General features: G+C 34.6%; 1 long non-coding RNA gene across 1 annotated transcript; it reads left to right on the forward strand.

The window, feature by feature from the left end:
• Positions 1–28,149: 28,149 nt before the first annotated feature.
• LOC116552174 lies at positions 28,150–33,665 on the forward strand. The gene is made up of 3 exons (XR_004269259.1): positions 28,150–28,161; positions 28,728–28,735; positions 33,565–33,665. It is a non-coding gene; the product is annotated as an uncharacterized LOC116552174 (long non-coding RNA).
• The last annotated feature ends 38,424 nt before the right edge of the window (positions 33,666–72,089 follow it).

Below are 72,089 nucleotides of genomic sequence, written 5' to 3' on the forward strand. Positions count from 1 at the left end.
CCTATTTTAGAAACACACTTAGAGAAGTGTTTTTAACTTCTCCTGGTATAGGCAGTTATTATACATTTCAGGTTAGACTGTTGTATTCACAGAATTTTATTAATTTATTCATCCTAACAAAAATAAAATGAAGACAAGAGAGATACTTTTAAGAACAACATTTATTCCTATAAATTTATTCTTAACTGGATAAATGTGTCTATTTTCTATAATCATTGTTTTAGATATAAACATATTTTTGAACAAAAAAAAAAATTCATACACCAAAGACCAAATTGATGCCTTAGTGTAACTATATGTTATTTTTAATAAATTATGTTTAATGCATATCAACACAAATATCAACTACTCTAATGTTTGATTATATAATAATTTGCATTCAGATTTATTTTCAAAAAGCATCAGTCATACAACATGAAGATGCAATGATACACGTATACTTAGCTTGAAATTCCAACTTTTATATGTTTTTTTCTCACTTTTTCTTCTTTCATTTTTACATGCTTAATTTTACAACCTTTGAAAGCTATGTTTGAACATTTTCTATATTTCATGTATTTTTCAAAATAATTTCAAGAAAATGTTTTTCAGAAATAGAAAGTAGTCATCATGTTGTTTTCAGAGTTTTTATTTTTCAGTTCAGTTTCTTACCCTTTGTCACTAATCATGTTCTTCCTCACCAAAAAGTAATAAAATATTTCCATTCACAAAAATGCTCTGTGACAGTCACTTTCCTGTGAGCCTGATATTTTCTTTCATGATGTAGTTTGGCTTTGCAGATTTTGCAACAATGTGTATTTCTAATCTTCTGTAAATCATCCTGCTTTTAGTCTTCCAAAGATAACTGTGGGGAATTTTTGTTCATATGAAATTTATTATATTTTGCATGAAATTTTAAAAATCAAAATGGCTTTGATGATCCATTTCGTAAGCCATTTATCACTGAAATTAAAGTAGTCTTTTACTCTTTATAAAGTATTTTGAATGCTACGTTATAAAAAGTTTAATTTACAACTATAATTTCAAAAAGTATTTAAGTTTAAAGATACCCTTTTCTTTATGTAGAAGAAAATTTGGAAACTTGCTTCTTCAGGAGTACTAACACTGAATACATTTCCCAAGTTTTATCACCTAAGTGATATTTTCTCTTTTCCATTGCACATAAATTTTACAACACTGAGCACACAATTATTAGTAGATGACTTTTGATACACCAATAAAATACCACAATTTAAAAATAACTTTAAAATTTTATATTGATTTCAGGAGTTCAAGACCAGCCTGGGCAACAAAGTGAGAAAAGATTTACAAATTAGCTGAATGTGGTGATGCATGCCTGTAATCCCAGCTACTTTGGTGGTGCAGGCCTGTAATCCCAGCTACTTGGCAGACTGAGGCAGCAGGGACGCTTGAGACTCGGATACTGAGGCTGCAGTGAGCAGTGATCATGGCACTGCACTCCAGCCTGGGCAACAGAGTAAGACCCTGTCTCCAAAAAGATAACCAAAACCAAAGCAACAACAAAAACTGTATTTAGTTTTGATTGAGGTACAATGCAAAACCTTCTTCTAATTTGTATAGAGGTAAATTCTCCCCAGAATATTATTTTCAGGCTGTGGAAAGAAATCTCCTCTCACCTGTGCCTTCCCATGTATCTTCATCACTATCTCCTCTCACCAGCCAAGTCTTAAGTTAGTGCCCCGCCCTGCCGTTGGCTGTCTCAGTTTCAGTTTGAGAGAATGAATGAATACCAAAAAGTGAAATGCTTTACTAGGACTAACAGTTTGGAAAAAACCAGGTTATGATTCAGCTTCTTGATTCCAATCAGCGTCTTGAATTAAAATATGGAATGGGACAATATTAATAGAAATAATTTCTACCTAACTGAATGGGAAGGTAGGGAAACACAGGTAGAGGAGTCTGAGCTTCAGAGCTTGTGGTCTGGAATCTGTGACTGTAACTAATTGCATACATTTAAATGTTAGTTTAAACATTGTATACACTCCCCTTCAATTTAAGATAGAAAGATCATCTTTATATTGACCTCACAATGTGGTTATGAATATCAGATATATTCAGAATTGTCTGTGTAAAACGCAGAAAAAAGTAAAGGTTTTGGAAAATTATGTAGCTATATTATTATGGTTTCTTTATTGCTCCCTTAATATTTCCCAGCCTAAAAAATTGTTACCTTGGTAATATTTAACAAGTAATCAATTTTCTGAAAAATTTGAACACAGACTAAGCATTTTCTCTGCTGGTAAGCAAGGAAAACAAGCCATTCCAGGGTTAGGTCCTTTGATTTATTTTTTCACCATGCTAAGGACAAAGGAAAGTATAAATTTTATAATTATATGTAGTGGATGTCCCTCAAAGTCAGAAAAATCTACATATAAAATTAGACAATTTAGAACTGTGTTGTGAATTACCCTCTTTACATTTCATCATTTTTTAGCATCTATATAAAAATCAGTTCCTCTTGAGATAATTATTTAAAAGCAAATGAAAATTCATTCTTGCAACTCTTTCAGAAAAAAATATAATTGAGCTGGGCTAAGCAGCTCATGCTTGTAAACCCAACACATTGGGAAGCTGAGGTGGAAGGATTTCTTGAGCATAGGAATATGAGACCAGACCGAGCAACATAGTAAGACCCTATTTCTTCAAATTTTCTTTTAAAGTAGTCAAGAGTTGTGGTGCATGCCTGTAGTCCCAGCTACTCAGAAGCCTGAGGCAGGAGGGTGGCTTGAGCCCAGGAGTTCAAGGCTGCAGTGAGCCACGATTGCACCACCGCACGTCAGCCTGGGTGACAGAGTGAGACCCTGTGACCATGTCTCAAAAAAAAAAAAAAAAAAGGAAAACATGAAAAATATAATTGAAATGTTTACAGCAATAATATTTGGGGATATATTAAAACTCTAAAAACTAAAGAGAAAACACACTAGCATAGTCATGAAGTACATTTTGCATGTTGAAGGAAAAAATTCTATATCATTTATGTCTGTTCTTCAGTTTTAATCAAATAAATACGTTTCTATTTTAAACAGCATTTGGACACAGTAAAAATGGTTTCGGATACATTTCTTCACCTGCCAAGCAGTAAAGCTTCATATTGAACATATTGAAAAAGAAATCATTTGTTTTCATAGAACATAGCTTTGTTTTGATGAAGTACATTTTGTTAGCACAAAGTGACTTAAGGCAGGTCTTATCAGAAATAAGATTATACTTTTTGAAGAAAATTCTGGTTTTTCTCTATATATAAACTATACACCAGCCCCTCTCTGATAAATGACAGCATAACCTTGTTTACCAAAAAGGCAGAAATCACTAGGTTAAGTAAAATAACAGAATTTCACATCTTTGCCTTTAAGCTTTTCAAATCTTACTTTGTTTCAATGAACAACTTTGAAGTCTACACGTCTTCCTAGATCCCACTGAAGTCTGCTTCACTAGCTACATTTTTAGTTAAAGAATTGTTCTGACAAATTCTTATTCAGCTTTTATCCAAAGAAGACCGCTGAAGATGTTTTTTTTTAAAAAAAACCTGACTTAGAAAAAAATTGGAGTATTGGTGACATTCCACAGTTTTTTAAGAGAATCACTCGCTGGTGTATTTAATAACTTAGTTTTACCAGTGGTTTCTTAAAGAGGACCAACAGTCTAGCTAGGTTACACTTAATTTCTTGAGGAACAAATTTAAAAATAATGTAATTGGATTTTTATCCTCAACATAAAGGTTAGACAATATTATTTACTATAAAATAGACCATGATGGCAGAGAGATAGAGAAGTAAATAATTGTTTCTAAAACTCTAGGGACTGTTAGGGTCACAGCAAAGCAAGCCCATAAACCCCCCTCCCCTTTCTCCTGTTCTAAACTGAGCTCACAATAAAAACAGCCTCACGCCTTGCAAACAAGATACCTGGGTTCCAGGATGTGGTCGTGCCCGGCTCTTAAACCCAGGATGGTGGCGCAATTAAGCAGAATGTTAGACCCTAAGAACCAAGAAGTGGTTTTTCTTAGGCTAGCATCCAGCTACCTGCAAGCCCCTTATGCAATCCCCATAGTCCATAAGCCAGGCTGTTGCCTTCACTGCCTGTGGTGAGCAGCCAGCCTGTCAGGTTGAAATAAACTTGCTAAACCGTCTGACCCTGGGTCTGCCTCTTCATCCTTTCGGTCAACCTTACAGGGACCATGCCTGGAAGTTTAAAGCCATGGGTAGAGAAAAGGAGGTTAGAAAATTTCAGGTTGAAGAGTTTTGTTTTGTTTCAGTTTGGTTTGTTTTGGTGGTGGTGGTTTTCAAATGGCATTGGGGACACTTAATTTCCTTTCGGTCAGTGACACTTTTAAATAAGAACACATGTCTACCACTATGAACAGAGACCAATAGGGGCCAGTTTGGCCAGTCAGATGAGAAAAGGGGCATAAAAAGACCAAAGAGCTGAAACATGAAAATAAATGCTTCTGTATTAGCCAAAGTATTGCAACCAAAGAGTCAATTGAGACTAAATTACTAATAGCAGTCATTGTCGGTATGACCTTTAGAAAACAAACGCTTGGTAACAGGAAAGGAGACTTAGTGTGGGTTTCTTTTCGGGAAAGTTCGGTCATTGGTTTTTCAGATCGAAATCAATTGGCAGGAGGGGCCGGGCATGGTGGCTAATGCCTGTAATCCCAACACTTTGGGAGGCCAAAGCAGGCAGATCATGAGATCGAGACTATCCTGGCCAACATGGTGAAACCCTGTCTCTACTAAAACTGTAAAAATTAGCTGGGCAGGATGGCAGGCACCTGTAATCCCAGCTTACTTGGGAGGCTGAGGCAGGAGAATCTCTCGAACCTGGGAGGCAGAGGTTGCAGTGAGCCAAGATCATGCCACTGCACTCCAACCTGGGTGACAAAGCAAGACTCTGTCTCAAAAAAAAAAAAAAAAAAAAAAAAAAGAAAATTGGCAGGAGAAATAAAATTACCCTATGGAGGAAAAGTTTTAGGAATCAAAGCAAAGTAGTATAGGAAGAATAAATCATCAGTCTGAGGACATACAGCTAGATCTGAAGTTCAGGTCATAGCTTCTGATAGAAAACATGCTAAGGCAAGCATAGAAACAATAGCAAAGGTTACCAGTCCCATATGAGTACTGCATGCATCCTATGTGAAGTTGCCATTAAATTATATATGACTATATATATATATATATATGAGATTCCTCAGAACATTAAGCTTTCCCAGGAAAAGACAGTTAAACAGTTCAACCCTGGGTCATAAGTACCCTAAGATATTTCAAAATATTTTAAGCTAGAAAATAGAAAAATAGCAGTAGATAAACCCTATCACAATTAAAAAGGTATGAAAAAAATTACCTCTCAGGTTTCCATAGGTTGTGGGTAGAATGGAGGAGAACATAGGATCTGAAGGATTTGCCAGATTTTCTTCTAGATTCTGCATCACACTTAATCTATGTAAGAATTTTCACACACTGGGTGGTGTTTGAGTGTTTATTACATTTAGTTGTTCATGATTAGTTATGGTATAATAACATGGTGTTATTATAGAGTTCCTGCAATCCCTCCAATGAACTCTCAAACTTTAATTGGGATTATTGTTTATCAGATGCATGTATTATTATAAAGCATGATACCAAAGCCTGGCTGCTGCTGGATTTATTGTCAGTGCAGCCATTGAGTTCCAGAGAGAAAAGAAGACAGTTCCACTGAGAAAGGAGAAAAGAAGAAACTGTCTTTAAACGGAAAACAAACAGAAACCACTACCATTGCTAAAATCAGATTAAATAGTTTAATTCTTTAGTCATAGAATACTCTTAAATTTTATAAATAATTATTTATGAATGTATGGATTAAGAAAAATAAAATAATATATTTGAATTTCCCTTTGATCATATTCTTAATTATATTAACTTCTATTCTCCCAGAGGTAGCCACTCTTTTGACTATTGCTTTTGCCTGCAACTTCTGCAATATGTATTTTTCCACTGTATTTCAAGTCAATCATAATTGAGGTATTCCTCTGTGATTTTATTTTTCTTAATCTTTTTTGAATGCTTGAATGGTTTGTCTCTATTTGAAGCATTTGCTTCTGGATTTCATATACTAGTGTTAGTTAGTCATCTGCTGCTATTGAGAGTTCTCAGGTATCTCGCAGCATTTTGTGATTTTTGTCCATTTTGATTTTTTTTTACCAATCAATTTTTAAATTATTTTTAAGGATAGTAATATAATTTTAATTTCATTTTGTTTCTTACCTTGTTTTGATATTTCTTGCTATAATGTTTTATATGACATATTTGGAAATCATAGCCTTAACTTTATAAAAAATATACAACGGCAATCTTCACCATGTAACATGTACTCTTTCCTCAATGAAGTTTAAACATGAACAAAAATTCATTTCAAAACATTTTATGAAAATTATTCTTCTAACAACTTATACTCTCCTGTAGCCAATATTTAATGCTAATTCGTTCATATTTAAGCATTATCTAAGTTTTCACAATACTTAGCTTATATTTAACACTATGTTGGCCATTTTCTTTACCAAAGAGTTCATTGAATCTTAAATATATTTCTGAGATCAATTTTCTGAGAATATTTTTGTTGTTTATAAGTTATCTTTGACTCGTGTTCAATATGTCTGAATTTTGCTGTGATTTTAGAAACAAAGTTTTACTTTTTTTCTAGCTAGGGCAATGTACTGACCTCAAAATGTTTACGTAATATTTCTGTGTTTTTGCTTCTATTGCTCCTGACTAGAAGTGAGTTAGCACTCAACTTGGCTTTTATTTTTTTTCTTTTTGTAGTAACTTGTTATTCTCTGACTGTTTTAAACTTCTTTATTTTTGTTTTTGGTGTTCCTGAATTATAAATTTCAAATTTTGATTATCATGTATCTACCTGTAAACGTTTTTGTATTTATAACTTTGGGGACCTGCCATGGTTCTTGAATTTGAGAATTTATTACTTTGATTTATATAAAAGTATTGACTATTATATTTTCCAAAATTGGCTTATTTATATTTCTTATATCTTACCTTCTTGTATTTTAGATTTCATTTTTACATCCCAGTGTCTTTACTCTTTAATACTGTGTTTATATTTTATCTATCTGTTCTTTATTCCTAATAATGTTTTCCAATTTTTTCCCTTAGTTCGTTAATGTCTACTGATGTGTGAGGGTAACCATTTTTGTTTACCCTCTCTGAAAGCCATCCTTTGAGTTCTCATTTGTATTACTGCATTGTTTATTTTGAGAATTACTTTACAATATTCTCACAGTTGATTTGTCATTTTATTTAAATAAACTATTTTTAGAACACTTTTTAGATTTACAGAAAACTTGTGAAACATTATGAAGAGTTCTCATATATCTCACAGTCTGGTTCTTCTGTTGATGTAAATGGAATGCTGTATCTTCCATAAATTCATATGCTGGAGCCCTAAGCCCCAAGGTGATGCTATTTGGAGATGAAGCATTTGGGGGTAATTAAGTTTAGATGAGTTAATGCAGGTAGAGCCCCAGGAAGGGAGTGGCGTCCTTATAAAAGAGGAGATAGACCATCTACCATCTTTTCCTCTCTCCCTCTCTCCCCGCTCTTTCTCTTTCTCTACCATGTGAGAATACATTAATGAAAACTCAGGCATTTCCAAGCCAGGAAGAAGGTCCTCACCAAGAACTAAATTTTGACATCTTAATCTTAGACTTCTAGGCTCTAAATGTGCAAGAAAATAAATCTATATTTTTTAAGCCATCCAGTCCATGGTATATTGTTATGACAACCCAAGCTGACTAATACACCTATTATAGATTGAGAATTCTTTATCTGAAACAGCTAGGACCAGAGATTTTCAGATACCAGATTTTTTTTCTTATTTTGAAATATTTCATTATACATAATAAGATATTTTGGGGAGGGGATCCAAATCTAATATAAAATAAATTTACGCTTCATATATACCTTATACACATAGCCTGAAAGTTATTTTACAAAATATTTTAAATAATTTTGTTCATGAAACAAAATGTGTGTACACTGGGCCATCAGAAAGCAAAGGTGTAACTATCTCAGTCATTCATGTAGGCCATAGTTTATCTTTCTGTTTCCCCAGGTCATACACAGTGGGCATTCCAACACCAAACTCTCATGAAAGATATTTCACATGGCCACCATTTTCCCGTTTCTCCCACGGCTTGACTTTCTGTGCTATAAACATAAATGCTGACTTTTTGTTGTCCCTGTTACACCCAGGGGTATCTGCATGCTTTCTTAACATTTTCAACAGTATTTCTATACCACAGAGCAGAGAGCAAGAAAAACAAAACAAAACAAACACACACACACACACACACACACACACACAAACACACACATTCCTCCACCACAACCATACAGTGAGTAATGCACATAGGTCTTGGCCCCATGTGGGACATTGTGGAAAATCTGCCTTTCACACCCAGGCCTGTACATGTGCCCTTTGTGATTGCGCATTTCTGGGACTACCTGTGTGTGCACGAAAAGGTAAATTATTACAGCTGAAGGGAGCTGGGAGGGCTTTCTTTTTCTTTTGGGGATGCTGAGTAAACTGCATGTTGTATGCCTGCATTTTTACTGTAACCCATGATGTAAAATCAGTTTTGAATTTTATTACCTGTAGCATTATGTGGGTGCTCAAAAGTTCTGGATCTGGAAGCATTTTGAATTTCAAATTTTTAAATTTGAAATGCTCAACCTGTCTTAGCATTTTATAGTAATATGATTCCTTTGTCATAATTGATGAGCAAATATTGGTATACTATATTGAGCTAAGGTCTGTATGTTGCTCTCATTTTCTTAATTTCTACCTAATTAACCTTCTCTTTTTTTTTTTTTTTTTTTTTTTTTTTTTTTGAGACAGCCTCACTCTTTCACCCAGGCTAGAGTGCAGTGGCACAATCTTGGCTCACTGCAACCTTCACCTCCCAGGTTCAAGAGACTCTCCTGCCTCAGCCTCCTGAGTAGCTGGGACTATAGGTACCCACCATCACACTTGGCTACTTTTTGTGTTTTTAGTAGAGATGGGGCTTCACCATATTGGTCAGGCTGGTCTCAAACTCCTGACCTTGTGATCCTCCTGCTTTGGCCTCCCAAAGTGCTGAGATTACAGGTGTGAACCACCAGCCTGGCCCCTAATGCACTTTTTAAAAAAAACCAGGATTACATTAAGTCATCATGTCTCCTTAAGCTTCTTTGGGATGTGACAGTTTTTCATACTTTGTGTGTGTGGGGGGAGGTGGAGGGCTTGGATGGTTGCTAGAAATACTGGCCAGATAACTTGTAGAATGCCCCTTATTGGCATTTGTTTGATGTTTTCTCTTGGATAGGCTTGGGTTATGAATTTGGGAGAGGAAGTCCACAGAGATGAAGAATTTTACTCACATCATATTACATATGTTGCAGGACGAGCCGCTGACAGAACCCTCAGACACTGGAATGAGGAAGGAAGAGACTTTATTTAGCTGTGGAGGATCCGTAGACTTGTGTCCAAAAGCCAAGCTCCCTGAAGAGCAGTTCCTTTCCTCTTTTAAGGGCTTACAACTCTAAAAAGGCAGTGGAGGTGAAAGTGTGCCATTGCGCATTGGCTGGACATCTGACCTCTCAGTCTTTGGCTTTCATTGATTTGCTGATTTACATTTGGCGTGTGCAGGAAGGAGGAAAGAGGAAGATTTAGAGAAGTCGAACAAAGGCCTAAATTACTTATGAAATTTATGTGACAGCAGTACTTCCAAGGGCGGAGGGAGGGGGGGGTCTGGATTGCGCGAACGTGGAGTATGTGACTCAGAGCAGATCTTTTGGCAGCAGGAAAACTGTGTTTCTGCAAAATTTTTAAGGCTTATAGATAACATAGGCACCAGTTACAGAGAGGGGAGTTATTTTCTCAGTCCTTGGTCCCCGCTGTGGTCAGGCCAGTGGTGTCAGCTTTTTTCAGCTTTGTGCTATTTTATCTTCCCTCTCGCTTTTCTAACAGAAGACAGGCCAAAGGGAGCGGGTCTCCTCTCTTACATGGACGTATATGACTTAACCATGGTTAATAGTGACCTTGAGTGCCTGGCTGAGGTAGTGCTTAACAGGTTTTTCTGCTGCAAATTTACTCTCTTTTATGCCTTTCTGTACTATACTGTTAGGAAGGAAAACCATATTGAAGAAGTAGGGAGTTATACTCTACATTCTTGAAGATAAAGAAGATACATACATTATTTGGAATCCTTCTTTATGAGAATTTGTCTCTTCTCTCCCATGTATTTATATATTCAGTCATTTATTTATATCAGCAAAGTTTCACGATATTTACTTTATGATTTGGGTTATAATCCAACACTATTTATTTTGTCCCTCAAATTGTTCCACCTTTGATCATCAGTTCTCTGTCAACAGGCTCCTGTGTGCTTTTGGCCTTCCACCATTGATGTGTGTTCGTTTTTGTTGTAAAGAAATTTTGAGTAAAAATTTTTATTGTGGTTCTACAGAATGTTCCAGACTCATCTCATATATATCATATACATCCTATTTCTGTAGTAGCATTAGAACTTTCTCCAAGGACTCTTTTATTGTAAAATAGTGCTAGAAACCAAGATTTGGGTGATAGGTATTCTTTTTTTTTTTTTTTTTTTTTTTTTTTTAGTGTTTTGAGATAGAGTCTCACTCTGTAACCCAGGTAGAAAAATCCATTCACTGCAACCTCCTCTTCCCTGTTCAAGCAATTCTAATGCCTCAGCCTCCTAAGCAGCTGGCACTACAGATGCACATGACCACGCATGGCTAATTTTTGTATTTTTAGTAGAGAAGGGAGTTCCCCATGATGGCCAGGCTGGTCTTGAACTCCTGACCTCAAGTGATCCGCCCGCTTCAGCCCCCAAAGTGCCGGGATTACAGTCATGAGCCACTGTGCCCAGCCTCAATGTATTCTCTTTCCTACTGTAATGTTATTGATGTACAGCCTCCCAGTGTCAGAGGGGGAAAAAAATATGTGCAAATGATAATGTACTTATATACATACATACATAAATATATGTATATGTAACCATCACTATCTATAGTAAGGCAAAAATAAGTTGACTTTGTTCTCTCAACTCGAATCTAATATCACATGGCTCAGTCTATCCTCCTAGCTTACTTAGCTGTAAACTCCCCTTCCGATAATGAGAAATCTGACTTCCGTCATAGCCATTCATTTCCTTAATAGTTTAATTCCAGTATACTGCAATATCATGAAATAGCAATATCATGATTGTTAACATCTATCCCTGTAGAAAACAATTTTATTATCCAGAGTACAAGGCTTAATGCAGAATCTTTTGCCTTTTGTCTTACAGAACTCAAATCTTTCCCAAGACAGTCAGGTCAGCCAGCAAATTCTATCCCCTTAAGCCTCAGTGAGGTTGCTTCATACATTTAAAATACATTTAGTTTATCTAGTCAACATTCTATCCATGGATTCCTTGAACTTCGTAAATGGATTTTGTGATTAGCATCTTATTGAGATTCACACTTTGTGCTGTGAACTTCTACAGGTTTTGACAAATATGTGGTATCATATACCTACCATTAGAGTATTACACATTATAGTTTCACTGTGCTGAAAATACTGTGTTTCACCTAGGAAACACCTCTCCCTGGAACCCTGGCAACCACTGAACTTTTTTCCCTATCTCTGTGGTTTTGCCTTTTCCAGAATGTTGTATAATTGGAATAATAAAATATTGAGGCTGTTCAGACTGGATTCTTTTATCTAGTAATATATTTTCCATGAATTTTTTCATGGTTTGTTAACACATTTCTTTCTCCAATCAAATATTTCACTGTATGGGTATAGCGCTGTTTGTTCACATATCATAGGATTTGATTTGATTCCAGTGCCTGAAGACTATGAATAAAAGCTGCCATAAGAATTTACGTTAAGGTTTTTGTGTGGACATAAGTTTTCAAATCAGCTGGGCAAATATCTAGGAGCCAGATTGCTGGATTGCATTGGAAAATTACATTTAGCTGTCAAACTGTCACTATCTTCCAAAGTGGCCGTGCAATTTACATTCTGACCAAAAATAAATGAGAGGTCCCTTACTCCTGATTCTGGACAGAATTGTGTATTTTGTTTGCTGATTGATTTTTGGCTGTTCATATAAGTGTGTAATGGTATCTTGTTGTTTCAATTTATATTTCTGCGATGACAATGACATTGAGTATCTTTTCATGTGCTTTTCTACATGTTTTTCATTTTCCTCTTGTATATTCATTGGTAAAATAGCTGTCCAAAATTTTGCTATATTTTACAATTGGGTTGTCGTTTTCCTATTGTTGAGTTTTAAAGGTCTTTTCAATGTTTCAAATACAAATCTTTATCAGATATATATTTTCCAAATATTTTACCCAATCTGTGCCTTTTATTTTGTTCACAATGCTGTCCACAGAGCATTAACTAAAACTAAGTTCAGATTATTAGTGTTTTCTTTCATGGATTGGGCTTTTTTTTTTTAATATAAAAATGTATTGTCAAATTCATAGTAACCAATATTTTCCCTTATTCTAAATGTTTTATAGTTTTTCATTTTATAGTTAGGCCTATGATTTATTTTGTGTTAACTTGGTAATGGGTATAGATCTGTGTCAAGATTCATCTTCATTTTGGTTTTTAATATAAACTTTAGAATCAATTTGTAATTATTTACAGAATGGTTTACAAGGACTGGGGGCAGCTTATGATGAATTCCTGCATCAATTTGGCAAGAATTAAAATTTTCAAAAAAGATTGAGTTTCCCAATTTATAAACAAAGAATCTCCCCAATTATTTAGATCTTTGATTTTATTCATCAGAGTTTTGTATCATTTATATTTGCTATAGAAATTATGGTCTGAATGTTTATGTTACCCAAAACTAACATGTTGAAAGTTAATCACCAGTATGATGGTATTATCAGATGGGAAATAATTAGGTACTGAGGGCAAAGTTGTCATGAATGGAACTTACAAAAGAAGCCCTGGAGAGCTTCTTTGCTACTTCCACCATGTTGGAACCTAGTGAACAGGCATTATCTATAAATCATAATCCTGTCTCACATTGGAAACTGAGTCTGCTGGTGATTTGGTCTTGGACTTCCAGCCTTCAGAACTGTAAGAGATAGATTTTCATTGTCATATTTTTATTATTATAATTTTACACTTATACTATGTTGAATTATAATTTTTTAAATTTTTGATATTTAAAAAGCTCTCTACAAATGATACAATCAACATTCTTTTAAATAGCATGTGGACATGCAAGAAAATGTCTTATGTGTCGAAAAATGTGGTGTCTTATATATCTAAAGGAGCTGGTTGTATAATAATAAAAAAAAATACTGTTTTTCTTCTCATTAATGACCTTAAAGGGTGATCTGTTCAATTCCAGTTTCTAATAATTTAGGTGAAAATTGTGAAACTAGATATTTTCTTTTTTTTTAGGTTTTCATTAATTAATCATTCTTTCTAAGAACTTGTCCACTTTTCTTGAATTCAGGAAAAATTTCTAAGCTTGCATTGTTTTTCCCAATTTCACTTTCTCAAATTAAAGGGCCATTTCTCCATTTTGTAGGTCTTGTCTTCCACTATTTGTTTAACTGTTTCTCTCTTGCATCTGTTCTCTTTCTTATCACAGCAATATTTTGACTAGCATTTAAGAGTTGTTGGAACCCTTATTCATTCATCGTTCCTATTCTTTTGAATTTTTTTTGAGGTGGTAGATACTTCTGTTTTGTATCATAGGTCACTAATCTGGAGATACTAATAGTAACTATCCACCCTCTAAATTTATCTACTTGTGTTGTACTTTTCGTTATTGATTTGTAGCTCTAATAGTATGTGATTCTGTTTACATTTTCTTACATTATCAAAATCATTTACACTCAAATATAGACTCTTCAAAATAAATTTCTTGGTTCAGGCATCATACTTAGTTCTTCCTTTATACTAGAGCTATCCAATATAAATACAATATGAAAAAAAGATATTAGATAATTTTATAAATGTGAGCATATACATTTATTGGAAAATGAGTAATTTTTCCATTAAAAATCAGTAAAGAGAAACAGAAATAAGTAATTTTATAATATATTTTATTTAACACAATGTGTCAAAAATAATATCACTTCAATATGCAATCAATATAAAAATTAATAGGCTATCAATTTTATTTTTGTTATAATTTTAAAACTTGCTGTATGTTTTACACTTAAAGAACATCTCAGTTGGTTACCAAATTTTCATGAGTCTTTGGTTATCAAATTTTCATGAGTCTTTGGTTATCAAATTTTCATGAGTCTTTGGTTACCAAATTTTCATCAGTTATAATGTAAAGACAGTTGGCTGCCTTAATATGATATTTCACAATTTTATTTATGTTTACTCCTGGTTCTTAGAAAACACAAAGAATAGAATGCAAAAATTTTCCTAGCCCTCTGCTAGTGCTACAATAAGGCAGACCTCAGCTGATCCATTTAATTTCTTTCTCTTCAACTTATTTGGGGCTAGAGATAACAGAGATTATGAGAGGAAACCAATATATTGGCTCCCTTAGGGCCAAGCTATGAAAAGATACATAAACACGCACAATCATGATGATCTCAGAAAAGATATAGGGAGAATTTTATGAACTTCAGCAGTCTTCCATAATGAAAAACTCTCAGGAAACCAGTAACAGAAAAGATATAACATAATAAAACCTCTTCACTAAAAATCAAGGTAGAACTCTCATTTTAATTGTGAACTCTATTAGGAAAGCGAGTGGGACACTCATTGTTGAGTCCCCTATCTAATATACGGAAGGTATGATCAGATAAAAAAGAAAAGAAAGCTAGTAAGAATTGAAGAGAAAAAACTGCCTTTGTCTGAGATAATTTCATTTTCCAAGTAAAACATCTGAGCAAATCTAGAAACAATTTATTAATGGAAAAAATAGATTAGTAGTATTGCTAGACTCAAGTTTACTGGGGATGAGTAAGTACTTTTATGAAAACAGTTTTGAGTGTATTACTATTAAAAGAAGGTATTAATATAAACAATAATTCTCATACATTTTGTATATATTGCGTGGATATGGATTGGTCATTTGGCAATTCATGTTTGAATTCTGCATGCACATGATCTTCAACAGCTAATTATAGCAATCAAAATTAATGGGCAGATAATTCTATATCATAATGCATAGAAAGATAACTTTTGGGGCATTGTATGACTGAAGGAGGCATATAATCAACTGTCACAATTTTTCTTTGTTTTCTAAACAGTTTTTTGTTTTTATTTTTTACAAAATGTGGTTAACCCTGCAGCAATATTTTTATCCCATCAGATTTTGCAATTAGCTGTGAATGCTACTTTGACAGAAAGAGAGGCTCTATTCCTTTCACTTCTTCATTGATGGATAAAATAATATTTTCTTCTTTGAATCCACAGCTTCAGATGTCTTGACATCATAACATAGCAAAAAATAAAATAAAAATATAATAATTATCTGATAATTTATGTATACTGTATCATATTATTATTCAATAAAATATTCACCAAGACTTGAAATTTCTATAATCCATGCTTTCCAATATAGCAGCCATGAGTCACATATAACTATTGTACAAACCACAAACTGAATTTTCAGTATTATATAATTTTAATTGATGTAAATTTACATGGTCATGTTTGTGACTAGCGGCTATCCTATTAAATAGTGTAGGCATAGATCAACATAGCTATTAAAATGTATCTTTTATTGTATTCTGTATTTAGACATTAATATACTATAAAAATGTGTCCTATGTTGAGCTTTAAGGAAATAATTCTATTATTCCTAGATCAAAAGGAGAAAGTTTTTTCTTTCCAACTAAAATAGATTGAGCTTGACTATTGTATTCTCCAAGTGCTCTTACACAGGCTCACTAAATAAATGAGCCAATAAACTCTTTAAGGGCAAAAAATAATAATTTTATTTATTAGGAGAGGAGAACCGTGAATGTGAACTTTGAATGTGTCCTCATTCAAAGTATATACAGATGAAGAATTAAAAGAAATCATTTAGGTTAAAACAAAATAAATGTAGTTATGTTTTGTTTTTGTTTGTTCGTTTTCTCCAACAATCATTGCTGTCAGAACTTCAACTTCACTTGGTTCCATGTGGCTATAGATTTTTTTTTAAGTTTACAAATTTATTGAGACATATAAAATAAGATATAAAATAATGCTCACATATTTAAAATGTTCATTTTTATAAGTTTTGACATATGTATGTATTAAAACTACTACTGCAATCGAAATGTCAAATTTTTACTAAAGTTTAGCCATACATTTGGCAGAAAATGAACTGAAGTGGGAAGTCAGATATTTTACAAGTTTACAATTCTTTCAATATAAGGTAGTGAATTTCTTCACTACCAACAGAAAATAATGTCAAGAAATAATATATCCACGGTTATATTTAAAATCCAACTCTTGGAATAATTACAAAATTACTACAACATATGGAAGAGTTAGAAAGAAATCCATTGTCAACCAATGCTAATTTCATTTAGTTGTCATCTCCCTTCTTCATAGTGAGCTTATGCTACATGAGCATTTGGAGAATAGAATTCAAGGTACTTAAATTTTGACAGGTAAGAAACTTGGCTCCTTGGAAAAATAAGTCAAATTTATATGAGACGTCATTTTATATGATTTCAAGGATTGACAATAATTAATCCACAAGTGCTTGGAAAATACTCATTCTGAAGGAAAATGGGATACCATAAGAGTGGAAGTGCACAGTGAGAAATGTTATGCTATAGACTTCTGTGGAGAATCACATATAATTAGTTAAAATTCATTAACAATATTATTGAATAAATGTGCATATATTATATGAGTGTAAATATTTATATAAAAGTTCTCTAATATATACACGTATATTAGAGAATGCTCTAATGATTATGTATTTCATGTCTTTCCAGGACCCCAGTTACTTCTATTCCTAATTTTACAAAACATTAGGTTATAACCAGTTAAATAAAATGTCATATAATCATTATAGCAAAAATCATAACATTTTTTCTAGCTCCTTGCCACTTCCCAAATTATTTTTAATTAACAGCTACTGAGGTAGGCAAAAAATTGTACTTGTTTTTAATTTTGCAAGAGAAAACAGAAAGTCGAGAGTGAAACAAATGCACACTTTTTAACAGTGCTTCCACTAGAGAAAAAAACTTTCAGGCCAGACGCGGTGGCTCACACCTCTGATCCTAGCACTTTGGGAGGTTGATGCAGGCAGATCACGGGATCAGAAGTTCAAGGCCAGCCTGATCAACATGGTGAAACCCGTCTCTACTCCAAATACAAAAATTAGTCGGATATGGTGGCACATGCTTGTAATCCCAGCTACTCGGAGGCTGAAGCGGAAGAATTGCTTGAACCTGGGAGGCAGAGGTTGCGGTGAGCGCGATCCTGCCATTGCACTCCAGCCTGGGCAGCAAGAACAAAACTCCATCTCAAAAAACAAAAACAAAACAAAACAAAAAAAAACTATGAGAACAACACTTTCATTCTTCTACCCTGAACTATGTTCTCTGCGTCACTAACTTCAATTTAAATTTAACTTAGCTTCCAAATACAAATAGAACCCATATGATATATTTGTCCAATTACCTAATGACTGACAGTATCTTACCAAGTGATCAAATAATGATATCCAAGTAGCATGATGTAGGGAAAAGTGTATTGAACTGAAATCAGAAAACAAGACTGTGTAGGTATAGTCACTCCTCTTCATGGTCAGCTTACGTTGCATAAGGATTTGGAGAATAGAATTCAAGAAAATAATATAATAAGTAACGTGCCTGAGAAAAGTAACATGCTTTAACAAAAAAGATTAACTAGTGCAAGTAGCCTCTAAGTTAGTACACACCTTACAATTTCACAGCTTTTTTTTCCCCCATTCCCTTATCTGACTTCCCATTCCCTTATCTGGCTTCACTCAATTTAAGGTAATTTTAACATTTAATAATCAGTATCAAAGAGAATAGATATTCCTAAGAATGCATATCTAGAAGCTGTTGTTCTTTCATTAATATGCTCATTTCCAGATTACCTTGTTTTAAATTTACCTAAGAAGAGTCTTGAAAATTCAGTCTTTGCAGGTATTTTATATGTAATTCATATATGCTAACCCCAGTGAGTCTCTTCTGAAACTTTGACTACATTTTGCCATAACTTTATGATTCTTCAATATTTGTGATTTTTTACTTGAAGACAAAAATGATGTTTCTTATTACCATTTGTGCAGTAGAATGCCAAGAATAAGTTTGGCATTGAAAACTTGAATTTTTAAAAGTAATAGATCATACTTTCCAAAGTTTCAAATTTGACATCTTTAATGTATTACAAGAATATTAAGAAATAAATTCATATGTGCTAGTAAGAGAATATTCAAGTTTTCTCATCAGTCTGTAATTACAGAATCTTTAAAAAACTTTCCAAAATATAGTCATATAACCACATTAGAAAAATGAAAAGTACAGAAAGAAGTAAGGAGCATGTGAACAAACATGAAGAACTTTAACAATTTTGACAAATTCTTCTGTGATAACATCAAACAAAAGATATTAAAGGCAACACACATATCCTAATAAAGAAGAAGCAAAGAAAACTGAACCACAGCATTAACTCCTTTGCCATGATTGCATTAATGAAGCACTTACTGTTTCTCAGTTTAGGATTTGTTGCTGCTGTGAGGCTTTTCCCCATGGAAAGCAAACTCTAGTTTGTCACTCATATACCAGATTTGCGCGCTTTCAGGTAGGTGTCAGTCTGCTATCGGGTCAATTCTTGTATGCTATTCATCCACACACAGGGCTCACAACTGAATTTAAGTCTTAGTCCAGGAAAAATTTAATAACTCCAATACTGTGTCTTAGATATTATATCTTTATTTCCAGGTGGACAACACTAATATATTTGACAAAGTCAGTTTATAGGTCTTATGCCTAAACATAGTATGTTTTATATCTTTGACATTTTAACATTAATTTTATTTATTCCTTTAACTGATGAACTTAATATCTCTTAAACTTGAGAACACTTGCACTGCTAAGAATGTAGTCATACAGCCCTAAAAAGCTGCATCCTGGTTATTTTCAGACATGGCAAGGTTAGCAATCACTATCTGTGTCCTAAAAGAGCTACATTCCTTGAAAGTTTTAAATAGGGCAAAATGCATGTGCTAAACACAGTTGATAGATGGGTGCACTGGCTTCATAACTTAGTTGCTTATGGTTTGAGTTAGAGCAGGCATATGAACTAGTCTGTATTCTGGAAAACCAAATAAGCACCATACATTATTGAACTAATATTTCATTTCAACTTCATAATCACTTTAGAAATTAAGAATCAATGTTTTCCACAGGGATTTTGAGTTAAAAATAACTTCCCAAGATCTCACAACATTTTGTTGTCAGAGTTGAGTTCAAAACCCGGATTTCTGAATTCATGGAATGATATAACTACATGTGCTCAGTATTTCTCTTAGAAAGCAAAATAATTGATGTTTACTCACTTGAAATCAAAATATAAACTACAAATCAGTTCAAAAGTCTTAATTCAGGCAACCTTTTCTCAAAGAAGACTTCGAATAAATGTCTTAATGAGTGTTTTTAATTGCTAGGGATTTGGGGGCAGGGAAGGTAGCTGACGATAATATTAAATCACAAAACAGTGACGCACTGAGGACTACTTCTTTTAAAATTAGTTTGAATTCTCTGTGTCAATATATGGTAGAATAGTCAGTATATCATAGAATAGAAATATATATTTCATTGTATACTTTTTACAATGTGCTGTTATTTGACATAAATTATTCATACAATTTAGTACTTTAAAAATGCAGGTAGTTTTGTTCTGTAATGATAAACTTCTCGATTTCTATGACAGACCTCCCAAGTGGAAGCTACCAAACACATTAACTGATTATTAGCATTCTGTCTTTATAAGAAGGATAACTTTAATATTTCTTTATTATTAAATTTAACTATAAGCTATATATGTATTTATATGCCTATTACTTGGTGTTTCCAGAAGGGCAGTTAAATATAATGTACCATCATTATCAAACAGGGTCCAGCAGAAGAAAACTAAATTCTAAAATTTTAACACTGGACTAAAAATCAAACGACTATAAATAAGACATTAAAATATTTTTGCAATAGGCAGTTTGGAAGCAATTAGTCACTGAATTCTTTCATACACAATGACTAGTCCTCACTATGATGACATTTTCTTTCTGAAGGTAGCCATATGTAGTTACGATTAAAAGTTAACTATAGCGTTAAAAATGCAGATGACTATTATGTACAAATCCAAACTGCACACGCGTGTGTCCACACATTTTATATACATATATACATGAATTGACATGCATGAAGCTATTACTATATATAGACATAGACTATATGAAGACTATATATTAGGTAGTGCAAAAGAAATGAGGTGGTGCAATGGCAAAAACTGTAATTATATTTTATCACCTAATATATAGTTTGCTATAACTTTATGATTCTTCAATATTTATGATTTTTTTTAAAGACAAAAATGATTAGCTTCTTATTACCATTTGTGCAGTGCTGTGTCTATATATGCATATATGTGTGTGTGTATATGTGTGTATATATATATATATATATAAACAGTCTATATATATATATATATATTGTGTTTGTGTGTGTGTGTGTGTGTATATATACATATATACACATATAGTCATAAGTTCATGTATGTCATGGTACCATGCCATTTGGGAAGAAAAACAAAGCATTTATTAATTGATCTTTGATTATTTCTGGGCAGAGTTAACTCACTGGAAACGGATGTCCTAATATTTGGTAATTGCAAGTAAATGCAATTGGTCATAAAAAGAATTGTTCTGGTGATGAGTATCCTTTATATATTTTTTGCTTTTCTGGAGAAGACATCTCAGACTCCACCACTATGTAATATATCCATGTAGCAATCTATGCTTGTACCCTTTGAACCTATGAAAAGGAAACATAGCGTGCTTATGAGTTGATGCCATGATGTTCTTTTTCTACTTCTAATTTGAGCACTTTTGTCCATTGCGTTTTGTTCAAATTATGTCATGGGCCTTTCCATCAAAATTATTTGAGTGGTATTTCAACTGTTACTGGATCCCCAGCCCAAGGTTCTTGTTATTATAAGGGGAGTAGAGATTTGATGAGTGACAGACATAGCAGCTGTGCCTATATAAAAACATAAGGTCACAGCATCTTACATACAAATAGATATTGAAAATAAAGATACATTTTTCCAGATATTATTGGAAGAGAGTGCACTTTAAAAAATCATAAATCATAGAGTGTGAGATGTTCCCAAAATATAACTTCTGCTCACAGTAAGTGTCTTGGCTCACAGATAAAGGAGGCAGTCTAGATAGCCTGGAGTCTAAGATATAAGTAAGCAGGATGATCATTATATCATTATTAAGTGGAAAGTAAGATTTTATTTAAAAAATGCCATTTTTGACATTTTATAAGAAATTTTCACCACTGAATTACTGATATGATTTTTATATACACTGGTCATTTAAATGGCATTTTTTAGTGAAAAAACACACATATTTTATTATAGAAAAATATTTTAAAATATAATGTTTCAAATCAAAGAAATTAAGCTGTAGTTAACATTAATGGAAAATGTATGAGAAGTATATAGAAATTATCTGCAATAGTTTTGTAACTTTTATGTACATCTAAACTTATTTCAGATGAAATTTTTATTTTAAAAAAGTTAAAATGTGGCTCCAAGCATAATTTTCCCAAGTTGTTTCATAACGGTGAATCCTCTCTTCTGGCATCTCTTACTTTCTGTTTATATTTTCAATTATGTCCTAGAGAAGAATAAGTTTACTCTTCTACTCTAGGTCAAACTACTACTTTTGCTGGCCCCAGAAGATGTTCTCCTTCCTACGTACAGGAACGCTGCCAGGCGCAGTGAGGAGAATCATTTACTTTGGTCACCAAATTGGCTGAATTTACCCCGGTTGTAAAAAGAGGGCGAGGAAGGGTTTTACATCCTCTGAAAACTCTTAATGGAACCTCTTGCAATGTAATGTATTTTACATAAGTTGTCTGCAATTCAGTCATTTGAAGAAAAGAAACATTTATTAAGCACATATTAAGTGACAGATGCTCTTTTAAATGGTGTTGATAGCAAGATAATTTGCAATGACCTTGATGGTAAGATGATTAACAGCCTATTCTTTCAAACACACACCACCTAAAGGGGGAGGGCTACATAAGCAGATAGTTCAAAAGATGTAAATATATGTGTTCATATGTGTTTATATAAAATGCAAATAATCATACACATAAAAAATAAAATAATTAACTATATATAAAGGGAAAGAAGAGATAAGAAGTGACTTCAGGAATATTTATTTTTATAGATTTTGCTTTTAAATCGGTTAAATATTTTATATATTTACAATTATTGAATCTAAACTATCCAAAGACCTGAAAGGAAACAACAAAACTAAATATGAATTTAGTTGACAGTATATTTATATGAAGTAGGACTGCTTTAAGCAATTTTAAAAATAGTAATTTGAATGTATACCCATATTGGGATACCAGAAATAATAGAAAAAAAGAAAAAAAATAAGCAAGAACTGGCATCAATATTTTAAAAATAGAAAATGAAACTCAGTTATATTGAGATATAACAAAAATGAACTGTTATATGAAATTTTAAATCTATAATTCTGGGTGCTGTTGACAGTATAATTTTTAAACATGTAGGAAAATAGATGCTACGATCAAAGAAGTCAACAAATACCATTTAGTAATAAATTTAAATTGGAATTATCACTGTGAGCTCATGTATTTTATTTTCAAATAAAATAACAGTTCATTTATGGACAAAGGCTAAAATTAATGATCAACAAAATAGCAAACAGAACACCAAACATTCAAATTATGGCCTTTAGATACTAATTTTCCCCAAATTAGAAAAATCCAAAATCCCCAAATGCAAAAGGGTCTCCCTAGAAATGTATAAGACAACAAGGAAGTTGTCAAAAACAACTGGCCATGTGTAAAATGGGCTTGAGATCCAACTTGAAATGACAACACTGTAAGAGTAGACAAATAACAGACGGAAAAATTCTTCTTACAAAATATTTCAGCCTGTAAAGGAGGAAGGAATATTATAGTAATGACGTCAGAATTACGCACACTTTAATATATTGATCTCATTAATCATTAACAGCAGCTACTTCAGCAAAAGGAATATGATCAGGAATCATATCTCTCTTATTGGAAACAAAAGACTGTCTTTTTGAAGGAGACTTACCAGAAATCAAAGAATGGAAAAATGTGATCAAGCTTCTAGATGAGATACAAGTATAATAAGTACAATTTACAGGAAACACAGAGGACAGGTAATTGGTATTTTTCCATGCAGGAAAGAGATATTTTGAGCATACTGAAAAATAATCTCTACCTTTTAGGATGTGAACTAATATATTTGTAGATGAAAGGACATTTGTGGCTTACTTCACATATTACAAGAGGCAAAGTGTCTGGGGGTAGAGATAAACCAAAATTATCAATGTGTTTTTAATTATTGAACACAAATGATGGATTTTTAAATATAATTTTGTTACTGATATATGCATGATATTTTTCATAAAATAGCAAAAACACTTAGTGGGTTTCTGTATAGGATGAAATGAATTTTATGTAATAGTAACATTATTGTTATTTTGTAAACGGTAACTGTTATGCTTGTAAGCATAGCTGTCCTCCAGCGCTAGAATCTTTCAATGTGTTACCTATTTCAGACACATATTATTGAGAGTGGACTAGAATATAACTAAAACATACCATTTGGAAGGAAATTTTACTTTAAACAATGTGTTAGATTATAGAGGCCTTTAAAATAAACTGTACATTTATTTATTCACTTCAAAAAAAAATAATTTATTGTTACGCAAAACCCATAACCTTAACTTTAGGAAGACTTGAGCATGATTGTTTTTTCAAATTTAAATTTTTTATGACAAGTTTGACAACTCCTTCACCTTAGTTTTATTGTACGATATCAGAGCTAGGTGAGAGTGTTAGAAGGGTGTCTTTCTGTTTTTTTCTTACTCAAAAGCACTGAGCCCAAATAACTTATTCTAGCAATGTTGATTTCTATCCATTTGAAACTCTTTTCTACTCTACCAACATAAGATAGAATGTTTTCACATTTTGTTTGAAATCAAGACTATTTTTTACCTGATTTTAGATAAACAAAATCAATACAGAATGCCGATACTCTCTTATGTGGTTGATAGATTCAAAGAGAAATTTTAGAGACAGTTCCAACACTATTTGGTGAAAACCAGATTATAGATACCAAGGGTTTTGGTTGGCATACTTCACATTAGTCTATTTTAATCATACATTTTGAAATCATCCACTTCCCTTTGTTATAAGCAGAATTAATAACTCTCATAGAAAGTGCCTACTTCCAATTATGAGTGCCCTGCTTGGGCCACAAAATACGTATATTGTTCATTTGATCACGTCATGGATGTTAGGGACGTTGGAGGTGTTTTAGGTGTAATAATTTACTGTGTGGTATAAGACTCATTTTATAATTGCTTGAATGTGAAGATCACATCGATATCTCGTCTGTATTTTCAAGAGAAAGGAAGGAAAAGCAAGTTTTATATACCTTAAACAAGGTTAACATGGCCTCCATTTCTTGATTGAACTAATTCACATACAATATTCCATATCATCTTGGAGTATATTCTTACATTACAAGGAGTTCAGGTTAAACCGCAAACCGTGTTTAGCGTATGCAAAGCACTAGGAAGGCACCATTGTGGAGCTCAAATGTTAATTAAGAGATTTGTATTTGGGACAGTGGGTCTACTAGATATAGAGGAAGTGCCAGTCTTTTCTCTCGGTGAAAGTTTGAAGAACTATTTTCCAAAACGAATACACTCCTTGGAAAAGGGTATTTTTTTTGTTTTGTTTTGTTTTGTTTGATAGGAAATCCCGCTCTGTCACCTAGGCTGGAGTGCAATGGCAAGATCTCGGCCCACTGCAACATCCACCTCCCAAGTTCAAGTGATTCTTTTGCCTCAGCCTCCCAAAGAGCCGGGATTACAGAGGTCTGCCACCATGTCTGGCTCATTTTTATATTTTTAGTAGAGACGGGCTTTCTCCAAGTTGGTCAGGCTGGTCTTGAACTCCTGACTTTGTGATCCACCCACCTCGGCCTCCCAAAGTGCTGGGATTACAGGTGTGAGTCACTGCCAATATTCTTGTCTTTAGTGGAGAAAAATATTGAAATAGAGCAGAGATTGAGACAGCTCTTGACCTCCCAATAGGCATGTGGGGAGTAAGAGGAGGTAAAAACTAAAGACTCAGTCAATCAAATTAAACTTTCTTTACTTTGATGTCTGTAAGAGGTCTTCACCAGCCTTTTTGTATGGTCCTTGCCCTTGCATTTTGTTTCAAAGCTTTTACTTCTAAATGGCTGCACTGCAAACCTCTCATTAGACAAAGAAGTTTATTTAGTAGGTAGACTTGCACATGTGCAGAGGAAACCTTGTCAGCTTCCTGTACCCATGAACTAATAATCACTAAAATTATTATATATTTAAGAAATATACAACACAAAATGAGACAAAATTAACCTTCAGAAAATCTTACTTAAGGTTAAATATAAATAATTTAGTCATCAAAAAAACCTATTATAATTAGATGGGCTCCAAAGATATTAAATGATGGTAAGCACTATGTAATTTAAAATATTAAACCAGTACATGTTTCTATGAAAAAGGAAGCCATCTAATAAACCTAAAGCTATTAAAAAATATATATGACTAGTTAAATTAGAAAATCTAAAATTACCCTAAAAGAGAATATTTTAATCTATATGCATAACAAATAAAACAGTTATATAGATGATAATATTAAGAAAATGTTTCATAATTTAGGACAGAAAGAAGAGTAATTTTAATTTTTTTATTTTTTAAATTTCTTTTATTTATTTATTTATTTTTGAGACAGAGTTTGGCTTTGTTGCCTGGGCTGGAGTGCATTGGCAAGATCTCGGCTCAATGCAATCTCCGTGTCCCAGGTTCGATTCTCGTGCCTCAGTCTCCTGAGAAGCCAGGATTACCGGTGCCCACCACCATGCCTGGCTGATTTTTTGAATTTTAGTAGAGACAAAGTTTCACCATGTTGTCCAGGCTGGTCTTGAACTCCTGAGCTCAGACAATCCACCTGTCTCAGCCTCCCAAAGTGCTAGGAATACAGGTGTGAGCCACTGCTCCAGGTGAAAGTCGTTTTTAAATTGTGAAAGTAAGACTGGGAGCAATGGCTCATGCCTGTAATCTTGGCACTTTTGGAGGCCAAGGTGGGAGAATCACTTTGAGGTCAGGAGTTGAAGACAAGCCTGGTCAACATGGCCAAACTCAGCCTCTACTAAAAATACAAAATTACCTGGGTGTGGTGGCCATGACTGTGGTCCAAGCTATTTGGGAGGCTGAGGCATGAGCATTGCATGAACCCAGGAGGCCGAAGCTACAGTGAGCCAAGATCACACTACTGCACGCCAGCCTGTGCAACAGAGCAAGACTCTTGTCTCAAAAAAAAAAAGTGAGAAAGCATAGATACAATAAATGACAATTCAAGGCAACAGGAGATCAAACAAACAAAAAAACAAACAAACAAATTTGAGCATCTGAACAGTAGAGATAGAACCATTGGGTAAAACAAAGAACAGGACAATTTTTTAAGTGGAACACACACACACACACACACACACACACACACACACAAACACATACACATACATATTCATTGTATATTCTCACATGCACAGCTTTATATCATAGGATTAACCTCAGAAGGAAATAGCTAATTTATTCAAAAAGAGAGCCTAAATACAATCTATAACATTAATTCAGCCCCAGATCACTAAAATGCCTAGAATAGTATTATTAATTTATAATTATACTAGAATATAAAGAAAAATGAACTAGATAAGACTATAAATAATCATATAAGATTAATAAGCAAGATCTGATTAAATAAATTGAACAGTCTAGACATAAGTAAGGCTGTGCTGGCTGGAAGCAGTGGACATGAGCAAGAATGCTTTATAAATTAGGATAAAGAATTTTCCGTCTGAAGAGAACTCATTAAGAAAGTCCAAGTAGTGTCCAATGAAGCTCCACATATCCACCTTTGCATTGGACAGAAATTCCCACAGCTACCTCTAGATCAAACCCTGAGTATATAAGCCTGGGTCAGAAAAAGAAAAAAAAAAAAAAAAAGAAAGGCAGTTCCCTGGGAATGGGATAAGAGCTGTAAGGGATAGGGAGCATCTGTAGCTAGGACGAGTACTGAATCACGAAAGAGGCAGGAGTTCCTAATTTTATCCACTCGTACAAAAAACAGGCTAAATAACCACCAATCCCATCCATGCACCATAATCCTCTTCCCTTTGAGTACACTATAAAAAAAGGAAAGAAAAGAAAACTAAGCTAATAAAGAGAAAACGTCAAGACCATTTTAAATACATGATCAAAAATCAGCAGTATTCTCAGATAAGGCATTGCTTATTTTAGAATGAAAACAAATATAATAGAGATTATGAAAATTTTAAGTGATTATTTAAATTTCTATATGAAGGCTAAGTATTTATAATAGATGCAGATTAAGCATACATAAATGAGCCATAAAATAAAAATAGATATCACAATAGCCGTAACACCAAAGAACTAATAGATAAGATTTATAATATAAAAGCTGAAACATTTATTCTACAAATCCCACATCTTCCTAATAGAAGTACTTATAGGTTTAAGGCATTCTATTATATTGATTACATTATAATAAGATACCCAACTGAGAAAACTAGGATGGCTTTGCAGGCTACATCAAATGAGTTGACAAAAAGTTGGATAGCCATGGAAAGAAAATATTGTAATTTTTTGAGGATGAACTGGGTTATACTCAACAAAGACATTCTATGAACCATTAAACTGGTTCTGTGTATAACGAGACAAAAATGAAATGCGTAGCTTTTCATTTCTGCATGTTTGTATATTAGAGACATTGCGATGTCACACCTAAAGAGATAACTAAAATCTTTTAATCAAACAGTCAAATTTGGATGGATACTTTTACAGTGAGAATCCTTGGGAAAACTTTAGGAAGCAGGAAAACAAGTCCTGTCCTGGGACCCCTCTCTCTTTCAGAAGCAATGGAATGTGATGTATCTGTAAAAATGGCAGAGTTCATTGGAACCACTGAACACAAGAAGAAAATAGATATGCATAGCCTCTGACTTTTGAACTTCAGTTCTTTTGGCTGATGCTAAACAACTGCTAGTTCATTACTGTAGAATAGTGAAGCAAATTGTTTCATTAAAAAGGGAGTCATGACTTAGCCAAATGACAGTCATTTTCCAAAATGGTTCTGTGAACACTAACAAGCTCCTTGGAGAAATGGAAATGGCATTTCTCGTCATGGACCATACGTGATGTTTACAGTCTTGACCAATTTCACAAACAAAGCTTTCAATTCATCTGGAACAGTTCTCCTTTTGGCTGCACCTAAATTTCTGTCTCAATGTGGACTTCTACTTAAGATATTCTATTTGAAAAGAAAATTTAGTTCACTAATGACATAATTCGGGTCTTAGCTAGGACATGTGAACCAAATAAATGCTACAGCCATACACTCTAATCTTAAAAATATGTAGATAGTTTACAGCACTGAAAATGCTTACAAATATTTTACCTTCATTCATAGATCTTGCCCGTAGTGCAAACCATCCTGAAATGGACTGATCGCTTTTAAAAAGAATAAAAGAACAGGCAAGCCACTGGATTCCATGTAATTGATTAAATAAAGGCTTTTTCCCCATATAGGACAACACTCCCAAAACTTAATCATGGGCTTAATATTTATGATACTCACGTACATGTTCATAAGAAATTATCACATATAAAGGAAATCATCTAGAATGAAAATGTTGATGAAGCACTTATGAATATAGTGTCTTATATTTAAAAGAGCTATATAAGTAATAATTCAAACTGAACACTTTTCAGAGAAAATGGTAACACTATTATTAATCGTGCTAAAATAGTAGGTTCAAACCAGGACTGTTTCTGGCAAAATGGAATTAGGGTCACCCTTACCATAACTTACTGAATCCTTGTGGAAACACGTATGGAGAACAAACCCTCATAAGAGACTGAGATGCTAAATAAAATTTTTCTACTAACAAGGGAATTACTGTGATTTTCTTTCAGACAAATCCTAAGAGAATTCACAGGCCCTTTGAAAGAAGTAGCAGGTTGCACCATACTCTGTAAGACAGGCAAAAAAAAAAAAAAAAAAAAAAAAAAAAAAAAAAACTAAGTTTCCAGAGTATGAGATGGGATGGGATAAGCCTACCTCTGAGCACACACCCCATCAAAGAAACTGAAAATCCAGAGCATGGAAGAAGGCCCTAACATCCACAGCTAGAATGAATTCAGGAGGTGTCTTGACCTATAAAGGTAGAAGCAGTAGCAGGAAGTGCCTTGTAGGCATTCCCAGTCTCCAGCAGGAGTCCAGGGAAGCCATCCCTGACTACATCTCACAAGGGTCCTTGAGGAAGTCAGCCAACAAGCTTCGGGAGGGGTTGCAGGGTGAAATAAGTTCCCAGCTGAATTTTGTGAAATAATTTTGAGTATTGTATTAGTCCATTCTCACACTACTATAAAAAAACCGTCCAAGAATGGGGAGTTCATAATATAAACAGGTTAAATCCACATGGCTGGGGAAGCCTCAGGAAATTTAAAATCATGGCAGAAGGGAAAGGGGATGCAAGGACCTTCTTCACATGGCAGCAAGTAAGAGAAGAGCAAAGAAGAAACTTCTGAACACTTATAAAACCATCAGAACTCATGAGAACTCACTATCAAGAGAATAGCATGGGGGGACATCTCGCATGATTCAATCCCTTTCTCCCTCAACACATGGAGATTACAGGTCCTTCTGTCAACACGTGAGGATCACAATTTGAGATGATATTTGGGTGGGGACACAGAGCCAAGCCATATTAAGTGGAGATGAACTCCTTTGAACAGAATTGGGGGCAAATGTGCTGCAGACAAGAGTGAGAACAGGAGCTGGGTGCCCAGGCTTGCTGGAAGACACAGAGATCCCTGCTTGCTATCTCTGTGGGGAAGCTTATGGCCTGGGGTAGGTCAGAATTCTGTGTGCAGGTTACCTAGATCTAAATGCTATCTCCTTAGATCACAGTGGAATAAAACTGGAAACCAGCTATGAAAGGAACCCTCAAAACTACACAAGTATATGAAAATTTAATGATCTGCTCTTGAATGAATTTTGGGTTAAAAATGAAATCAAAATGGAAATTTTAAAATTATTGGAAATGAATTATAATAAATGAATACTGACCAACTTAACAAACACATCTGGGAAACAGCCAAAGTGGTGCTAAAAGTTCACAGCATTAAATGCCTATGTCAAAAAGACTGAAAGAGCACAAATTAAAAACTTAATGTCACACCTCAAGGAACTAGAGAAACAAGAACAAACTCAACCCAAACCCAGCAACAGAAAAGAAATTACAAAAATCAGAGCAAAACTGAATGAAATTGAAACAAACAAACAAGGATAAATGACACAGAAGGCTGGTTCTCTGAAATAATAAACAAAACTGATAGACTGTTAATGAGTTTAACCAAGAAAACAAAAGAGAAGATCAAAATAAGCTCAATTAGATATAAAATGGGAGTTAATACAACTGATACCACAGAAATACAAAAAATCATTCAAGGCTACTGTACACACCTTTATATGCACAAACTAGAAAATCTGGAGAAGATGGATAAATTCCTGGGAATATACCACCCTCCTATATTGAATCAGTAAGAAATAAATATCCAGAACAGACCAACAACAAGCAGGGAGATTGAGTCAGCAATTTTCAAAATTGCCAAGAAAACAAAATCTAGGCAAGACCTGATGGAATTACAGCTGAATTTTATCAGACATTCAAATAATGATATATAATAATCCTACTGAAATTATTCCAAAAGATAGGAATAGTGAGAATCCTCCCTGAGTCATTCTAACAAGCCAGCATCACCTAATATCAAAACTAGGAAAGTACATAACAACAAGAACAAAAAAGAAATCTATAGACCAATATATTTGATAAACATTGATGTGTACATCCTCAAAGAATATTAGCTAGCTGAATCTGATTCCAACAGCATATCAAAAAGATAATATATCATGATCAAGTGAGTTTCATACCAGGGTTGCAGAAATGGTTTAACACATGCAAATCAATAAATGTAATACATTACATAAACGAAATTAAAAACAAAAACTATGTGATCATCTCAATGGATGCAGAAAAAGCATTTGTTGAAATTCAGCATCCCTTTATGATAAAAACCATAAACAAAATAGGCATAGAAGGGACTTATCTCAAATTAATAAAAACTATGTATGGAAAGCCCACAGTCAGCATCATACTGAATGGGGAAAAGTTGAAAGCATTCTTCCTGACAACTGAAACAAGACAAGGATGCCCACATTCACCACTTCTATTCAACATAATGCTATAAGCCCTGGCCAGAGCAGCCAGACAAGGGAAAGAAAAAAGGGGCCTCCAAATTGAAAAAGAAAGTCAAACTGTCACTATTCACTGATGGTATGACAGTATACCTACAGAACTATAAAGACTCATCTAAGAAGACCCTAGATCTGACAAACAAATTGAGTAGTCTCAAGATACAAAATAAATGTATACAAATTAGTAGTGCTGTTATATAACAACAATGACCATGCTGAGAATCAAATCAATAACTCAATCCCTAAATATATTTATTTAGAAATATACTTAGCCAAGGGATGAAAGATCTCTATAAGGAAAACTACTAAACTGCTCAAAGAAATCGTAGATGACATAAATGGAAACACATCCCATGCTCGTGAATGGAAAGAATCAATATTTTGAAAATGATCATATTGCCCAAAGCAATCTACTGGTTCAATGAATTTCCCATTAAAATATTATCATGATTCTTCACAGAACTAGAAAAAAAATCTGAAATTCACATAGAACCAAAAATGAGTCCACATAGCCAAAGCAATATTAATTGAGAAGAATAAATCTGGAGGCATCATATTATTCAACTTCAAATTATACTACAAGACCATAGTTAACAAAACAAGAGGATACTGGTATAAATATAGGCATGTTGACTAAAGGAACAGAAGAGAGGACTCAGAAATAGTCAAATACTTATGGCTAACTGAACTTTGACAAAGCATACAAAAACATAAAGTGGGGAAAGGATAACCTCCTTAATAAATGGTGCTGGGAAAACTGGCACTCCACAGGTAGAAGAATGAAACTGGATTCTCATCACCTTATCCAGAAATCAACTTGAGATGAATCAAAGACTTAAATCCAAGACCTGAAACCATAAAAATTCTTGAATACAATATCAGAAAAACTCTTCTAGACATTGACTTAGGCAGAGAATTCATGACTAAGATTCCACAAGCAAGTAAAACAAAACCAAAAATAAATAAATGGGGTCTCATTAAATTCAAAAGCTCCTGCACAGCAAAAGAAATAATCAGCATAATAAACAGACAACTCACAGAGTGGGAGGAAATATTTGCAAACTATGCATCCAACAAAGGACTAATATCCAGAATCTACAAGTAACTCAAACAAAACAGCTAAAAAAAAAAAAAAACAAAAACAAAAACAAATGATCCCATCAAAAAGTGGGCAAAGGACATGAATGAACAATTGTCAAAAGATGATATACAAATAGCCGACAAACGTGAAAAATGTCCAACATCACTAATTATCAGAGAAATGCAAATTTAAACCACATTGAGATACCACCTTACTCCTGCAAGAATGGCCGTAATTAAAAAGATGAAAAACAATAGATGTTGGCATGGTTGCAGTGAAAAGGGAACATTTTTACACTGCCAGTGGGAATATAAGCTAGTAAGGAAAAGGAACCTTATATCCAAAAGACACATGCACATACATGTTTATAGCAGCAAAATTTGCAATTGCAAATATATGGAAGCAACTTAAATACCCATCAACCAATGAGCAGATAAAGAAAATGTGGTATATATACACCACAGAATACTACTCAGCCATAAAAAGAAACTAAATAATGCCTTTTGCAGTGAATTGGATGGAGCTCAAGGCCATTATTCTAAGCAAAGTAACTCAGGAATGACGAATCAAATATGCTGTGTTCTCACTTGTAAGTGGGAACGTTGCTATAAGAATGCAAAGGCATAAGAATGATGGACTTCAGGGACTGAGGGGGTTTAGTGAGGGGGTGAGGGATGAAACACTGCATATTGGGTACAGTGTACACTGCTTGAGAGATGAGTACACTAATATCTCAGAAATCACCGTGAAGAACTTCAGCTGGCTGTGTGGAGTGGCTCACACAAGTAATCCCAAGCACTTTGGGAAGCTAAGGTGAGCTGATCACTTGAGTTCAGAAGTATGAGACCAACCTAGCCATGGTAAAACCCATCTCAAAAAAAAGAAATTAGCCAGGTGTGGTGGCATACCCCTGAGGTCCTAGCTACTCGTGAGGCTGATCCCAGGAGGTGGAGGTTGCAATGCACTGACAAAGGAAGGCCCTGACTCAAAAAAAAGAAAGAAAAAAAGTATTTATGTAACTGTATTAGTCCATTTCACACTGCTGATGAAGACATACCCAAGACTGGGTAATTTATAAAGAAAGAGAGATTTAATAGACTCACCATTTCACATGTTTGCGGAGGCCTCAGAATCATTGTGGAATGTGAAAGGCACGTCTTACATGGCATCACACAAAAGAGAATGAGACAGCTTGTGCAGGGAAACTCCCCCTTATAAAACCATCAGATTTCGAATGAGAAATTTACTGTCATGAGAACAGCACAGGAAATCCCCACCCCCATGATTCAATTATTCCCCACTGGTTCCCTCCCATGACATGTGGGAACTGTGGAAGCTACAATTCAAGATGATATTTGGGTAGGGACACAGCCAAATCATATTAGTAACCAAAAATGGCCTGTACCCCAAAAACTATTCAAATAAAAATAAAAATTAATAAAGAATTTTTTTTTTGAGACAGAGTCTCGCTCAGTCGCCAGGTGACAAGCTGGAGTACAGTGGCATGATCTCAGCTTACTGCAACCTCCGCCTCCTGGGTTCAAGCAATTCTCTTGCCTCAGCCTCCAGAGTAGCTGGGACTACAGGCGCGTGCCCCTACACCTGGCTAATTTTTGTATTTTTAGTAGAGACTGGGTTTCACCATGTTGGCCAGGATGGTCTCAATCTCTTGACCCCATGATCTGCCTGCCTCAGCCTCCCAAAGTGCTGGGATTACAGGCATGAGCCACTGTGCCTGGGCAAGAATTTTTTTTTAAAAATGGTCACTGGTCAGCCTGCTGGATATAATTGTAGGTTGCCCAGGGTTAACACCCTCTCTCTTGGCTTACCTGCTACAAATGGGCCATGGAAAAAGGAAACGGACAACTGAAGAAGAAAGAGCAAGCCTTTCCCGAACACTTGTGTGGGATTTACGTCAAGAGAAAAATCAGGATCACACCCACCATAATAAATGTATTAATTTAAAAAATAGATTCAGCAAGCAAATAAAGTCTTTGACAAATGTGCCTTCAGAGAGACGAAATTGTTTTTAAAGTATCTTATATAATCGAAAGTAGACAAAAATAGTCTTAACTCTTACTCATTTTAAAATATCAATAATATTAAAAATTTATATACAGTACACTAAATTTATATACAGTTTTAATAAATGGTATGCTAAAATAAAATATATTTTCATTTGTAAGAAATATTTCTTTAAGACATTCAAACTTTGTATAAATTTTAAAACATGTATGCATTGTGCTTAATAACTATAAATATGTAAAGTATTTAAAGTTTATTTTATTCAGTGTTTTAAATGCAAAATATAAATTTTATTAAAATTTATTATTAAGATCCTAGTGAATATTTTTACAATTTCCAATTCTATCTAGTTACCAGTGTAAAGAATTTTATCACACTTAATCTTTGCTATATCTAGATCTACCTCTGGAACCATAAACTAGAGAGAAAAGAAGAGACAATTAATAAATATTAAGCACTATTGGAACATACTTAATCATAAATAACCAATAGCAAATAAGATATTGTAGAAGGATTTGAAAAGTTAATAATGCTGTCCTTCTTTCTACCTAAACCCGCCTGGGCTCAAGTTATTTCTGCACTATGAAACAGTGTACATCTCTGACATCAGCACCGAGAGGAACAGATATTCAAATTTATCAAGAGCTCTTTCTGGGTATCTTGGGCACACATAATGTTTCTATTTTATTATGACAATGTGTTGAACTACACTGAATTTTGAATGTTAAATCAGCTTTGCTTTTCTGGAATGCAAGTAAATGGCTGCAATGCACCTTTTTTATACATCATTGGGTTTGTTTTGCCAAGATTCACGTTAGGATATAAATGTATATGTTCACGAGTGATACTGACCTGTAATTTTCCTTTCTTGTAATGCCCTTGCCAGATTTTGATTTCAAAGGTATGCCAAATTCCAAAAAATGAATTAAGAAGTGTTATGACATTTTCTATTCTGTGAAATAGTGGTGTCATTTTGGTATTTGTTTTTCAAGACAATTTGGTAAGATTTAGTCATATTTTATTTCTATCTCAGATAAACCTCCTTGGATGCCATTTCCCATATGCACCTTCTGGATTTATGCCCAATTATCAGGCAGAGAAATAGATTTTATTTTATTTCTAACTTTCTTTCCAAGGGAATTTCTATAGCAGTCAGCCTAGGAAGAAGGAGATAATGCATGTGTCTGGAGTAGAAGGTATTTTGCTGTCCAGAGTAATAGAGATGAGTCAATAACACCTTTAAAGGCAGAGTTTGGGCAGATTTGCTAACAGTTCCTTTATAACATGAAGGCTTTTCTAACTCAAAGTGCCTTGGTTGTGGCACAAATTCATTGTGTGTAAAGAGCATCCCCCAAGACCACTCTGTATTGCTCCACACAGGACTTGGGGAAAGGTGAGCCAATGTGAATGAAGCTCACGCTTCTCGATATCCCATGGAGAATAAAGTCCTGCATCGCCAACCCCAGATCTTCTTCCAGAGTATATAAAACTGTGGTGGGCTAAATGGTGAGCTTGCAAATTAGGTAAACTATCACCCACTTTACAGAAACTGGATAAAATGCTAATTTCTCTAGAAGCAGAGAGAATACGTGTTGGCATTTCCTTGATTTTCAGATACAACTAAGCTTTAAACCTTGAATATATAAAAACAATAATTGTTAGATAACAACAGCAAAAAAAAAACATGAATCCTCCAAGTGAAAAGGGAGAAATAATATTTTAAAAATATAACTGGATAGTAAATCATAATAACTGCATTCTACTTGTCATTTTCTGTCAATTATCTGTGTTGGCTTACTGGGATATCGTGTTTTTAATTATAAAAACCAAGTTATACCAGCATTTAACGATTTACATAAAGAATTAGACAACCTATCATAATAATTTTATACTTTTATTGGATTGTAATAAGCATTCGTAAATTACATGTATCCCAATGTATAATGAAATGAGGGATTAAAAATTGAACCTATTTATATACTTAGGACTCACATCAATGAACAGATCCATCTACACTCTAGAACGCCTTTTGATTTCCTGTCCAGTCAGTACTACTTCTCAAGGTTAACCATTTTTCTGACTTCTGTCAGCATACATTAGTTTTTCCTAATGTGTATATTTGAATCAAAGAGAGTATGTATTTGTTTATGTACATTGTTAATTTTTGATTAATATTATATTTGGAAGACTCATCATCATTATTATGTAGTTGTAGGTAACTCATACTCAGTACTGTATAATCTTTGTGAATATGCCACATTTGTTTCCATTCTACTTTTGTTGGAATATGAGTTTTACATTTAAAGCTATTGCAATAACACTCGTGAACATTCTAGTACCTGTCTTTTGGTGAACATCTGAACTTATTTGTTTACATATAAATCAAGAGTAGAATCAATTTGGCCCTCAGGCATACACACACACACACACACACACACACACACACACACACACACACGTACGCATCCATATATAATTACAAATTTACCATAGTAAATATTGCCAAAGGACATTTTGAAGAGTCTAGTTGGCTTGGTTGATATTAACATAGGTGTAGAATTATATTTTAAACCAATTTACATTCTGACACTACGGTAATTCCAGTAGCTCCAACACTTAGCCAACATTTAGTGTTTTTTGTCTTTTTACATTTTAATCATTCTGGAGAGAATGTAAATGTATTGCATTTTGGGAAACAATTGCATTTCTCTGGCAGCTAATGAAGTCAAACACTTTTTCATGTTTACTGGCCATCTCCACATTCTCTTATGTGCAGTGTCAAAGTTGAAACTTTTTGCCAAGTTTCCATTGGTTTATCTGGTTTATAAAAGTTTTTTATGCGTGTTCTTTACACCAAATATGGCTATATTATAAATATCACCTTCCACTGAGTGGCTGGAAGCTCACTACTTTAATATTGTCATAATCTGAAGTGCTTATTTTCAATGTACTCTAATTTATCTGCTTTTCTTTACTTAAAGAAAGTGCTTTTCATGTCTTGTTTTCAAAATATTTGTATACTTCAAGTTCACAATGTTGTTGTCCTCTAAAATCTTTTTAGTTTTAATTTTAATGTTTACATGTTAAATTCATGTAAAAGTTACTACTATGGATGGCGTAAGGCACAAGTCATGATTCATTTTTTATATGGCTATCCAACAATACTTCCAGAAAAATTTATTGAAAGTACTATCCTTCCTCATTGCACTGTACTTTTATCTTAGTTGTAAATCAGTTAATCATACGTGGGCTTCTATTTGGGACTCAATTCTATTCCAGTGCTCAGTGTATTTAGGCTCACAGCAATTACAACAATGCCACCATGCCTTACATACTGTAACTTTATAGTAGGTCTGCATATCAGGTAGTGTCTAATCTCCCACTTTGTTCTTATAATTTGCCTTGATTAGTCATGGACTTTGACATTTCCATATGCTTAGAGTTATGTGGTGAATTTCAGAAAATGCTTGTTGAGATTTGATGAAGAATCATGTTAAGTATATTTTTTGGGGGAAAATAAATTACCTATTTACAATATCAAGTTTTGTAATTCATAAACTTGGTATATTTCATTGTTTATTAAAATATTTTAATTCTACCAATAAAGTTATGTAGTATTTGAGGTAAATATTTGCATTTTATTAGATATTTTTATAGCGTTTGACTTTTTAAATTGTTCATAGTAGTCTTATTTATGACAGCTGTAAGCTGGACACAAATCATCAACATCCGAATAAATAACAAAACTGTGGTACTTCCATACAATAGAACACTATTTGGAATTTAAAAAGAGCAATTAATGACACATACAACCATACAGATTAATCACAAAAACTTGCTGAGCAGAAGAAACTAGATAAATAAGAATGTGTACTCTGTGATTCCATTTATATAAAATTCTAGAACAAGCAGAATCAATTTATGATGATAGATATCAAATTAATGGCTGTCTGGAATGGGAAGTATGAAACAGTAAGGGAAATGAGCCCATGAATTAGTTGAGGCACAATTAAAAGCTGGCCATATCGAACCATCAAACAGCCCTTGGAATTCACCCATTTTCGTTATTCCCAAAAAGCTTGGGGAATGGAGACTATAGGGCCCTTCAACAGGGGCCCTACAGGTTACAAATTAGTGTTGATAGCCCATAAGTCATGCAAAATTCTCAATTCCCCTGCTGTGATTCTTCGAGATTGACCAATAGTCATTATTGACTTAAAAGACTGTTGTTATACTATTCCCCTTGCAAAACAGGACAGAGAAAAAATTGCATTTACAATACCAGCTATCAATAATGAAAGACCAGCTCAGCAAATCCATTGGAAAGCACTTCCTCAAGGAATGCTGAACAGTCCTACCATGTGTTAATATAATGTAAATCAGGCTTTGCTCTCCAGTGGAAAATAATTTCCTAATTGAAATATTATTCATTTTGTGGATGATATATGACTGTCGGCCCCAAGACAGCCAATAGTTTCAAATTTATATGCCGCTGTCAAAAGGAATTACACAGAGAAGTGGTTTAGTCATAGCACCTGAAAAAGTACAGATATCCGCTCCTTGGAAATATTTTAGATACATACTAACTTCCTAGTCAGTAAGACCCCAGAAGGTTAAATTAAGTACTAGCAACTTACATATCTTAAAAAAAATACTGGGTGGTATTAACTTGCTTTGCCCCACCTTGGTCATAACTACTGATCAATTACAGAACCTGTTTTCAATTCTAAAGGCGACAGAGCCCTAGACTCCCCCAGGTATTCAACCCCTGCAACAAAAAGGGGAATTGAGGAAATAGAATAAGGTATTTCTCAGAGGCAACTAGATGGCATAGACTCACAATATTCAGTCCAATTGTTTGTTTTTCCTACTAAACATTCCCCAAAGGGATTAATAAGACAGATGGCCCCAGGTCTGCGCTTCCTAAAATGGGTGTTTTGCTCACATGCCAGGACTAAAACACTATCTCCCTATAGCCAACTAGTCAGTGAAGTTATCTATCCAGGCTGCAAACAATGCAGTCTATTGCTAGGTTATGACCCTGATGTCATAAAGATTCCCTTGAGTAAAAAACAATTCAAAGCAGTCTTGTTTTTTTCTCTAGACCTGCAACTAGCACTCTCTGATTATGCAAGCCATAGAGTACATACCCTTTCTGCTGACAAACTGCTTCAGTTCTTATCTCACACTGCTGTAATTATGCCTACAAAAGTAGTTCACTCTCCGATACCTAACACCTTAATGATTTTTACTCATGGCTCTGGTAAAAATGGAAAAGTGGCTATTTGGTAGGACCACATAACTCCTTCACTCCATCCGGATTCATTAGGACTCGGAGAGCTGAGACTGGAGCCCTAATATTGGCCCTAGAAACCTTTTCCACTCAGCCCATCAATATTGTTAGTGATTCTGCTTACTGTTTATTTATTGCAGAACCTCAAAACAGCCCTCATTAATTCCACCCTGGAACCTGCTCTTTGTGCACTTTTTCTTTGACTTCACCAATTGTTGGATCAACATACACATCCTATTTGTATTACGCACATGTGGGCCCACAGCTCACTGCCCAGTCCACTAGTTCATGGCAATGATCAAGCAGACCAGCAGGTTATGACATCACTGTTTGACCAAGCCCCTCAATCACATAAAAATTTTCACCAAAATTGGAGAAATTTCTCTAAACAATTTCAGTTAACCCAAAGACTAGCTAAACAAATTATCCTGCAATGCCCAGATTGCAAGCTCACAGACACGTCCCCTCCTTCAACAGGTGTTAACCATAGGGGACTAGAACCTAATCAGTGATGGCAAATAGATGTTACACACGTCCCTGAATTTGGAAAACTAAGATATGTACATGTATCCATTGATACCAATTCCTACCTAATTAGCGCACATGCTCTTCCTGGAGAGTCCACTCAATATGTCGTTTAACATCTTCTCTTAACTTTTGTGTTTATGGAGTGGCCCACAAAAATTAAAACAGATAATGGGCTGGGTGTGGTGGCTCACACCTGTAATCCCAGCACTTTGGGAGGCCGAGGCAGGTGGATCACGAGGTCAAGAGACAGAGACCATCCTGGCCAACATGGTGAAACCCTGTCTCTACCAAAAAATACAAAATTACCTGGGTGTGGTGGCTCATGCCTATAGTCCCAGCTACTCGGAAGGCTGATGCAGGAGAATTGCTTGAACCCAGGAGGTGGAGTCTGCAGTGAACCGAGATTACACCACTGCACTCCAGCCTGGTGACAGAGCGAGACTCCATCTAAAAAAAAAAAAAAAAAAGGTAATGGTCCAGCTTATGCCAGCTCACAGTTTCAACAATTTGTCACACATAGAATGGCCAACATTCCACAGGTATCCCTTGTAACCCCCAAGGACAGGCCATAGTAGAATGTGTCCACTCCACCCTTAAAAATATGCTTAAAAACAAAAAAGGGGGAATATGAGTAAGGACCCGGCACAAGCCTTATTTACCCTTAATTTCTTAAATGCAAATGAAAATTTCAATCAGCTACAGAAAAGCATTTTGCAAAAGCCCCTCAAAACATGAAATCTGTGGTTTTATGGAAAGATGTAAATAGTAATGTATGGTGTGGTCCAAATGATTTGCTAACATGGGGAAGAGGCTACGCTTGTGTTCACATCCCTTCAGGTCCTCTTTGGATTCCAGCAAGATGCATCAAGCCTTCCTATGGCATGGCTAGGACCTAACTTCGTACCAGAAATGAAGGAAATGACCCCGCAGGACCTGCAGCCCCAGATGATGTGGCTTCCTTGAACAACACAGGCCCTAGGCATTACCTGGGGGATGCTGAAGAAGACAACTCAGGTGGCTGAGTGAATCCTGTTCTGGACACAAACACCATTCACTCCAGATAATCTGTTTCTGTTTTATTCTTTCACTTTGCCTGCTACCCGCACCTGCTACTCCCTATTAAGCCCATTTTCTAGATCTGCCTTTTTTTCTGCCCTGTTACTTTGGAAGACACCCTCTTCCCAGCTTCTAACAATATGACTGATTGGCTGGGAGGGATCAACATACCCCCGGTGGGGTCCCTCAGTAATGGCACACAGACTAAAGTGCCAACCAACATTACATGTAAATTCTTGATTGGAAAAGAATATTACTGATTATACTCATGTTTATCTCATGTTATTTACTAATTCTAGGGTGCAATGCCAGAAAATGAGCTGTAACTGCTACACCTGACAAACCTGTTGCTGCACACATCTGTAATCTTCAATCAACAAAACCTGATGCAAAAAACAGAAAGGGGGGAGAGGTAGGATATCAGACAGTGTTCGTTAGGGTCACCGCCTGCGGGGGTCTGTCCAGCAGACCCTGACTCAATGGCAGATTAATAAAGTACACTGATACACAGATATTATAATTTGCTAGTTTGACTGAGTGTCTGGCCGCTTACAGACTTCCTGGAGAGTGTTGTAAACAGTTGGGACTGCCACTCTGACACACTCACCTCACCGGCCTTTATTCAGCACACATTAAATAACAAAAACTCTGAGTCAACACCACTAGAGGGTAAAGGTTAAAGGACAGATTCCACGGCTTAAAGCAAACACCATTAGTGGGTAATAACCCTGGTCAACCTCCCCCTGAGAAAGTCATCTGGAATGATCAAAAGTTAATTTTAGAACCACAGGAGTAAACATGACAGGAAAACTACTCTAACTTCCTTTGTATCTGTGCCCTTCTCTCTGGCTCCTGCAAAGGGACTCCGGCTGCCTTTAGCCAGACTTAGCACTGGAGCTTAGGCAAACCCCCCAGGCATTCCAAGAGGGTTTGTGGCTATATTTGATAACTTTCTCTAATATTTATCCCTTAATATTTTTTGCCACCACCTTGACTGAACTCCCACAGGTCAGGGTGGTGGGAGAGGCTATAAGGAAAGAAGCAGGCCTTTTGAAAGATCGGAAGGCTTTGCAAAGCTTTGGTTGAGAATAAAGCTGAAGGCAGCTGACTTACTCTGAGGCTGAGGGCAAGGAGTAGGTAACAAGGGAGCATAAGGTAATCTATCTATATAAGTTGATTTACTTATGACATCTGGAGACTGACCTTTGGTCACCCACATGCAAGACTGTTCCCTGCACGGGGGGAAGACAATGTTAATTACCCACAAATTTTGTTGGCTCCGGGCCTTTGACATTATACCAGTACTGAATACATACAAGCGGCTCCAGCTTATTGGGACTGCTCACTCTGTCAGCAGTCCCCTAGCTACTCTTTCACACTCTATTCCTGTGTCTGAGTACTCCCTTCATCCATTGCTCAGCCAGAGTCTGCAGGACAGACTCGGCAAAAGGTAGTAATCTATTTAGATTATTTTACATTTTTTAGAAACCCAATCACACTATTTGATTAAAGGGAGTTTTCGTTGTATTTCAGTTCCTAAGGCGTTGGTAACACTTTTAATGTACTTATTTCACTAGTTAGAATACCCACACAAAGGGAAAAAAGAGACAGAAGATCATTATATAACTATGAAACTATTTATCCTCCATCTACAATTAAAATTTATACAGTGTCATTGTAATACTTTCAAATTACGTGTGTTTGTGTTTGGGGGTGTGTGCATACATCTAAAATTTATATAGACACATATATATTTATATGCGTGTGTATGTATATATGTGTGTGTATTTGCAATTAATACAATTTTTTTATATTTCTTGCAGAGGGAGCATTGACCTGCCATGACCTACGTTATCTGCCCAAATGTTGAAGTATCTCTGGTAAGGTTTTAAATGTAAGTTATTCCAAATATTATCTCTGGTAATCAGGTAAATATATGTACCATACAAGTTTATACCTAACATAAGTGGCATTCACTGACGATGAATTGATCATCTTTATGATTTCATACTATTAAGCCTAGTTTTCATCTTCAGTTGCAGAAATTTGTGGTTCATTTGTTTCTATATCTTTATTCTTTTATTTAAGAAATATTATACAGATTAAAAATTCCACAATGGGGATGAGATGAAAATGAGATCCAACAGATTTTTTATTGTATAGGGTAACCCATGCTGCTGTAACAGACAATCTGCAAAATGAACAATAAATAAAATATAAGAACAGTTTCAACTTTCATAGTCAAAATCAAATTTTACTATTTGACAGGGGTGACTACTTTCCTGAACACAATTATTCAAGTACCAAGAATAAAAGTGGCTCTGTCATCTTAAATTTATAATTATGATTTTTACCCTAATTGTCTCAATTTCATTCAGCCAGATGGAAAGAAAATTACAGAGAAATGCTAAATAATTTCTTGCACAGAGAAATGCAAAAGAACGCAAGCAAGAACACATCACTTGTGTTTAAATTTAATTTGGTAGAAATAATTCATATGATTATGTGTAATTGTAAAAAGTCCGAGAAATTGTATCTACTTGTGTTTCCAGGGAGAATAGAGAACGCTGTTTTGTTGAGATGTACAGTATTATAGAAAGCTATGTATATAAAGTTATAGAAAAATATAGCTGCATATTCCCCTAGAAGTTAGGAAAACATTTAAAAAAAAAGTATCTGTTTTTTAACAGAAGATTGAAAGACAAATAAAATATTCAACTGTATTAAGTGAACAAGGGCAAGATAGCAAGATTTCAGTCAGATAAAACAGAAACCTTCCAATTCAAATGCAAGAAATAAAACGGATTGACATGTTAAGTAGCTATAAATATATATTCCCAGTAGTCAAGGATTTTATATGCAGAGTTTTGGCTTTGTGGGCAAAGGTCAGTGGTAATAAAGTTAAAGCATGAATTTGAGTAATTTGTTCTGCAAGTTTTAGGTTTAGAAGTCTAATGACTATGCTTCGGTATTGTGTTTAGTCCACTAAATTTCAAATTAATTGACTGGGCAGATTGTACATACGGTAATATAATGTTGCATTATTAGACAATGCACAAACATTTATGTCTCAACTCATTTCTAGAATTTTACCTCCAATTCTAGTAATTGCATCCTCTTTTGCACACAAAAATTTTCTCAGTTAGATATCCGTACAAATAAATATAATGAATATTTATCAACTTGCCATTTTATGGCATAGTTCCTGCACACTGCCATAAGAGGATATAAAGTTTATTCAGATATGCTTAATAAACTGAAGATGTGGGCACCTGGGGTTTATTAAGTATTAAAAAATATAGTTGCCTAATTATCAAAGCATATTTTTTGTTTATAATATAGCTAAGAGCCTGTTCTTGCAAATTTACAAATCAATATATTTTATAGCAATATTCTATTAAATATATAATTTATAGAGATGTAGTTTACCTAAGAAGCAAATTTGGTGTCAATATGCAAATATATCTAGGAATACACATGCACACAGACACACGCATAATTAAAAATATGTATTTATGTATATGTAACTGGGCAGCTTAACTTCACTATGCATTTTAAAACTTGGTTTTTCCTTTCTCTTGGGTTTCAACATACAACCTTGAAGCAAGATGCAGAAGCCTTTTCCTTTAGCCTTAAAATAGACTCTACATCCCTCCCTTTCTCACCATATATACTCAGCTCACATTTATCTGAGTGTATGCTAGTATCTAATTATGTGCCTTCCTAGAAGTTCCAGGGGCTAATCTTGAGACAGACAGAAGAAGCCTAGAGACTCAGTAGCAAAATTCCTGAGATTACTTCAAGGCAGCTAGTCATAAACCTGGAAATTGTTGAGATGATGCTACCCCGAGATCCAGGTTGCTGAGGAACCCAAGATAGCCACTAGAACAGGACACATGGTTAACTTGGATGAGAATCTGGCTACTTCCCCATTACTAGCTTTGGTTAATAGAGTCACTTTCTTTCTGACATATGCCACTCTTGTGAATTAGACTCTGCAAGCAATGAGCGACTGAACCTGCACTGAATTACATATACAAAAGAATGTTTATAGTGATTCCAAGCACTGGTTTCCCAAAAACAATATAAGCCACGATGCTATAAATAGTTATCTTCCATTGTTTACAAGTATTGTATTTAATGAGTAACAATGCAGTATATTAACATTCAGGAAATGTTGTAAGGGTTTGTTACTGCCATTTTTTTCTGTTTTTATCTCTCTAGCAACCAGCAAGTAGAATAAAAACCCCAGGCAGTCCGATTTCTAGTTCAATTGCATTTCCATTGTATATATTTTATAATTATTTTGTCTGCTTGCATTTAGATTATTTTATTTGTTTTAAATAATCATATATAATTGTCTTCTTCATTATTCCAAATATATATATACAGGCCATAATAATCACTGGACATTTATACCCTTAGTCACACATACACACACATATTCCACTCTATTAATTTAATCACAGTGCTAGTGATATCACTAGTGATTACTGGTGAGAAGTATTTGCAGATGAACAGATGGAGCTTGATATATTTATATATATATATGTGTGTGAGATATTATAGATATTTAATATGGAGCTTAATATATAAATATAGTTCATATGTAAGGGAGAAATATATACACACAAACACACAGTTGACCCTTGAACAACACAGGTTTGAACTGTCTGGGTCCATGTGTATGTAAATTTTCTGCTGCCTCTGCTGCTCCTGAGACAGCAAGACCAGCTCCTTCTCCCCTCCACTTCCTCCTAAATCTATTCAACATGAAGATGATGAGGATGAAGAGCTTTATGATGCTCACTTTGACTTAATGAATAGTATATATATTTCGTCTTCCTCATGAATTTCTTAATAACATTTTATTTTTGCTAGCTTGTTTTATTTTAATAATAATGTATAAAATACATATACTGTAACATATACAATATATGCAATGGACTGTTAAATATTATTGGCAAGTCATCAACAGTAGGCTATTATTAGTTCACTTTTGGGGCAGTCAGTAGGTATAGTGGATTTTTAGCTGCCCAGGAGACAATGTCCCACCTCCTGTGTTGTTCAAAGGTCAACTGATATCTATATTTATATCTACCTGAGACAAAAATGAAAAAATGGTAAGAATGTTTTTATATGATTACTCTCCCCCACATACACATACATAAATCAAAAAGTCTGTATATTAATGAAACGACATGGATTAATGAAATGACATTCATATGCTTTCAAATGTTGGTTCCACTCTTAGAAGGTCTGAGGTATTTCTAAACTCTTAGAGCCTTCAATTACTTAATCAATAGTCAAGGTGATAAATTTCTTATCTTTTACATAGCTGTTTTTACTACAAGGAATATACAGTGTGGTTCTGGTATCAAGACCATATACATGCTCCTAAGCAGAAATCTTCCATTCCTAATATCACTTGAAGGATTTTATTTAAAACTCATTTTGAATCATAATTATCCAGTAAGTTATGCTCTACTCCTCCATGTGCTAGACTGCTACAGCAATTCATAATGAAATGGCCATTTGCTTAAATCATTCCCTCTATATTAATCAGGAAAAATGATAGGTCCCTGAAATTGCTCAGTTGATATTTTGAAAGCTTTTTGTTGCTCATCACTTTTAAAAAATTTCTACCCTAGATCAAACATGTCACAGTAAATTTATCATTTATCCATTGTAAATGACCTTACTAGCTCTTTCTAGGTAGTGTCTCACTCAGGTCTCACTCACTATCAGAGTTACCAAGAGGCTGTAAGAGTTTGCAAAGGCTGCAAATCTTTCAACAGTGGAAAAGCAAATTTAACCTGAGTACAACCTGCCAAAAAGCTATCTCTGTGTATTCCTCACAAATAACCCCTTGGTTCCAGCAACTAAGGATCTGTTGGTTAATAAATTGTACCCATCACGTGTAAGGAACAGCAGTTTCATAATTAGAAAGAATCTCAAATTGTGTGTTCATTGATTGTAGCTAACTCAATTATAGTAAAACCTATGGACAACTGGAGATATTTAATAACAAAGTGTATGTATTTACAAACAGAGTTCCAATACTTAAAGAATAGTGGTTAATAGGAACCACTTTGTAATAAACTGCCACAAGTGGATATGTGTTAAATTATCCACAAAACTACCAGATGGCTAAAGATGCTTCAATTTTATTTTACAGAATATCTAGTATAAAACTCCAAATGGCACAGCCAAATTTAGAAGGAAAGAGAATACAAATTCAAGCTTTTCAAAGAAATGCTCAGTCAGTTTCACAGTCCCTTAAAATTGATCTTATACAAATGGATGAACTGAATGTGAAAAAAATTCTAATCAGAATTACAAATAGTTCATATTAATAATATTGAATTTCAAACCAGTTTTTCCACCAAAAACATACTGAATCTAACTGAAGTTTTCAACAGACCTACTTAGAATTCCATACGTTCAGATTATAGAGGACAATTACTACAGAATTACTTCTATCCTATTGATGTAGTAAGAAAATAAGCAAGTCAGACATGGATTATAGGAGCCTAATTTAAAAGCAAAAGATAAAGCATGAAGTTGTCATCCCAAAGTAACAAATCACTTGAGATTTTTAGTTAGAAGATGACAAGAATATTTCCAAGTGAATCAAGTGGTAAATTTCTGACATATCCATTAGCTGAACTCTTTCACTTAGGAGTACATCAACTTTTTTGTGTATTAGAAATAATTGTGGCTGATGCATGGAGATTTACTTGTACTAGAGGCTTTAGTTGTGGGCTGTTTCATTTCTCTTTGTGTAAAAGAGCTTTTCTACTAGCAAATCCACTGGCTAAATATCCAGTAGTAGTTAATCTTATTTTCATAATTTGACACGTTCCAGTGGATGTGCCGAAACTCAGGTGGAAACAATAATAAAATAAAAAATCAAGACCCAGGACTTTGCCATATTACAGCTAAGTTTCTGATCAAATGTATCTACTCTTCATCTTACTCCTTATCTCTTCCTCACTGCTGCAATGCCCTAATAAACAATACCTTATCCATTTATATGAGTCTTTCCTAATGCCATGATCCCTGACTTGTCTCTCTTTTGAGTTTGGTGCCTTTGGTTTTACTGATTCTGTTAACTAATCAATACATTAGCTTAACTGCCCTTGGTTTAAACATCTTTATTTTTAAGATAAAGTCCCACTCTGTTGCCCAGACTGGTGGCTGGAATGCAGTGGCATGATCTTGGCTCACTGCAACCTCTGCTTCCCAGGTCAAGCAGTCCTCCTGCCTCAGCCTCCTGAATAGCTGAGACTACAGGCACATGACACCACGCCTGGTTAATTTTTGTATGTTTAGTAGAGATGTGGTTTCACCATGTTGGCCAGGCTGGCCTCGAACTCCTGGTCTCAGGTCATCTGCCCCCAGGGGCCTCCCAAAGTACTGAGACACAGGCACGAGCCAGTGCGCCTGGCCCAAAAACTTGTTTTTAATTTCTCCTTCATTTCTAATAAGTAGTATATTGTCTTAACAAATCTCAATAGTACAGGGAAAACTCACCATGTGTGCTTGGATTCTGTTACTTTTCAGTGCTTCACAAAGTGGAAAAAAATGTCAAATCATATATTAGAGAATATGTTTTGCCTCAGTTTAAAGCCACATAGCTAGTTTAAAAGGCAGTGTTTTCTCTTAATAGGCTTGTGGCAATGTTTTGCTTCATTTTGAAATTTAGGCACTGTAAAAAAAAGTCAAGCTATTAGAATCATCTTATTAAAATGACTATGCAGCATTGATTGCCAAGAATTTATTTAGGAGTTTAAAATGTATTAAGAGATCACACATGGATTTTACTATGTGTATGAAGCTGGAATTTAGTTAAGTTCTTGAGTATCTAAATTGAGAGAAAATTCTCCCACTAACCTTTAAAATAGGATTTTTCTGATACTATAAATATATTATTCACTATGACAGAACAGATTTGAAGGCAACATCTCCTTAAGAATATTGCTTACTTTCTTTTCCTATTCTGGGCATTGAGATCTTTAAAAAAAGATAAATCAGGGGCTGCCTAGCATAGAATTTAGCATGACTGGCTTCCAAATAAATATTTAATAATTGATCAATAAATACTTGTACAATACATGAATGGAGGTGCTTTGTAATGACAAGAAATAGCTACTACAAAAATATCAGTGATTGTTGACATGCACATACACAAAACAGTAATTCTATCACACACAAAAAGCAGATTATATATCATTTATATATAAAGTTGGTTTAATTTTAACTTCCAAGCCTTCAGTATTGGGGCTTAGCAAAATTAATCGCCCAAGTGAAATATATTGATTATGTGCCTGTGTCTTTTCTCCTATTTAGTCATTTTGCGCATGAATTAGGTTTTGTGGCATCCTCTGTATTTTTGTCCAAAAGCAATCTCCACCAGCATGATTATTTCTGCTTGATATTAGGGTTTTGATCTCAGTCCCTGAACATTTTAATCCCTATTTGTTTAAGTAACACATTTTATTATTTATTTATTTATTTAAATTATACTTAAAGTTCTGGGGTACATGTGCAGAACATGTAGGCATGTTACATAGGTATATACGTGCCATGGTGGTTTACGGCATCAATCACCTCATTATCTACATAAGGTATTTTTCCTAATGCTACCCCTCCCTAATCTTCCCACCCTCTGCAATCCCTTGCCTAGCCTCCCCACCCCACAACAGGCCCCTGTGTAATGTTTCCATCCCTGTGTCCCTATGTTCTCGTTGTTCAACACCCACTTATGAGTGAGTTCATGCAGTGTTTGGTTTTCTGTTCTTGTGTCAGCTTGATGAGAATGATGGTTTCCAACTTTATCCATATCCCTGCAAAGGACATGAACTCATCCCTTTTTATGGCTGCATAGTATTCTATGATGTGTATGTGCCACATTTTCTTTATCCAGTCTATCATTGATGGGCATTTGGGTTGGTTACAAGTCTTTGCTATTGTAAACAGTGCCACAGTAAACATACATGTACATGTGTCTTTATAATACACTGATTTATAATTCTTTGTGTATATAACCAGTAATTTTATTAATACTTTCGCTACCATATACTATACTGACACTTAAGACAGTGATGTTGTATAAAATGCACGGCTCCTTTTTTTTGTGGGGGAGAATAAAAGCCACCACTTTTGATGTGGCTGACCTCCTTTTCCTTCACATTCTGTTTTTGTTCAGTATTCTCTCTGAGCTCTCTACGTTTGTGGCATACTTAATTCTTTCTTTTGCAAGAAAAGATACATCTTCTGGATGAATGTGATCTAACTAAAAACAAGACAAGACAAAAGAAAAGAAAAGAAAACAAAACACACAGATAAACTTACCTTCTGCTTAGACATCAGGCTTCAGTTCCCCCAAATCCCAATTTATGACTCCCACCCCAAAGTTCACAACTTTACTAATTTAGTCAAGTCAAGCAATCATTTGATAAGCTACATTACCACTGAACTTTGTGTGTGTGTATAATTAGTTATATGAATAGTTAAATATCAGTACAGATGGAGTTTTATACAGAACTATTAATAAGTAGGAATAACAGCATGCCTGTATGAAGGTTGTTTATTTATTCCAGAGCATATATTTTACTGCAGGATACTGAGATTGCACTGTAACTAGTAAGATTTAGTTTGAATAACAAGTGTATTGACATTTGAAGCCTTTTGATACAGTGTTCCCCAGCCTCCTCCCCTTAGCATCTGTATCATCCATAAAAGACTTTTACTGAAAAATGGATGGCGGGAACAGGGGCTGCATCCAAGCACCTCTGACATACACCATGATTGAAAACTCTCTAGTAAGGATGACTTTGCTGCAGTTTTGAACTTGTTGAGCCTTTCTTGAAGAGAGAACTAAGGGATAAGATAACATAGTTTTTCATCACCATGCTTTTGCTCAAGCAATTCTTCAAGCCACAGGCAGAATCCCACAGACCTCTCATATTTTGAAACAAGTTGTTTCAGCAGACTTTTCCATTGCATTTGATGTTAGGTTACATGTCGGCTCTCCTTTACTTACAGCATTTCCCCAAACTTCCAACTATTCAGTAAGTTACTGATCTCACTGTGCGATGTGAGAGAGTTCCCATCAAATGCTGACTTGGTTCTGCAGAAAGGATGGAAAGTTAATCGTTGTTTGAAACTATGTTAAGTGACCTTGTGGAAGTCAAAGTTTATCTTTATATTAAATGCTGCTTTTTCTAAGAAGAGTACTGCTTTGAGTAGCTGATCTTCCACTCACCAGGATGACATAGTAAGCATTGTTAAGTAGTCTTGAACTTCAGTATTCTCATCTGGAAAATGGAATGACTGATCAATTGCAGTTAGGTAAGTACATACATAATATATCTGAGGCTATTCCTTTGTGAGCTGTGAAGAGTAGTGAACACACCTAAAGTTTTATCTGCACACTCCTGCTGTGTTCTTTGCTTATGAAACCAATACTGGGCGTAGCAAAAAAGGAGAAATACAGAAGAGGCAATGATTCAGCCCGCCTTTTCTCTTTTCCTTGTCTTTCTATAGGTTTTGTTTCATTATATTTTTTTTCTGTGTAGTATTTTGTGAGTTTTTTTTTTCATTTTTCCTAAATACACTATCTTTATTTACTTATTTCTCAATATCTAACCATAATAAGCTTCTCATACCTGTGCAATATCTTACCCTCACTATACTGTAAATTAGTTAATTTTTTCCATCCCCTAAAGATGTTATTTGTGATATTATATCATAAATGAGAAGGGTAAAGGAAGTTATTTTGGTTATGGAAGGATAAATACACACACGCGCGAGCGCACACACGCACACACGCACAAACACACACACCCTTATTTTATGAGGAATAAAGAGGAAAAAATCCTACTCAAAATAACGATAAGCCAGAAAAGATCTTAAGAGAGAGAAAAAATGCAAAAACAGGTGAGCAAAAATCAGAGATATTTGCAGTTAAGTCTAAAGAAACCATATAACATGCTGCGATCTAAGGATAACAAAAAAGTGTAAATATAAGACAAGTTAAAACATAATTTTAGCTTAGACTATAATTATGCTAACTAAACACACAAAAGAGTGTCATCTGGAGACCTAGATGTAAAAGTTTACTTCCTTAATTTGACATTTTGATTATAAAATGTCTACCACATGTTAGAAATGGAAGCAGAATAGAATTTTTAGAAATTACTTGATGGGTCAAGAATAAAGTAAGTAAAAAAGAAAATGTCCTTTCCTATAATGACAGCATGTTAAATGGTAAACATACAGTAAATATTAAGTGTGAAATTGGTTGGGGAAATAAATGATAAACACAAATAAACTTTGGTTTGATGAGATAAGAATAAAAAAAAAATAACTAAGAAAATGAAACTAAGATCCATGCTGTATTAGCCTGTTCTCTCACTGCTGTAATGAAGTCCTGAGACTGAGTAATTTATTTAAAAAGTGGTTTAATTGGCTTACAATTCTGCAGGCTGTACAGGAAGCATGGCAGCTTCTGCTTCTGCGAAGGAACCAAGAAGCATCCCATCATGTTGGAAAGCAAAGGGGAAGGGAGCAAATATTTCTTACATGACAGGAGGAGGAATAGGAGGTGAGGGGGGTTGCTATACACTTTTAAATGACCAGATATCATGAGAACGCACTCACTATCACAAGAACAGCACCAAGAAGTTGGTGCTAAACTATTCATACTAAATCTGGCCCCATGATTACCTCCCACCAGGCCCAGCTCCAACATTGGATATTAGAATTTAACATGAGGTATGGGGGGAACAACAAATCCAAACCATATCGGATGCTTTTTAAAGCAAATCCATCTTAAGAAAACTCGGCAGCTGATGAAAAGAATGCAGTAGTTTCACTTAAATGATGAAAAGAATGGAGTAGTTTCACTTAAATATTTTAAATGGAACAATCAAGGCACATTCTTCTACTTGAAAAAGACAATTAGTAGTTTTGTATTAGTAGTATTATGAAAAGTTATGTATTATGTATATAGACGTTTATACATATAATTTTTAAAATATAAACACATAAAAATAATCTCAAAAAATAAAAAACTTAATATTAGTATATCCTAAACTGGTTTCAGAAATATGAGAGAGATAATAGGGCCACACGGTTTGTGCCAGACACATCTGTATTTCTCTTATTTTGCAATGATCATGCAGATATATGTTATATTCACATTGCAAAAAGTTAATTTAAACAAAAGGGATATTTAGGGCATTTATAATTGTTGGTATATTATTTTTAGATTATAATATCTAATAATGCATATCTGTGTGATAGTAATGATATAATTTGAGTTGGTTATAATTTAAAATGGGATTCAGAATATGAGTGGCTTCTTACTCTTATATTTAAGTGTCCCTATTGGTATTTTATACTTTGAGTACTATCCTATAACTTCAGAGTCAAACAAAATCTATATATCTCTCTATATATAGATTTGGAAAGTATAGTAATTCATCTCATTGGTTGCCAAATGATTTAAAGGAAGGTGGAAACAACTGTACAATATGCACCTTGAAAGTTTTGCAGGTACTTTTTAAAATGGTTCTTATATGTCTGTCATTGAGAAAGGCAGGAATAATACTTTCACCATAAACCAAAACATAAGATCCATCTGGTTTAAAAGCAAATAACATAAACAAAGCTGTATTAGTTCCTTTTCACACTGCTAATACATACCCACGACTGGGTAATTTATAAAGAAAAGAGGTTTAATTTACTCAAAATATTGCATGGCTGGGGAGGCCTCAGGAAACTTACAATCATAGTGGAAGGGGAAGTGAGCATGTCCTTCTTCAAAAGCTAGCAGGAGAGAGAATGAGAGCCAAGTGAAGGGGAAAGCCCCTTATAAAACCATCAGATCCCATGAGAACTCACTATAATGAGAACAGTTTTGAGGGAAACTGCCCCCATGATTTAATTATCTCCCCCTGGTCAAGCCCTGGACATGTGGGGATTATTACAATTCAAGGTGAGATTTTAGGTGGGGAGACAGCCAAAGCATATCATTCACCCTCTGGCCCCTCCCAAAACTCATGTTCTCAAATTTCAAAACACAATCATGTCTTCCCAACAGTCCCTGCAAAGCCTTTTTTAAGCATTAACTTGAAAGTCCACAGCCCAAATTCTCATCTGAGACAAGGCAGTTCTCTTCCACCTCTGAGTCTGTAAAATCAAAAGCAAGTTAGTTACTTCCTAGATGCAATGTGGTTATAGGCATTGGGTAAATCCACCAGTTCCAAATGGGAGAAATGGACTAAAAAAGGGGGTTTAAAATAGGAAAAAGTGCAATAAAGCATTTATCAGAATTTTGATAATAGACATAATTTACATATGGATGTTTGTATTCATATATTTATTATTTTAAAATATGTTTCTCAAATAATACAGATTAAATTATGATTTTATTTGGAATAATTTTCATATTATATTTAAATGTCATTTGTTTCCAAAAAGAGTTAAAATACTACGCAAACATCATACATTTATCAAGATAAAAAAAAGTTGAACAAATAGAAATCAAAAGGATACATAATAGAATAAAGCCAGAAATGTTAGCACACAGCCAATATGTTCTGGAAAAGAGCTCAGAGTCAAATAAATTACATAATTGAAGTTTCCAAAAGCCAAAGTTATAGACAAAAATCACTATTGTCATGTGAATTGTATTTTACATAAGTAAAAATATCAATGGAATATTTATCTTAAAACCACATATATTCTTAACTCCTCAAATTTTTAAAGAGGGTCTTAGATAGATCCTCACAAATGCTTAGACATCACTGTATGATTAGTAATTAATCCATAACCTCCTTGTAGTACATTTGCCAAGGATATGTATTCTTTTTCTAAAAGCCCTCAAAAAGACAAAAGATGTGATTACATCAGGGTTAGGGATTCAAGTCAACAAGAACACCTAACTATGCTAAATATATATATACCCAAAACAAGAGCACACGGATTTATAAAGCAAGTTCGTAGAGACCTCCAAAGAGACTTAGATTCCCACAAAATAATAGTAAGAGACTTCAATACCCCACTGACAGTGTTAGAACACTGAAGCAGAAAACAAAGATATTCAAGACCTGAACTCAATTCTTGATCAAATAGGCTTAATGTACATCTACAGAATTCTCCACCCAAAACAATAGATTTTGCAGCCTTTTCGTATACACATGACATTTACAATAAAATTAACCACACAATTAGCCAGAAAACAAACCTCAGCAAGTTCAATAAACAAATAAATAAATAAAATCATATGAAGCACACTCTGGGACCACATGGCAATAAAAATAGAAATCAATGCTAGGGGGGTCCCTCAAAACCCTGGATTTACACGAAAATTAAACAACCTGCTCCTGAATGACTTTTGGAGTCAAAAATCAAAAGTCTTGAATGACTTTTGGGTATATAATCAAATTAAGGCAGAAATTATTTTTTAAAAAACTGATGAGAACAAAAATACAACATACCAGAATCTCTGGGACACAGCTAAAGCAGTGTTAAGTTAAAAGCACCAAACACCACAACATCAAAACTAGGGAACTAAAGAAACAGAAAACCCACCCAAAGCTACCAGGAAACATGAAACAACCCAAATCACAGTCAATTAAAGAAAATTGAGATAGAAAAATCCATAGAAATGATGAATGAACATAGGAGTTAATTTTTTGAAAGAACAAATATGATAGATAGACTACTAGTGGATCTAATTTAAAAAGATAGAAAATCCAAATAAACACAGTTAGAAATGACAAAGGACACGTAACCACCAACTCCACAGCAATACAAAACACCAGTAGAGACAAGCAGGAACACCTCTATGCATACGAGCTAGAAAATCTTGAATAAACAGATTAATTTCTGGAAACATAAACCTCCTAAGATGGAGCCAGGAAGAAACTGATTCCCTGAACAGACCAATAACGAGTTTTGAAATTGAATCAGGAGTAAAAATCCTCTCAAACAGAAAAAAACCCAGGACCAGAATTCACAAACAACTTGTACCAGATATATAAAGAACAGCTTGTACCATTCTTACTGAAACTATGCCAAAAAATTGAGGAGGAGGGACTGCTCCTTAACTCATTCTATGAGACCAGCATCATTCTGATAACAAAACCTGGCAGAGACACAATAAATAAAGAAAACTTCAGGAAAATATCCTTGATGAACATAGGTATAAAAATTGTCAACATAATACTAGCAAACCAAATCTAGCAGCACATTAAATAGCTAATCCACCATGATATAATTGGCTTTATCCCTGGGATGCAAGTTTGGTTCAAGATATGCAAAGTAATAAATATGATTGATTACATTAAAAAAACCCATATGATCATTTCAATAGGTGCTGAAAAGGGCTTTGATAAGATTCAATACCTCTCTATGTTAAAAACTCTCAACAAACTAGGTAGTAAAGAACATACTTCAAAATAATAAGAGTAACCTATGACAAACTCACAGTCAACATCATACTGGATAGACAAAAAATATTCTTTTTGAAAAAGACAAGAGTGCCCTCTCTCTTCACTCGTATTCAACATAGTACTGGAAGTCCTAGCCAGAGCAATAAAGAAAGAGAAAGAAATAAAGGCTGTCCAAATAAGAACAGAGGAAGTCAAACCATCCCTGCTTGCAGATAACATTATTCTATACCTAGAAAATCCCATGGTCTCTGTCCAAAATATCCTCAATCTCATAAACAACTTTGGCAAAATTTGAGGAGACAAAATTAATGTAGAAAAAAGCTGGAGGCATCATGCTACCTGACTTTAAACCATGACATGGGGCTATGGTAACTAAAAGAACATGGTTCTGGAATCGAAGTGGACGTATAAACTCAGTGGAACAAAAGAGAGGGCCCAGAAATAAAGATGCCCTCCAACAACCATCTGATCTTCTACAACGCTGTCAAAAAAAAAAAAAAAAAAGCAATGGGGAAAGAACTTCCTACTCAATAAATGGTGCTGGGGTAACCGTTTAGCTATATGCAATTGAAGCTAGACTCCTTCCTTACACCATATACAAAAATCAACTCAAGACGTAACAACAACAAACAAATCCACATATACCGTATGTTCTCACTTGTAAGTGGGAGCTAAATGATGAGAACACATGGACACATGGAGGGGAACAACACACACTCCGGCCTTTTGGACTTCTGGAAGGTGTGGAGTGGGAAGAGGGAGAGGATCAGGAAGAATGAATTAATGAGTAGAAATCTTAATAGCTGGGTGACAAAATAATCTGTACAACACACCGTTTGACACAGTTTACCTGTGTAACAAACTTGCACTTGTACCCTTGAACTTAAAATAAAAGTTTTAAAAAAGGTGGATTAAATATTTAAATGCAAAACTTAAAGCTGTAAGATCTCTGGAAGATAAGCTAGGAAATACCATTCTGGACAAAAGCCCTCGCAGAGGTTTCGTGATAAAGACACTAAAAGCAATTTCAACAAAAACAAAAACAAATATTGAGAAATGGGGCCTAATTAAACTAAAGAGCTTCTGCACAGCCAAAGAAGCTATCAAGGAAGTAAACAGACAACATACAGAATAGAAAAAAATTCACAAACTGTCCATCTGACAAAATCCTAATATCTGAAATCTATAAGTAACTTAAACAAACAAGCAAAGAATGAAAAAAAAAACCTCATTAAAAAGTGGGCAGAGAACATGAACAGACGCTTCTGTTTTTTTCTTTATTATTATACTTTAAGTGCTGGAATACATGTGCAGAACGTGCAGATTTGTTACATAGGTATACATGTATACATATGGTGGTTTGCTCATCTTGAGGGAGGGGAATCTGGACACAGAGACAGATACATATAGAGGGAAGATGATGGGAAGAGACACAGGGAGAATGCCATAAGAAGATGAGGGAGATTGAGGTATATTTCTATCAGCCAAGAAGCCAATCCAGCTAACACCTTGATCTTGGACTTCTAGCCTCTGCAATTGTGAGACAATAAACTCGTGGTTTAAACCACCTAGTTTTTCATATTTTGTCATGGCAATCTCAGAAACCTGTATAAACACGATTTCTATTTACCATGCTTTTTATAAATATGCTACTGTGAGAATATAGGCTTTTAGAAATGCCTGGAAATGATTGTTTTGTGTTACAAAATAATTGCGGACTCAATGTTTTGTTTTAACTTTCTGCAGTCTTTCTGATTTGCTTCACAAAACCAAACATTTTCATGTTTTTATTCACTGATAAAGTGACCTGAACGGTGTGTTGGGCATATGGTTGGCAGTCAATGAATATTTTTTGCATGACTGATTGAATCCTCTTTTGAGAGTTGAAGGGTCTAATGATTACTTCTCCCTGAGTAGGTTGCTATTCAACCATATTGCAGAAGTGGGCCAAGGGAGCTCTTATCAGCAGATCCAGAAGATTTCTTCAGCAAATAACTATGGGTCAGCACCAGAAGGAAATACACTAAATTGAGCCTCTGAATTCCTATATTCAACAGAATACCAGAATCATTTTACGCTGGTGTTATATGAAACGTTTTATGGTCTTTGGACTCTGACACAAAAATGAATACAGAGAAGTAAAAGCCACAAAGGAAGGCATGCCTGAAAAATTTCTGAAAATACATTTATATAATCATTTAGATGACTGAAGACAGAATTTTTACACATCTGTCTCTCCAGAAGTTATAGAAATGGCTGGGTTTACACAGTCTGGCAAATCATCAAGAAGTACATGAAAAGCAACTGTTGTTATTTCATTCCAAAAGAAAAGCATGAATACTTCCGACTTTGGCACAGTCATTAAGCAGAAAACAGAAGAGCAATCTACACATTTGGTTTCTACAGTCACAGTTTTGTAATAGAAAGGAGGTGATTTGAGCAGCTAGTGAATGCTAATAGCTCGATTTTCTTTTTTCTTTTTTTTTTCTTTTTTTTTTTTTTTTTTTTTTTTTTGAGACAGAGTTTTGCTCTTGTTGCCCAGGCTGGAGTGCGGTGGGGGAGATGTCAGCTCACCGCAGCCTCTGCCTCCTGGGTTCAAGTGACTCTCCTGCCTCACCCTCCTGAGTAGTTGGGATTACAGGCATGTGCCACCACACCTGGCTAATTTTGTATTTTTAGTAGAGACGGGGTTTCTCCATGTTGGTAGGGCTGGTCTTGAACTCCCAATCTCAGTTGATCTGCCCGCCTCAGCCTCCCAAAGTACTGGGATTACAGGTGTGAGCCACCGCACCCGTCAGTAGCTCAAGATTTTGACTGCGACTCTATCTAACTTGGGAACATATCTAATGGAAATAAAACCTAGTCCATGTTTTACCTGTTATTATCTAATTTTCTGATTTGTTGAGGGACTGTTCCTGATAAGCTTGATTAATGATTTGTCTTCCTTTAGAGAAACTTCTACTTAAGGAGTCAAGGTGTAATTGATATAACGTAATGCCTGCCCAAGAGAATAAAGATTTTTTTAGAAGATAAATAAATGCTGAAAGTAATATCGTATTGTCATTAGTGGGGTTTGGCAGGTCATAATAAAAAATTAAAGTGGTTTAAGATGGATTAACATGCATAAATCTCATCAGCTCAATTAAAGTACTATACTCATGATGTTTTTAGCAATAGTTTTTATCTGGTTCTGAATAAGAGTTCTTAATGCTTCCAAAGCTGTTCAGAGAAATTAGTTTACTGAAAACTAAAATCATCAAATTATATCATTTATTTATTAACTTGAAAGGCATTGTGAATTTGTACAGGAAAATGGAGACTATATACATATATTTTTCATGTAAAAGACTATAAAAAATTCAAACATATCTAAAAAATCATTTTTCAGTAATGCAGACTCTAAACATGCAGAAAAATAAAAAAATATTTGTTTACAATTTATATATAAAAACAATAAATATATTCTTATTGTCATTATTTTTGAGATGGTGTTTTACTCTTGTCACTCAGGCTGGAGTGCAGTGGTGTTAGCTCGGCTCTTTGCAACCTCTGCCTCCCCAGTTCAGGCGATTCTCATGCCTCGGCCTCCGAAGTAGCTGGGATTACAGGCGACTAATGTTTGTATTTTTAGTAGAGACAATGTTTCACCATGCTGGTTAGGCTGGTCTCAAACTCCTAACCTAGGTGACCCACCTGCCTTGGCCTTCCAAAGTGAAGAGACTACAGGCGTGAGCCACCATGCCCGGCAATTGAAGATACTGTAAACAAGCATATGATTTGGAATTAGAGCTGAGTTCAAATATTGACTGTGTTTACAAGTTATCCAACTTAGTCATATTATTTTACTTCTCTGAGCCACATTTTTCTCTTATGAGAAATGAGAACAAATACAGTGGTCCCCATTTGTCTGAAGAGAAGATGTTCCAAGATCTCCAATAGATGCTTGAAACCATGGAAAGTACCCAAACCTGTATATACAGTACTATGTGGGTTTTTTTTTTTTTTTAATACATGGATGCCTAACGTAAAGTTTAATTTATAAATTAGGCACAGTAAGAGATTAACAACAATTAGTAATAAAATAGAACATTATAACAACATACTATGATAAAAGTTATATGAATGTGCTCTCTCTTTTTCTCAAAATATTGAATTGTACTGCACTCACTTATTTTCAAACTGTAGTTAATGCAGGTAACTGAAACCATAGAAAGCGAATCTCTAGATAAAACAGTCATTGTAACATTATTTGTAGGGTCTTTGTGAGTGTTCAGGACTACATGAAGTGCTTGGTGTCTTAAGTACTGGTTGTTAAAAGTCTGAGACCTCTCTCTCTCTCGTTCCCACTCTCGCTATGTGATACACCAGGACCCCCTTGCCTTCTGCCATAACTGTAAGCTTCTTGAGGCCTCACCAGAAGCCCCTCAGATACCCAGCACCATGCTTTCTGTACAGCCTGAGGACCCTTGAACAAATTAAACCTATTTTCTTTATAAATCACCCAGTCTCAGGTATGTATAGCACTGCAAGAATGGCCTAACACAATATCCTTCCAACTGCCAAACTAAAATAAGATATCTTGATCAGAAGGAACTAGTTAAGTGATACTTATATTCTTGACCCTCCAAAACTGAAATAATAAATATTTGTTGCCTTCAGCTGCTACATTATGGCAGAATTTGTTATGCAGTAATAAATAACTAATGCAACCATCAATTAAAACAAAGATATTTTGATCTGTCAGTCAGGTGCTGCAGCGGGAACACTGCCGTTGTTGCTTCTTGCTGTTTTCCTCAGTGTTCCCTTCCTCATCCAATCATGGTAAACAGAGAAAGGAGTGCCCAAGGAGAGCATGAACAATGGTCGAAGGCCTATTTTTTTCTATGGAAAAATACAATGATATAAATATGAAGGTTGGTCAAGTGAGATCTTAGGGTTTAGAAACAATCTTAGAAATGGAATAAAATACTATCAAATATAAATAATAAAAAGAGATGTTTTAACTCTATCCCTAATACATAAAACATATACAGATTGGAATAGGGTGAGTGAACAATCTAATGAAATGATACAGAAAAATGGAAAATTGAAAGAGGAAGCTTTGGAGCAGATTTTAGAGGCAAAATAATGGGAAGGCTGTGGCTTAAGAATAAACATCTAGTCACTGTAGCTTGTGTAGAATTATCAGCTGCTGGGATATATCTCAAGGTAGGAAGATCAGGAATAATCAGTTAAGAAAATAGGAAACGTATGCGTTGTTTTTAGATGTATATAAGAGGATAATTTGTTTGGAATTTCATCCAATTCATGCGAGTATTCAGCCACTGGAGAACTAGAATGCTATGGAGCACTGAAACAGTGGTTACTGCAGGTGTGGGGAGGGGAGAGGAGATGAAGAATACCTGGATCGAAGGGTAAAAATTGTTAATACTTAGGATGAACAAGCCTAGCAATCTAATGTACAACATGAGGACTAAAGTTAATAAAAGTATATTGTATGAGGGATTTTGTTAAGTAAATGGGTGTTAGCTGTTATCAGACACATAAAATAATTAGTAACTATGTAAGATGACAGATATGTTAACTTGCTTCACAATTGTAACTATTTTACTATATATATATGTACATATATATGAATATATGTGTGTATATATATACACACATATATGTATATCAGTTAAGAAAACTGACTACTCAAGTGCTATCCACTTGTATAGAATAGGAATTAATTTATAGTGTTTTTTTTTTGTTATATCAAAGGGCTTTGATGAAGGTATAATGAAACTACATCACATTTACAGTGTTTAACTCTGCTTCAAGCTTGGTGACTATGGAAGAGGTGATGGTATGATTCTATGATATTTGCACTTCATTTCTTGCCAAAATATTCTGACATGTTTGGAGTTGAATTATATCTAAGGTGACTCTTCCATTCCTGGATTTCCCAGCCTCACTTGCAGCTAGAGAGGGCTAGAGGACATTATTTTGATATGCTGGCCAGTGAATCCTAGGATGAAATGTTCCAAGGGCATGTGAGAATGCAGACTTTCTGGTAAAAGGGAATAGGCATGATTTGCAGCTCCCCTTTCATTTTCCTCTCTTCCCCTTTCTGTTACCTTGAGTGTGATTACCAGTATAAACCAAAATGTAACTGAAGTAGATCTCAACTGTTTCAAGGTTACTGTTCCAAGGTTGAAGATGTGCCTAGGAAAAGAAACACAGGTAACAGTAGGATCTGTGGAATGTGCGTTTTCAAAAGAGGGCTTTGGGAACTTCAATATTTAAAGGGAAAAGAACAATCTGGAGGAGAAGAGCAGAAACATAAATAAATATTAATAAAGAGGAGGGAGGGTAGGCACCTAGGCAAGTTGTTACATTCTTCTGAGGCTTTGATTAGCACCCAGTGAACATACATTTTACATATGAAAAGTAAGGAGTGAGGGGAGTCGATTATTATGCACCAGTCTCATTGGCAGTACATCTACATTTTGCTTATGATAAACTCAGCATGTAAAATTATAGCTATCTGTTTGGGAACAAAGAGAAGGTAGTTTTCTGCATGACTCAGTTCCCAGGCTTAACTTTCTCTTTTGCACAGTGAGCTTGCAGTTTTAAGAGTTAAGATTTTATTCTTCATTCATGTTAGTCATTAACAAGCATCTACAGAATATCAGGCAAAGATTTTTACCATAATCATAAAGTGAGCTGGTAAGCATTTTCCTTTTTTATGTACACTAAAATAATTATGTGAGATTAGAATTATTTTTTCTTTATTTTATAAAATTGACTGAGGATTCAAATCTTTTTGGTGTCTATTAATTAAACAGACGATTCAATTTTGTCAAGAAAATAAGGAAATTAAGGTTTATATTTTTATTGAAAAGGTGTGGAAATTTATACATTCCTGCAAATTACTCACTTACCAATTTTAAATTTACTATTAGAGGCACTTCTATTTGATATCTAATCAATATGCAGTCCTAGTTAATATTCTCATTGTTTAATTCAGCAATAACTTATTTTTAAATTTGTCTTGAGTTTTACAAATGTTACTAATCCTTTCAAAGAACCAAATTTGGTTCTTTGTGAAAGAGGAGAAAGGAAAAACGCCAGTCAGTCAGGCAGTTAGAGTGGGTTCTTGGTAGAATTCTTTCAAACACAAGAATAGCCTGCAGGAACAGATAAGGGAACTTGCACAAGATTTGTCTAAGACATGCCCATGGCTGTGCAGATAAGAAAGTCTATACAGGTGACCATTCCAGACATGCCTGCAATGGAAATTCCATTCCCTGACACATGCTTAGTAAGGGGGACAAAGCAATATAGAGTAACTCATGTCTCATTCTGTCACCCAGGCTGGAATTCAGTGGCACAATCTTGGTTCACTGCAACCTCTGCTTCCTGGTTCAAGCAATTCTCTTGCCTCAGCCTCCTGAGTAACTGAGACTATAGGTGCCTGCCAACACTCCCAGTCAATTTTTGTATTTTTAGTAGAGATGGGGTTTCCCCACATTGGCCAGGCTGTTCTCAAACTCCTGACCTCAGGTGATCTGCCCACCTTGGCCTCCTAAAGTGTTGGTATTACAGGCATCAGCCACTGCACACGCCTGAGAGCTTTCTTCTTTCACTTATTACACTTTCATTCCAACCTTATCCTTTGTGTCCATGCTCCTTAGTTCTCTTGGTCATGAGACAAAGAACTCCTGGTGACAACTCACAATGAGAGATTGCTACATTGCAGTACAGTGGCAAGACTGTAAAATTTTTCCTTCTCATCTTCTTTCTCCTCCTTTTTCTCCTCTTCCTTTTCTCCTTCTTTTCTTCTTCTCCTCCTTCACCTTTTTCTCCTTATTTTTTCTACTTAAATAATTTGTGCATTAATGGGTTAAGTCTTTATCTTTTTTTATAAGTTAATTTGTTGCCTTTTCTCTAACTTCTGAATATTAACCCTTAATGTTTTAATCTAAATTTTATATTTAAAGCTAAAAATTATTTTCATATACTATGTCATTTGCATAACACTAGTTTCAAGATGTAGTATACCTTCATTGTCATGTGATTCAAATGTGATAAATATTGTAATTTTTATCTACCTGTTTACTATTTGGAATAATTTCTTTTCTTTATGTTTAATAATGTCTTTCACTGGCCAGATACCAGATGTTCAAAGAAATACCATGTTTGTAATAATAGTGCCACATAATTCTGAAATATTCTGTACATTGTCTAAGGTCTTGTAACTTTTAATGGTGGTGTATATTAGACAATTGCTTTATATGAATTACACAAAAGTATAGAATTGTACAAAAACAAAAGCAAAATACAAAACATCCAAGTAATATTCACGGTGTTGAGTGTGATAAGATACCATTAATTCACCGTAGTCCCCTGGCTATGTTATTACATTTTTGACTCTCACAATTTTCTTAGCAGAAACTAAGATTATATTCTTCAGGATTTTACCAAATATTAAATTAGCTAATTTACATAAAATTATTTTCCAGCTGTAAAATATTATGCAACTTTCAATATAGGAAAATAACAAGTTTCAGAATGATGAAAAGCTTACGGTCTTAGTAATTACAATAATTTTTGTGATGGACATTTAACTATTGATATCAGGGTGAAAAATAGAAAAAATCACCCTAGTCCTACTTGTCATGTAGTGTGACTGAGAAAGTACAGACTGAGACATAAGGGAAATGTTATGTAGCACAGTTCTTCGGAAAAGGGAGTTATCAAAACTGCCAACAGTCTAAGGTTTCAACTTATTTGCAAGATAACAATCAGCTTCCCACGGTTTCAGAGTCTGGCACAAAACATGGCACCAGAACCAGAAGAAAAGATAATTATTACTCACTGAAAGTATCAAAAACCTCCTCTTCACATTACTTTCCCTTGTCCCTGCCTCTAATTCCTCTGGAGGCAATGAGGGGCCCCCCAGTTGCTATACATAGGGTGGGATTGGGTCACAGCTGGGGAGTACCAAATTAGGAAAACATGATTTATACAGGGGTATGAGCAATCCTGCCCAACACTTCTCTGGAGGAAGGTTATATCTTTATTATCCTGATCAAGAAACGGAAGTATGGATTTCGTCCAAGAAGGACATACTATGTTTGTGTTTCAAGGCTATTTACTATACAAACATTTATTAGATACACAAACATTAATTAGATAAATAGTCTGAAAAAAAGCTGCCAATGGCTTTTCACAAAATATTTGGAAGTGTAAGACACGTATCAATAATTGTCCCTCAGCAAGAGTAGTCAGGACACATACACACATCAATAACAATAATAATTTTTATTGTAAATCTTGTGTGTGCTTTTGCTGGGAAGCATAACAAATTAATATGGGCTATGTTGGAAATATTCTGAGAACTAAGATTTTGATGTTTATTTCTGTTTACTAATAAGTATGAAAATCTCATTAATGAATTAAATCACTGGAGAGTGATTTAATAATCACATGATTCATGAAAAAGTTTGACATTTATTTGTAATTTCTAAATGAAATGAGATTCACCATAACTCGTGTACAACCTTTTTATTTTGAAATGAGATTCCATCATCGATGACATTCCATCTCTCAGAGATGGAATAAAAATAACTGAAGTAAAAGTGTTCTACCTGTAAAATCTAACAGTAAGTACCAAGTAATATAAAGGACACATTTCTAACAAAATGTTGATCGTTTAATAAGAGCATTTGGACCTTGTTAGTATATAGACAATTAATCTATATTAAAATATAAATCACTGACAAAAGCATATTACTACTCAGTATAAAGTGTATTACTAACTGCTCATTTCAAGGAATGTTCTAAGTCTAGGAATTTCCTTGATATTTTCCTCAAGCAAGGCAAGTGAGAGAAACCCACTTAGTCTCTTTTTGATTTCCTTTTTATAGAATTTCATTTACACCTTCTTTATATAGTAATCTCACTAATTCTCAAGCTGGCTTGCTTCTTTTTTTATTTGCTGTTAGAACCTCATAATTTTTCTTTCAAGACTACTATCTGGTGATTATTTATTTTTATTTCCCCTGATTACTAGCTCAGTTTTCACATGAAGGAAGAGATACATTCAATGTTTCCTGAAGAAGCTCTGAGATACTTCCAGGGTACAGATGGGGCTATGACTCTAAGCTTGACTTTGTATGGTTTCAAGGTCTTAAACTGCAAACTAAATTAGATTTCATAGTAAGTTCAAACTTGAGTGACTTATTGACTTAAATTATTTTTAAAAAGTGACCTATTTGCAATTAATAGTTCTAAAATGTGCCATGGCATTTATGTCGCCCAACACTTTAATCTACAATTTGAAACATTGATTGCTGAAAGCTTTGAGAAATGTATCAAGGGTAAAATCTGAATTCAGGCTTATATAATTTCACATCAATTTTGGCATGAATTTATAACAATGCTATTTACTAGGTATATATATTAAGTTAAAAACAAACCGTCCATGTTCAAGAACAACTTATGTAATTTCAGTAGTGGTTCATGTAAAATAGACCTGGAATATTAAATGGACAAGAAAGATACTAGCAAACAATGTGTTGGGAAACACACCTTATCGAATTGAAACTCACATGCCATTATTAAAAGCATAATGCACTGATAATCTTTGATACATCGCTAGTGGTCACCAACCCTGAAAAATAATACCGTCCTCAATTATTTGCATTCCAGTTTTTCTTGGAATGAAGAAAATATATCCAAATAAATGTTATCTTAAGGTATTTGAAGCCAGGTGTAAAGAAAAAAGACTAGATTTAATGTAAATTGACCTCTGGAGAAAAGTTATGTGGAAATAATTTCCAGCTAAAAATTATGAAAGCTACTATAACTAAACGTGAAAAATGAAATGAATCACTTACGTAGATGTTACCATCACCAGTTACTCAAAATATGCTGAATTATTACTTGCCAACATCTAATGACTGAACACTGATCTTGTGTAATTCTGTGGCTGCTGATATGTAGAGTTTTTACTTTCTTCTTGCCACATTTTAAAAAAAAATTTTCACAGAAAGAATATAAAGGAATATTTTTTTAAAACAAACCTGAAAACAATGGTAATTGGTAAGAAGAGGATATAAATATAAAAATATGGCTGGAGTGATTATGAAATTTAGTCACTTTTTGAACTTGGATTGATATCCCTGAATGACACTAAGATGGCATTAAAATAGTCAAATTTCAACTGGTTTATTTAAAAAAAAGTTATCAAGAGAAAATTACACTCTTGGAACATAAACGTTTTAATGCGTTTTACATTGTGATAGGTAACTTTAGTATTAGTGATCTTTCACAAAGTCTGAATTTGTAAAGATAAGCAAAAAGAATATGTGAAACTTCCATATCTGTTTTGATGGCATAAATTCTTCCACTTCTCTTACAGAGGTTTACTTCCTGCTAGTTTCTGAAATCACTGCTTTTCTTCATGGATAGCTTCTGGTGCTATTACATCAAGATGTTAGACCATTGTCCATGCTCTCCATGGGCATTACTTGCTGTTTACTGTGAGGTAGGGAGTGAACATTGAGGAAAACAGAAAGAAGCAAAATCAGCAGTGTTCCCTCTATAGCACCTGACTGACAGATCAAAACATCTTTGTTTTAATTGATGGTTGCATTGCTTATTTATTACTGCACAACAAATTCTGCCACCATGTAGCAGCTGAAGGCAACAAATATTGATTATTTCTGTTTCTGAGGGTCAGGAATACAGGAATCACTTAACCAGCTTCTTTTGTTTCAAGGTATCTTATTTTAGACAGTTTGAAGGATACTGCCTTAGGCCTTTCTTGCAGTGCTATATATATTTGAGACTGGGTGATTTATAAAGAAAATAAATTTAGTTGATTCAGGGTTCTGCAGGCTGTATAGAAAGCATTGTATTGGGTATCTGAGGGGCTTCTGATGAGGCCTCAGGAAGCTTACAGCCATGGCAGAAGACAAGGGGGTCCTGGTGTATCATATGGTGAGAATGAACACGGGAGAGAGAGAGAGAGAAAGAGAGAGGTCTCAGACTTTTGAACAACCAGATCACACATGATCTGACTGAGCAAGAACTCACTTATCACCAACAGGATGGTGCTAAGTCCTTCATGAGGAGTCTGCCTTCCTGGTTCAATCAACCTTCCATCAGTCTTCACCTCCAAAACTGGGGACTGCAAGCATTTAACGATATCAGGTATACAGATACAGCTAAAACCTCAATTGGAAAAGGACTATCTGCTTCTACCCTCACCCTCATGACTGTGGGCCAGCTTCAATGTCTTGTCACACGTACATCAGTTTGGGGCTATTTCATGATGTGGCAGCTAGATTCCATGTTGTCCCACCCCACAGCCTGACAACTGCCTTTGTTCAGGACAAACAATCCAAGAGAGGAAAAGAGAGAAATCATGTTTAAAAAACACATTTTTTTGTATTTCTCAGGACCGACATGGCATCACGTCTGCTCTATTCTATTGGTTAGAAGCAAATAACGAAGTCCAGCCCACACTCAACGGTACAGGGAGTAGACAAGGCTGAGAACATCAGGAGGCAGGGATTGTAGGCATCTGTCCTAGAGCCTGCTCACCACAGAGGCTTCTGCTTTTTAAACTCTGGAGTCCTATTTAAAGTAGTCAGGATCTGCATACACAAGTACACAGCTTTCCATGTAACCTAGGTTTCATCACCAGCAGGAAGTCAGCATTTATAAGTTCTTCCTCAAGAAGACCATGACCTTACCACATTGCTGCTGTTCTTCTAAATTCGTGTGTTGAAACATATCCTAGTAAGAATACCCTGTATTGTCATCCTCTGACATCAGGTGATAGGAAATCAAAAGAGATATTTACAAACAAAGATTTATTTTTAATATTAAGAAAATATACTCCATTAAATTGACTATTTTTTGAATGTCTATCTCTACATGTTTTCTATTCTCATACAACCGAAATTTGCTTATGTCCAACTTACATTGTCAGGTCCATACCGCTTTATAGAAAAATGAGGAATTAAAAATGTATTGGGGGAGAACACCTCTCCACATTCTCAGATTTGCAGCTGGTCTCTCTCTTGCTTTGATCCCTGATTCTAAAAACAGGGCAAAACCTAAAAGCTTAAATTTCCTGATGCCGTACTTCTCATATATATTACCTTGGCTTGATACATGTTTTATATTCCAAATTTTCTGCTAACAGATTTGTTACCTGATGTTAATTGTTCAATGATGATGTTCCTTCGCCTGGATGCTTGAATTGTTATATTTTGCTTTAATAACTGACATGGTTTACTTATTCTACACACACCTTAACATGTAGAATATTGCCAGAATTGAAGAGTATTGCTAATATGTAGTAAATCTTCTCATAGTTTGCATAGCTTTAAAGCTGTTAATATTCAGTAATTAAAATAATATTGAGAATTTGAAATTAACATTCTATAATTGAGTAAATTAAACTTGATAAGGTTATGTGATCTGTCTGGATTGCATGCCTATTCGATGTCAGCACTAATACTTAAAACCAGATTTTCTTTATTGTATTTCTTGAGGTCAATATAAGATTACAATAAGAAAAGTTATAGAACTCTTCTGTAAGTAAAGGACATTTTATGAGTTTGCTTTTTTTAAAAAAATAAACTAGGAAAAACTGAGAGGTAACCTATTTCAGAGATAATTTGGTTGAAATAAGGTGTCCACAATTATATACCCTGTGTTAGTATCGTAAGCCTATATCTTACCATTCTGTACTGTCAAATGTGATGAACGTTCTGCCTTAGGATATGTTGCTGATGTTTAGAGTGCTGAAACCCTGTAAGTGTTTTTAGCACCGTGTCTTGTCACTCTGTGCCAGGAATCTGAGCATGACATCCACTAATGATAGTGCTAGAGAGAATAAAAGTGAAGCAGGAGTCTCAGGATAAACATTAAGGAGATGCACTAACATGGTGAGCAGCAGACAATTTAAATTGTACAAATCTGCTTAATAAAGTGGGTATTGGAATATGGTATTTAAACAGTGAATGAATCTTTTCAAATGCACGCTAAGTTTTTAAATGGAAAACTTCTTTGTATGCAGAGAGATGATTCTGATTTATTTGATTTAGAGAAGAAAAATTCTGCCCCACCCCACTGTCACATAATGCTTTGATCCCTGAAGCTTCTCATATGTAAAGTAACATTGCCAAAATTTCAAATCACTAATTTTATTTCTTTGTATTCCACTAAGGGAATTATGGTCCTAAAACATTACAGAGGGAGATAAAGGAAATTCATTTATTACCTAATATTTTCTCCTTTTTCTTTTTTTCTCTATGTTATTTTCAATAATAAAATATTAGATCTAGACAGTTTCTCCCCCAATATATTTCAAATCCCTTATTTCTTGGTAAAGGGGAATGGATCTGATTATGTAAATTGGACATAAGCAAATTTCAGTTGTGTGAGAATAACAACCAAACATTAACAACTAAAAAAACTCAGTTTAACTCAAGCTATTTCTATAAAAGAATGGTAAGAAAATTTACTTTTGATAATCCACTCTGCCAGGAACCCTACATACATTTTTCCATTTTATTTCATTTGCACAGTAACTTTGCCAAGCAGATATTATTTTACAGGTTAGAAAAGTAAAGACAAGTGTGCTTATCTAATTTGTTTATAGAATAGGTAATTATTAGTAAGGCTGCTATATCTGTCCTTAATGCTTCCTTACAGTTTATGGAATAATGCCAAAAAATATACAAATGTTAGTGGTGAAAGCCTTAGAGGGGTATCCATGGTTTCAGTTTTGTAGGAGATACATTGCTTGCTTTATTTTTAGTGAAAGATTCATTTTTCAATTATGCATTTATCTATCAGCAGTGCCAGGAGAAATAACATGAATTCTAACAAATTAAGAAAAACACTGACAC

The sequence above is a fragment of the Sapajus apella genome, unplaced genomic scaffold (genome assembly GCF_009761245.1).
Source record: "Sapajus apella isolate SASKATOON/1434 unplaced genomic scaffold, GSC_monkey_1.0 scaffold11, whole genome shotgun sequence".
Lineage (NCBI taxonomy): Eukaryota > Metazoa > Chordata > Mammalia > Primates > Cebidae > Sapajus > Sapajus apella.